Here is a 62978-nt window from a genome sequence, read left to right on the forward strand (position 1 = left end):
AAGAAGCAAATTAAATGCGAAGTCTTGTTTAAGAATTGCCCCTTTTGGAATTGATCCTTTTCTTGTATTCTTTGCATGGATTTTGCCCTGTGCAAAATTCTATTACTTTCATCAACTAGCTAGACTGGTGTATATAATAGAAGCTACAAATCAAGGTAGATGAAACTTCCTGTGAGTGAGAGTTGTACCAAAAAAACATAAAATTTTCTAAGAGCCAAAGCAGAGAAATGGCAGAGAGCGCCGTATCATTTCTTCTCGACCACCTTTTGGCCATGATAGAGGCGAAGGTGAAGTTATTGAAAGGGCTGCGCAAAGAAGTTAAGAGCATTGTTGTTGAATTGAGGACCATGAAAGCATTCCTGAAAGATGCAGATGCAAGGTCTGAAACCGAAGAAGCTGTAAAATTATGGGTAAAGGATGTCAGAGAAGTGGCTTATGATATGGAAGATGTCCTTGATGAGTTCATGTTTGGCTTTGCAGAAGAAGGAGAACATCAATCACATGGATTCATCATCAGCTATATTCACAAGATCAGCCGCTTCATCAAGAACTTTAAAACACGCCAGTCACTGGCCACTCAGATACAAGACATTAAAGCCCAAATACAGAATGTATCCCAGAGGAGAAAGCGATATAAACTCAAAAGCTTAGAACAAGCTCCAAGTTCAAGTTCTTCATCAGGTGCCATGTTCCATGATATCCGAGAAGATGCCCTTCTGTTGCATGAAGCCGATCTGGTAGGGATTGAAAAGCCCAAGGAAGAAATCACTGGGTGGCTTGTGGAGGGTCAATCAAGCCTTGGAGTAATTTCGGTGGTGGGTATGGGTGGCCTAGGCAAGACAACTCTTGATGGAGGACCATCTCATCAACTAGGCGACAGCTCATAAGATAAGAGGTACATGCATGCAGGATAAGGATAATTCAAGATAATTCCAAGAAGACAGGATAACCCATGCATGGATAGACCCAGGGAGATCGGACGGTGGAGATCAAGGCAATAGCAAAGAAGACTTCGATCCTAGCTAGAAGATTAGATGTTTAGATCAATTACAACTTTTTCTTTCCTATTTACTCTACAATTTTCCATATGTATTATAAATACTGCTATTTCCCAATTAATATAGACATTCAAGATTTTTGCCAACTTTTCTCTCTCTTCTAAGAGATTCATGTCTAGTCTACTCGGCTTCACTACGAAGTCTTGTGTTCGCTCGGTGCTTGCATAGCCAGCCCAGTTTTCATTGTTTCCATGCAGCGTCAGGTGGTATCAAAATGGGAGTTCACCCAGTCCAATGGCCAACCAAGATGGTAGCAGTCGCAACCCACCCCGTGACGGAGATAAGGGGTTACAAGCTGTTTGGAGAGTAATCGAAGAGCAGTGCACAGTCACACATAACATCGAGCAGCAGTTGGCAGAGATCGCTGGACAACTGCGGACCTTGTTGCGGGAGGATGTTCCAAGGAACTGGGAGAACCCGTACCCAATCGAAGGAGACAACCACGGTAGACCCCTCGTCAATCATGTACCTCGGCATCCTGTTCTTGATGATGATAGTGACGGCAAGCCAGAATTCGGCATTGCTCTAGTTATTCCCGACGACGGCAAAAACGACAAGAATTGGCGCAACCCCGGTAATTTCAATCCCCGTCGGAATAATGATGAATTTAAACTTAATGTAGATATTCCTACTTTTAGTTGGGATCTAGATATAGAGGGCCTTCTAGATTGGATTACAGAGGTCAATCGTTTGTTCGAGTACATGGAGATCCCGGAAGAACGAAGGGTGAAACTAGTAGCTTTCCGACTGAAGGGAGGCACATCTGTCTAGTGGGAATGGATGAGAGAGACCCGGATCAGAGAAGGAAGAGGTCATGTTCGAACTTGGAGGCGCATGAAACAACTAATAAGAGGTAGATTTTTACCCCTAATTATAAGCAATATATGTTTGAATCATATCAGCGGTGTGCACAGGGATCAAGAAGCATCAATGAGTATACATTTGAATTTTTTTGATTGGCTGAATGAAATCAGCTATTTGAAAGTGATAACCAGTAGACAGCCCGTTATCTAAGCGGTTTGAGACCGGATATCAGGGACAAAATTGGCGTCCAGATGGTTCTTAGTGTACAGGAAGCAAGGAACCTAGCTCTGGAGGCTGAATTAATGTTCCAAGAAAGGACCCGAGGTGATAATTATCGACGGTACAGTGGGAGTGACAACAGACCGACAGCAGTCGACAACAACAAATCAACCCCAGGAAAACAACCCTTCCACCCGTCGAGTACAGCTAACGCTGGTAAGGCCACCACGGGAGGAAATACTCGAGGTAACCCTTCCAACCCTCCTAAACCCAGTAATCCCTATGCAAAACCTGCTCCTTTTAAGTGCTTTAAGTGCAATGAAGTTGGGCATAGGACTAGTGACTGTCCCAGAAGGAAGGCAGTTAACATGGTAGAGAGGGAGGAGGAAGAAGATATTGAAGATGAAGTATATTGTGGACCTGATGGAGATGACAAAGAAGGTCCCAATGAATATGAAGAATACACCTATGTTGTGAGAAAATTAATGTTGTCCCAAAGAAGCAAAGATACCACTCAACGACACCGACTGTTTCGCACTAGATGTACTGTACAGGGTAAATTATTTGATTTAATTATTGATAGTAGCAATCAGGAAAATATTATTTGTAGGGATGTCATACAGAAATTGCAACTACTTCATGAAAAACATCCAAACCCATACACAATTGAGTGGATCAAGGAAGTCGGTGGTGTACGGGTGGAGGAATGCTGCAAGGTCTCATTCTCCATTGGTAAGTACTCTGATGAGGTATATTGTGATATTGTAGATATGGATGCTTGCCATATTTTGTTAAGTAGGCCTTGGCAGTTTGATACAGATGCAAAACACCTAGGTAGGAAGAATACCTACTAACTCGAGAAAAATGGTGTACGCTACACCTTATTACCTATGGCAGAAAAGAATGCCCCAAAAGCATAAGAGAAAAATTTCCTTACTACACATCACCATGCTGAATTTGTAAAAAAATGTAAGGATACCCGCGAGGTCCACTTGTTGGTAGTGAAGGGAGAAAATATGAATGAGACACTGGAGGAAAATAAAATTCCAATGGAAGTGCAAGGACAACTTGATGAGTTTCAAAATGTAGAAGAATTGTTGAAAATGGGCATATTCAAGTCAGTATGAGTCCTTGCGCAGTACCAGCATTGTTAACACCCAAAAAGGCTGGAAGTTGGAGGATGTGTGTCGACAATAGGGCTATTAATAAAATCACTATTGGCTACAAATTCCCCATTTCTAGGTTGGACGACATGCTAGATCAACTTGATGGAGCTGTAGTATTTTCAAAAATTGATCTTAGGAGTGGGTACCATCAAATCAGAATCCATTCCGGAGACGAATAGAAGGCTGCCTTCAAAACTAGAGATGGACTGTTCGAATGGTTAGTCATGCCCTTTGGACTAACCAATGCACCCAGCACCTTCATGATGCTAATGAATCAGGTACTGTGCCCTTTTATTGGTAAATTTGTTGTGGTATATTTTGATGATATTTTGATTTACAGCAAATCTATCATTGAGCACATGGGACATATCAGGGAGGTAGTAAAAGCATTAAGGGAAAGCAAATTATATGCTAATTTAAAGAAGTGCACTTTCATGAGCGATAATTTGTTGTTCTTAGGATTCATTATAAGTAATGATGGAATTAAGGTGGATGAAGAGAAAGTGAAAGCCATTAGGGAGTGGCCAACCCCGACAAACGTCACGGATGTACGACATTTCCATGGGTTAGCAACTTTCTACAGGAGATTTATCAAACACTTTAGTAGTATTGTACCTCCTATCACTGAGTGTTTGCCCTCATAAAAGAAAAATTATGTACTGCTCCTGTCCTTGCCTTACCAAGTTTTGATAAACTATTTTAAGTTGAATGTGAAGCAAGTGGAGTTGGCATAAGGGTTGTATTGTCCCAAGAAAAGAGACCCATTGCCTTCTTTAGTGAAAAGTTATGTGAATCCAGGAAGAAGTGGTCCACCTATGATAAGGAATTCTATGTTGTAGTTAGAGCATTGAAAACATGGGAACATTATTTAATTTCAAAAGAATTTGTTCTTTACACCGACCACCAAGCTCTTAAATATCTCAGTAAGCAAAAACAGTTGAGGAGTGATCTGCATGCAAGATGGTCTGCTTTCCTTGATAAATTCCCATACAAAATTAGGTATAAGGCTGGGCAGCAAAATACAGTGGTCGATGCTCTTAGTAGACGTGTAGCGCTCATCAAGACTCTTAGTGTTGAAATTGTGGGCTTTGAGTGCTTAAAAGACCTATACGCTCAAAATGAGGACTTCCAAAAGGTGTGGGAAAAATGCATGAATCGACAGTCAACAGGTGATTTCTACCTTTATAATGGATTCCTTATGAAAGGGGAACAACTGTGCAAAATGCATGAATCGACAGTCAGCATCTCCTTCCTTGGGCATGAACACCTTTGTTAGGGGATACTATTTCTCCGTATCAGGTATAATCCTCTCCTACTCCTTTTGGTTCAGATCTGGTTCAGTTTATGGTTCAAGAATGAGCATTGAAAATACGATTTTCTAAATAGGGAATGTGATTCCTAGTTAAAGGGAGATAAAATTTTTGAAATTCGCCCCCTCATTCCGCAATCTTTGGGCATCCATACGATGGATCTATCATCCCTTCAGTGGTATCAGAGCACTCACTAGACAAAAAGGTTTACCTGAAAATGACTCTGAACCTTGTCTGACAGAGGCCAAAGGGAAAACTCATATGATGAGTGGATATGATCCTTTATAGAAAGGTGGTGGGGTTATGCAGCTGAAACAGTTGGCTCCATGCACCCTATGTGATTTCCCACATTTCCAGAGACAACCCGTAGTCTCCGTCATTGAGAAATGAGGGAAATCTCAAGAGATGAATAAATGGAAATGGAATGTAGATTAAAATCCATATCTATGTAAAGAACATGAATCAAATTAGGTTGTGGACTGATGTTTGCTCTTTTATCAGAAAATGGAAAACAGATCATTTGCAAAGCTTTTTGACGATAACAAGCTTAAGGGCCCAAACTATGCCGACTGGTACAAGAACCTTATGATGGTCCTAGCTTCTGAAAAGATAGACAAAGTGGCAAAGAATCCTGCCCCGGAGCATCCGGGCAATAGGGCTTCTGAGGCCCGAAGGAGAGACTATCAAGAATGGAAGGAGAAAAACTCCCTTGCTCGGTGTTACATCATTGCCTCCTTGGACAACCCGATACAGAGGCAGTTCGATCAGATCGAACTTGCCAATGACATATTGGATAGTCTCAGGACGATGTATGAAGAACAGAATCATTCCACTCAACAAAAGGTCTTGAAACAGTTCATGACCGCACAAATGACCAAGGGCCAACAAGTTCACGACCATTGTTTTCAGATGATGGGATATATCAACAAACTGGAGGCTCTTGGATCCGGGCTAGACCTTGCGACCCAGATAGATGCTATCCTTAATTCTTTGTCTCCTTCCTTTAATCCGTTCATTATGAACTATAACATGAACAAGCTAAATGTCAACTTACAAGAGCTCAGCAATATGTTGCAAAGAGTTGAAGAACTGATTAGAAATGATGAGCCTATAGCTATGCTTGTTGAAACTAGCAAGATAGGCAAGAGAAGGAGGAAGGCAAAGAAGCCTCAGAATAAAGCCACTAAGGGTAAGAAGCAGAAGAAAGACAAAGCATCGAATGCATGTCACTTCTGCAAGAAGACCGGTCATTGAAAAAGGAACTGTCCTACCTACCTGGAATCCAAAAAAGGTAATTTCAAAACTTGTGTTATAGAAACCAATCTGTTGATAGCTTCTGCGTCCTGGTGTATTGACTCCGGGGCTTCAACTCAAGCGTGTAATTCATTGCAGGGGTTCAAGGTAAGCAGAAGGCTGAGTGAAGGAGAAGTCACACTCTAATTGGGGACTACTGTAACTGTTGCAGCCACGGCCATAGGAACCGTGGAGTTACTTTTTTGAGAATGAACTATTGTACTGAGAGATTATCTTTATGTACAAAATTTAAGGAGAAATTTGATTTCTGTCTCAAAACTATGTGCAGATAGTTATTCTGTCTTCTTTAGTAATACGATTACTATTAAAAAAATAACAGATTCATCGCATACGGGGAACCGGAGAACGGTCTCTATGTTCTACATCCTTCTCTAGAAACTAACATAACCGAAACTACGTCTGCTGAAATCCCCAAGAAGAGAGCCCATGATACAGTTAATCTCACGTGTCTATGGCATTAGCGACTTGTCCACATCGGTGTTGACCGAATCACAAGGTTGGTAAAGGATGGTCCTTTGGATTTTCTAACTATAGAAGATCTTCCCACCTGTGAGCCTTGCCTACAAGGCAAGATGATGAAACGGCCATTTAACGGTAAGCCTGAAAGATGTGCAGGCACACTTGACCTAATACATACTGATGTATGTGGTCCCCCGAGTGTTAGGACACGAAATCAACACGTGTATTTCATCACCCTCATAGATGACTTTTCACAATATGGTTACATATACCTAATGAGACACAAGTCTGAATCCTTTGAAAAGTTCAAAGAATTTAGACAAGAGGTCGAGAAACACATAGGGAGAAAAATTAAAGCCCTTCGATCAGATCGAGGTGGCGAGTATCTCTCTGACGAATTCAGGGACTACTTAAAAAACAATGAGATAGTATCACAATTAGCTCCGCCTGCTACACCACAACTTAACGGTGTTTCAGAGAGGAGGAATAGGACCTTATTGGATATGGTCCGGTCACTTCTCATACACTCAGAGTTACCCACATCCTTTTGGGGTTACACATTGGAGACTGCGATTTATGTGCTGAATCGGGTTCTAACCAAATCAGTTCCGAATACTCCATATGAACTTTGGACCGGAAAGAAACCAAGTGTCAGACACTTAAAGATTTGGGGTTGTCCAGCACACATTAAAAGAATGAGTGCAGACAAGTTGGAATCCAAGACTAGTCGTTGCCTGTTTGTAGGCTACCCAAAAGGCTCTATAGGTTACCTATTCTATGATCCAAGTGAGCATTAAGTGTTCTGCAGTCGAAATGCACAATTCTTGGAAACCGATTTCATCATAGACACCCATCATCAGGAAGTTGTTCTTGATGAGGAGAGCTCAGGAGTAGTGGGAGATGTTCCACAAGTTCCAGGTAGTGACCAACCTAGAAGATCCACTCGGGTATCCAAGCCACCAGTCCGTTATGGTTATGATCAGGATAGTTACCTGATGAAAACCTTGACTAGTGAGGAGGATCCCGTGACTTACGCGGAAGCTATATTGGACATAGATTCCCAGAAGTGGGTGGAGGCCATGAGAGTAGAGATGGACTCAATGGAGACCGATGGAGTCTGGACTCTAGTAAATCCACCCTCTGGGGTAAAAGCAATCGATTGCAAATGGATTTACAAGAGGAAGAAGAGCCCCGATGGTAGGGTTGAGACCTTCAAAGCTCGTCTGGTGGCGAAAGGGTACACTCAGAAAGAGGGCATCGATTTTGAGAAAACCTTTTCGTCTGTGGCCATGCTTAAATCCATTAGGATCCTGCTAGCTGTAGCAACATACCATGATTATGAGATTTGGCAGATGGATGCCAAAACTGCATTCCTGAATGGAGATCTTACTGAAGATATCTATATGCAGCAGCCGCAAGGCTTCATTGCTGTAGGTTAGGAAAACATGGTATGTAAACTTAATAGATCCATTTATAGAAGCAAGCTTCTAGAAGTTGGAACATCCGTTTTGACTCTACTATCAAATCATTTGACTTTGAGCAGAATCCGGATGAACCCTGTGTCGACAGGAAGTACAGTGGAGATAAGGTTACCTTCTTGGTTCTATATGTAGATGACATTTTACTTATTGGGAATGATGTGGGAATGTTAACTACAATGAAAGTATGGCTTTCACAGCAATTCTTCATGAAAGATCTTGGAGAAGCCTCCTATATACTAGGTCTTCGACTCTATAGAGATAGATCGAAGTGGATAATAGGATTATCAAAATCTGCTTACATTGACAAAATAGTCAAAAGGTACAACATGGAGAACTCCAAGAAAGGAAATGTTCCTTTCAGGCACGGAGTCACTCTCTCCAAGAAGATGTCTCCCAAGACTTCTGAGGAGATTGATGGCATGAAAGACGTTCCCTATGCCTCTACCGTAGGTAGCATCATGTATGCCATGCTGTGCACTCATCCTGACATTGCTCAGGCAGTGAGTGTGGTAAGCAGATTTCAGGCCAACCCAGGGCAGGAGCACTGGACTGTTGTGAAAAACATACTTAAGTACCTTCGAAGGACAAAAGAGTTTTGTCTAGTATTCGATGGTAGCTCACTACAGATCCAAGGGTATACAGATGTCGATTTCCAGTTGGATCCAGATGATAGAAAGTCTACATCTGGATATGTTTTCACGATAGGATCGTGTGTTGTTTGCTGGAAAAGCAGCAAATAGGGGTCCACTGCAGACTCCACAACCGAGGTCGAGTACATTGCCGCAAGTGAGGCTGCCAAAGAAGCCGTGTGGATGAAGAAGTCCGTTCACAAGTTGGGAGTAGTTTCGTCCAGCACATCACCCATCCCATTGTTGTGTGACAACAATGGAGCCATTGCTTAGGCTAAGGAGCCACGAGCCCACTCGAAGTCGAAGCACATCGAGAGGAAGTACCACGTACTGCGGGAGATTGTTGGTAGAGGGGACGTCCTGATTCATAAGGTATCGTCAGCGGAAAATGTAGCAGACCCATTGACGAAGCCACTATCACAGAAAGTGTTTGAGAAACACGTGAAAAGCATGGGACTCCGGCTTGTACCTGATTGGACCTAAGTGCAAGTGAGAGCTGTTAGACAGTTTTGTATGCCCTTAGCTTCAATCAGAATGATATACTTTATGAGTTTATTGTAAATGAATAAAAGTGCATATTTGATTCATGTTCCCTTGGTATGTTTCTGTGGAATACCCTTAAACTGGACACTTAATGAGACTCGTGTTAGTTTAGAATGTTCACAGCCAGTGGGTCAGTTTGGGGAGGCCTATCCTGACAAGGCTGACACTGTGGTGCCACCAAGTAGGTTGGGGTGGCTCGTCTCTGCTGTCAGGGTGAGACCCTAGGTACATGCAGTGTAGGATTAATTGAATCTATGAACTGGACCAGATTTTCAATATTGCCCTGAACCTTGGAGATTGATGGGCAAAACTAAAAAGTTACACCCGACCCCCTAGACTCGATTATGATACTGCATTAGGTGTCGGATTGGGCTGCCTTTGATATACCAATCAGTGAGATCCTTAGCGGGGGTCAAAACCTGGGTATGTTGGGACAGTATGAGAATTCATCTGAGTGGGTGATCATAGTGACAGGATCAGCCCCTTTGTCGGACAAAGGTAATGATCAGCAATGCACTCTCACTGATGGAAACCAAGACTGCCGGCAACTGAGATATAAAAGTATATGTATTATGGTTTCAAAATGATTTGCAAAAGGTTTTAATTCCCGATATCCATATAAGTAGAGAGTGCAACACTGTTCCTTGCAGCTGAGGGAGAGGTCCTCTCTTGTCGGGCAGTGTATGATCATTATGGGCTGAGAGGTTAAGTGTAAGACCATTGAGGATAATACCTGATGGGCTAATCTTGCATCTGCCCACAGTCCCTTGGTGTTACAAGGTGGCTTGGCCTAGGGACCACTTAGGGTAAGTGTTGGGCCCATAGAGCCCATTTGATGGGTTTCAGGGGGTGCACTGTCCATAACAGTGTATTCGGCCAAGCCTTGTAACAAAGGCTGGGCCGAACCCATGTGGCTGATGTATAGATCAATGCTTGGGTCCCACGCCATACAAGGAAGCCCAACTGGGCAGCAGTTAGGAAGGTTAAGTGAGCACATAAGCTTAATGGGCCTAAAGCCCATTTCGAACTAGGCCATTTAATTAGTTAATTATGGGGTGAATTCTGATATGGATTAGCTGATAGGATAGGGCCTTGACCCTATCCACTCAGAGAGTCCATATCTGAATGTGATTCAGATCTAGAAACCTCCTAATGAGATTAGGAGAAAGCTGATCTAATCTTTAGATAAGATAAGGGTTTATCCTTATCACCTAAAGAGAAAGCTGATCCAAATAGAATTTGGATAAGCAGCTCCTAATTGGATTAGGAGCTGATCTTTTAGGTTAACAAAAGAAGGAGGGGGCGGCAGCCTTGAGAAGACATTCATTCAAATCCTCTTCAGTGTTGAAATCAAGAAGGAAGAATTAAGCATCTTTGCAAAATTCTTTTCTTGCCGCCTCCCTGTTCTTGCCGCCCTGTTTGCCGGTTCGATCTCCAGCTGTGGGAGAAGTCAAGATTCGATCTTGACATCAGTTCTTTGAGAAAGAATTGATAGGAAGTTGTGCTCACGTGACATCCTGCTGATTCTTGCGAAGGACAGAGTTCTTGGAGAAGAACACTGTTGATTATGCTCATTCCTGCACTGTGCCATCTTTAGTGGGAGCAGTCTTTGGATCCTTCCTTGGGTGTGAACACCTTCGTTGGGGGATACTATTTCTCCGTATCAGGTATAATCCTCTCCTACTCCTTTTGGTCCAGATCTAGTTCAGTTTATGGTTCAAGAATGATCTTTGAAAATATGATTTTCTAAATAGGGAATGCAATTCCTAGTTAAAGGGAGAGAAAATTTTTTAAATTCGTCCCCTTATTCCGCAATATTTGGGTGTCCATACGATGGATCTCTCATCCCTTCAAGGGCTCTCCCCTAATGATAGGATAACTTATACTGAGTCCTCCTCGTAACAGTATCAATACGGGATGCATTGCTGAGTGAATTAATGTCTCATGGAGGGAGAGCCTTGTTGATAGCCCAAGCTATTAAATGTGGACAATCAAAGCTTTCTCCTCCTTTGAGGAGGCATGGAAAGTAGGCTCTCCCATAATAAATGTCAATGGGCCTGCAAGTGTTAATTGGACTGGATTTGGTCCAATCTGATCTAGTCCAATGTGAGTCTATTACATTTGGACCATTTTGGATTAGTCCAATTTAATATCTGGAACGTCAAATCTGTTCAAATTTATTTTAATTTAGATTCATTCTAACCCAAATCTGGTCTATTAAGTCTCATATTCTTATCTTCTATTAATGGACCAAATATTGGCCAAATCCAACCCAATCCAATATAAATTCATTTAGACGGATGGACCAGGTCTTAATCTAGTACAATAAATACTGTGGACCATTAAGTTTGGTATGGATAGGGTCCAATGCAAAACTGGTCCATTGACACCCTTAGGCCTGCCTGTGCAATAACCCCACTACAATTAACCCTATTAAGTGGGTCTAGAAGATAGCAGCTCACCCCTAAGTGAGCTAAAGCTAGAAGGATGAATGAGGAAAGCAGAATCAGCATTCTATTTTTGCAGAATGAGGTGATGAAGGTACCTTTGTCGATTCATATTACCAAGGATGATGGATAACCATTACGATTTAGTCGTTGATTTCTTTTTTTCCGCCCAAAGATTTGGTTTTTCTTTAAAGCATATTTTTTTATTATCTTTGAAAGCATTTGACTATGTTATGGTCCATTATTTGATTAGATTATAATGCAATTTTATTTGTACCAGTGCAAAAGTATGAGAGCTGGTGAAAATTAATTGAAAGCAAACTCTGATTTACTTATGTTTTAGGTTTTATTTTGTTTTATTCAAAGCCTAAAGAGCAAAGTGAAACAAGGGTTAACCACAATTTGCACTCCTATATATTTGTACCGGTCCAAATAAATTTATAAAACAAATAAATAAAGTTTTTTTTGGGTAAAAACAAATAAAGATTTAAATGATCTCGTTTGATGCATTCCAACAATTATCCTTTGGGACTATCATGTAAGAATTGATCTTAAAAGCTACCACCATATCATAAATAATTTAATTTAGACAAAATCTATGGTACATTCGCTGTGGCAAAAGACATGATTGATTGAATGCGATGGTTTAGATCTTGATACACATTGTGAAAAGTGAACCAATGAAAAATAAGCAAGCATTAGTGTGATTGGTTTAGATCTTGATTTAGCATGCAACCAATATTAGTGAATGCAAGGTGCCAGCCAGCTGGTTGGTAATGTCTTCAATTGGTCGTAGTAGCAGGGACTTGGATCAAGTCCCGCCTACACCTGGGTTAGGGGGTTATGAGTTGGGGGATGAGTTACCCCCGTTTGTGTAACCCCTTGGAGAAAAACTCTTTAATTTTTTATCTTAGGCCATCCACTTATGGTAGTAGGTAAAGCTAGTTGAGATGAAACTGATTCAGGTGTAACATGGCTTTTTGGATGATGTTATCTACTATAATGGAAGGCTAGTCCATTGCTTAATGTATGATCATGATGCAAAATTTTATTGGATCTCCACCTTTATTTACACCCCTCCAAACAAACATTTGCAAGAACCAACTAGAAAAAAACATTAAGAGAGATCGCAAATAGTAATAATCTCCCATTGTTAGTTTTTAGTGATATTAATGCAATAAGATTTGCAAGAGACAAAAGTGGAGGGAGACCTATAGCCAGTCTCAATTAAATAATTTTAATAAAGTAATAGATGATTGCAATCTAGTTGAAATGGAAATGAGGGGGAGTAAGTACACTCAGAAAAATAAATACTTGTATGAAAAATTGGATAGAACCCTAGTGAACAGGGAATGGATGGCCCTATATCCAACTGCTTACATGGAAAACTTACCTAGTTTCTAAGCTCTGACCATACCCCTATGGTGGTTCACTTAGGACAGAAGAATGATTTTGGACAAAACCATTTAGGTTTTAAATGATGTGGAAAAATAGGTCAGATTTAGACCGAGTTCTTGAAAGAGTCTGGAGACAGAGTGACTTGGAATCAAGAGGCCAATAGTTCAGAAAAAAGTGAAATAAACCAGTAATGAAAATTGAAAAATGGAATAAAAAAATTTGGAAATATTCATGAGAAGAAAAAGTGGATTATAAATGAAATGAAGAATTTTCAAGAAAAATTTGGCAGAGAACCCCCACAAAAAGAGAGCTAATTGACAAAGATCTAGCCCTATAAAAACAATTAAATAAAATACTTCGCAGAAAGAAAACCTATTGGGCTCAAAAGTCAAGATTGGATTGGGTCCAATTAGGTGACAAAAATACAAAATGTTTTCACACTCTTATTAGAAGAAATAGGAATAGGATCTTCATAATGATAACAACAACAATAACTAGATTGAAGGAGTAACTGAAATAAATGATTTTTTTTTGCGAAAAGTTTTGAGAAAAGATAGAGTACTAGAGCTATTAGAAATTTAGAAAATGTTCCGGATGAGTTGAGTATTGTTATTAATGAGAGACAAAATGAAAACCTAATCAAAGAGGTTTCAGGCCCATTAGCTTGTGTAGCACAATATAAAAGATAATAGCAAAAATACTAGTAAACAGATTCAGGCCACTGTTAGGGGAGAAAATTGCCCCATACCAAAGTGCATTTGTGCCGAAGAGGTAAATAACTGATATCGTTTTGATAGCCCATGAAATGATGAATGCTATGAAAATGAAGAAAGGTAAACAAGGTCTTATGGCATGCAAAATTGACATGGAGATAGAAAGCTTATGATCGGCTGTAATGGAAATATATAAAAGAAACTCTGAAGAGGATGCGGTTTCATGATAAATATTGGACTAATTTGGACCATGCAATTCATTACTTCAATATCATATCAAATACTTATTAATGGCTCCGCTACGAAGACATTCAAGCCTAGTTGGGGTATCAAACAAGGAGACCCTTTGTCCCCCTACATCTTTGTCTTATGTAGTGAGTCTCTCTGTAGGATGAATTGTCAAAGAGACCAAGAAAATAAGGTAATCCTTGGGTTCAAAGCAACAAAAGGAGGGCCTAACATCACAATTCTGCAATTTGCATATGATTGCCTTATTTTCGCAAGAGCAAATATGAATAATTCTCTAAAAATCAAAGAGGTAATGGATGTTTTTGCTAGAGCCTCGAGGCAAAGCCCTAATTTTAACAAATCTATGATATTTTTTCCAAAAATATCCATTCGTTTATAAAAAAGATATTAAGAGTTCTCAAAATCCCTATGGAGAAGAAAGAGAAGAAATATTTGGGGGCTCCTATTATAGAAGGGAGAGTGACTAGAAAAACCTACAAGAGAGTTAGAGAAAACATAGATGAAAAAAAAAACCTACAAGAGAGTTAGAGAAAACATAGTTACTCTTATAAAGACATCTATAAGCATAATGCCCCAGTATATCATGAGAATCTCTAAACACCCAAGATCCATTGCGGAGAATGTGGAAAAGAACCAAAGAGAATTTTTTATGGAAATAAAATAATACTAAAACTATAAATCTTGTTAAATGGGACACAATTTGTAAACCAAAGGATAAAGGAGGTTGGGGATTATAAAAGCATCATTGAGTAAATGCAACGAGTTTAGCTAAATTAGGTTGAAAATTTTTTACCCAACCAAACAATCTATGAGGTCTAGTGATCAAGAATAAATATTTACAAAATGAGAACCTATTGGGAAGCCAAGGCCAAAAAGAATATTCATGGGCATGGAGGGGCATCCTAGCAAATAGAGATGTTTTAAGAAAAGGAATAGGATGATATATGGGTTGGAAATTCCCATATAAGAAATAACTCGAATACTAACCAAGAGGAGGAAAACCTTGTGGTTAGCGAGTTCATAACTAATTAAAAAATGTGGAATAAGGAAAAGATTCTGCAACAAGTATCCTCAATTCTATCATAATTCGAACTCTTTACGCACTTGGTGTTAAAAGGCAAAATCCTTGCAAAGGTAAGACTCAAAAATTGGGGAATGGGTAATGACTCAAGCTATCCTTTCTGTGGAGAGGAGAGGATACAATCATTTGTTTATTTAATGTAATAAAGCTAAGCAAATATGGAATTCCCTAAATAATGAAAGTATAAAACCTAATGACAGGGAATCCCCCGTCGAATGGTGGGATAAAGCGTAAAAGAACTAAAAACATTTGTACTAGTCCAGAGATTTGGAGTATAACCTTATGGAATATTTGGAAAATAAGGAATTTTAAAAATTTTCAAAATAAATCCATCCCAACCCATCTTCGTCTAGATAAGATAAAAACATCCACATGCCCCCCAATTCAGAAGATCAAAACATTCTAATAAGTTGAAAACAATCAGATTGAAGTTATTTCAAAGAAAATTTTGATGCTTCAAAAAATAAAAGAAGCAATCGAGATGTTGCAGAATGCACTTCAAATGAAGCAGAAGTTAGGGGTAGCAACGAGTCAAGTTTTTCACGAGTTACTCAAGCTCATCTCGATTCGGTTTCAACCGAGATTCGAGCCGAGCTTGAGTCCAATTCACAAGCTCGACTAAGAAACAAACCGAGATATTCGAGCCTAATAGAGCTCAGCTCGTGAGGCTCATGAACCGGCTCGAATATATATATAATAAAATTATTATAATTCTTAACTTTTTAAATATCAAATAAAATTATTTTTATATATAATTTTTATTTTATAAAACATTTTTTCTCAAAATCAAACTCGAGCTTACGAGTTTTCAACTCAAGCCGAATTTGAGCTCAAACTCAAGGTTCTAGCTTGAACCAAACTCGAAAATTTGGTGGGGAATTTTGATATTTCACACTTTTCTTCTATAACACAATGTGGAATAAAAGATAGGGTAAATTAGACGAACCCCCTGTACTATGGGGTATGTGACAAATACCTCCTGAACTTTTTTGCGACAAAGGCCCCCAAAACTTTGACTGTTAGGCAAAGACCCCCCTTCCTTAGCGTTCCATTAGTTGCTGCTGAGAAAAAAAGTAAACATTTCGTTGTTCCAACATTTTTAAATACTCAAACCACACTTTTGACATTTTTCGAACCATTTTACCCCTACATCATTTTAAGGTTTGGCTTTGGCGATAGTTATCTCATTTCTCTGGCGCATTCAAGTTTGTAGAGGGTTTTTGTAGTGGAGATTAGCAAAGGTATTTTCTTCTTAGAGAAGGTTGGCGACAACTCTTCATGTTTCAGTGAATTCACTTCCACCATGACCAAGGGTTAGGGTTTAAAGGTTGAAAAGGAGATTTAATGTTGCTGATAGGGTTTGTCTTCATGAAAGTATATGGGTTTGCTATTAGGGTTTGTCTTCAAATAATCTTCATATATTTTGTAGGGTTTGCTAGTCATTGGTGCTTGTCTTCATGAACGTAGAAGGGTTTTTTGATATTTATTGTAATGTTAACCATTACCTATGGCTCTACAATTTCATAGGAATGAAACCTTTACTTAATTTCCAAAAGACTAATCCATTATTTTTATCAAATTTGCACCAAATTTATAATGAGACAACAAACCTTTAGGAAGGGACTTAAAAAATTCATTAACTATTTTGCATGGCATTCATTTTGAATTGTCAACTCTTTGTGAATGTAAACTTAACATGTAAATAAGATTAGAAAGGATATATGAAGGTGAATTGATGTCATGAGTGTATTTGAAGCTTACTACTCTTCTTTGAATATGTTTGGTATGTCCAATCACTTGAGGATAAATACATGGCTGATGTTGGTAGTTGTGAGTATATCATGTAAGTTATTCAGGGGCCATTTGACCATGACTGAATTCCCTAAGTTGAATGCTATGTCGCTTTGTATTCTAATGATCTATATATTAATTGTCATGAGGTGTAACCGTGTTTGATGTTCACTAAATGGATTAATGATCTATACATTAGTTGGCATGAGTTGTAGACATGTTTGATGTTCACGAAATGGGTTTAATGTTGTATATATTACTTCCCATGAAGTGTTCAATGTTCAGGAAAGAGGGTCAATTAATGCTCATGTCTTATATTGAAGTTTATTCTGTTTTGCTGAATTTAATCTGTGAATGTTTGTAAGTTTATACTCTTCTATTTTTAATGTAGCAACGAGTGACATTCAACATTTACACTCCAATCACCAAGTGATTTGAAGTTTGAAACAAGAGTTTGTGACTGTGGTAAGAAGTGTGTGATAAGGGTGTCTGAGACCACCTTCAGTCCACAAAAGTTGTTCTTCTTATACTTTCCCTTGCAAAGTTGTAAGTTGTACCTTTCTTTATTGTTGGCATCATAGCTATTGTTCATACTAAATTGAAAGAAATGTGTTTCATGCCTTTTTCAAACGGGTCGTTCCAATCAACCACCAAGATTGTGTTACTTCACCTGTGTACATTAAAGATGGCCAAGTTTTTCATAAGGCGGAGATTGAGAAGTTTGTCGCCGAGCTTGACAATCGGGTGAAAACACAAACACTAGAGAACAAGTCTGAGCTGAAGGCTTGGGATTCATGCACCTCTTAAAACTCATGCTTATGTTTGGTTTCATTCTATTGTTTATGTTTAGGAAGTAGGGAACCATGATGAAAGGAATGTGGCTAGACTCGTTTTGTTTTGTATGTCTATCTATTTATTTGATGTAAGAGATTACATTTTGTATAATACGAATGGAGAATGCTAACCATGTTGATAGAACATGTCTTTTTTGGTTAGGATGTGATGTTGGAACCTTAATGATAATGAAGTACAATATAGTTGGATGAGTACAAGTTAACTTACGCTGTTGTTGTTAGTCAGAACATATGAGTTGTCAATTATATTTGTTTCTAGTCATGAGTTGAATTCCTCCTGTTAGTGCATTGTTTAAGTTCTACTTGTTTGGAGTATACAAATTCTCTTAGTATAATGGTTTGGTGACTTGAATTTTCATTTCTATTTGATGGTAGCTTTCGGGTGATGATTATTAGTTTGAATCAAAATACACGAATAAACAACTAATGGTTTACAAATGGTATCACCTACACCGTAAAGCACCGATTGCTTTTTTCTTCATGAATATCGATTTGAATCCAAGGGGAATACACTTCCCCATTGTTTACAACGATTGATTTGATTATCAGTTTAGATCAAAGGGAAATACACTAGTCATCCTCATCTATATATTCAATAATCACTAGTCATTCACTTGATTTTTTTCCATGGTATCACTTAATCCATTAACCAATAGTCTTTCACTTCCAATAGATGACTCCAAGTCCACTGTGGAATGAGAATCAAGTGCTGGTAGAAGCTATTCCATTATGCAAACACTGCATGCATTCGAATATTTCTTTATATTCACCTCCAATAATAAGAATCATCTGTTGGTTTTCCCTATATACTAATACTATTATCCTTAACAAAAAAAAAATCCCCATTTGATAACCTCATGATGCCCATCAACATAACCCCCCCCCCCCAAAAAAAAAAAAAAAAAAGTTGGATAATAAGAAATAAGTGCATAATGAGTCAATTTATTAAGTCCATTTGCTATATCAGGATCTCATTGCCCACAACCATTCTTGATGTCAATGGCCTCTCCTCATTTTATCTTTTATCTCCAAAGCATGCCCGGCCCCTGCAGATTATCTTGTATGAAAACAGTTCGTTGCCCCATATTATAAGTGTAATATTCAATTTACCTTCTTCTCAAGCGATGGCGACGTAATTGCGTTCTTCTATGGTCACAGCGAAGAAGAAAACCCCCTTCCTTCGTGGCGATTGTGAGTGAAAACTTCCTCTTCGTACACAAAATCACCTAGTAGCCAACTCCGGCGTTCTTCTTCGCCTGCTCTGCGCTGACGTTTAACCAACAAGTCCGGCGGAGAACATTTCTCAATTCTCAACAAGAACGAACACAAAGGTTTTCCCAAGGTTATGTCTCAAGTGTCAGTATTTTACTCTCATTTGCTCATTGGGGTGAGATGGCCATTTTGGTCATTTTGAATATTTGCCTGTGCATCCAATGACTTAATAAAGGGGTATTTAGGTAAAAATAACACCTTCCTTCAATTGGCTAACGGGTGAGAGGTCTTTGTCTAACTGTCAAAGTTCAGGGGTTGTCTGTCACAGACCCCATGGTACATGGGGCATCCTTGTAATTTACCCTTAAAGAAAAATGCTTCTTCCACCCGAAAGGTTAAGGTTTAGGGTTTATGTTTCTTGCAGGCTTAACGTGCACTCTCTAATGGAGTTTCTGCTAGAGTTTCAACAGAAAGGCGATGGCCAGAAGGAAAAGCCAAGCGGTTACAAGCTGGTTCCATGGTTAAATTGGGATGAGTGGAACTTTGTAAGAAAATCTCTCTTCTCTTCCTCTCCGGACTCCGTTGCTGCCGCTCTTAGAAGAGTAAGAAAAAAAATCCTAGTTGAAGAAGAAACAAAACACTAATTCGAGCTATATTTTGATTTGACAACCATATTTTGATTGTGGGTAATTTATTTGTGAGATTAGATATCAGCATGGCGAAGCAGAGGATGTCTTCCCATTGTGGTCGAAGTTACAGCTTCTATTGTCGAAATTCAGCAGAAAGACCCCTTCTTTAGGTGACCATTTTATTTATTTACCCATTTTATTTCATCTGAAGTTACGCATTACCTGCTCATCGGGAAAAAGAAAAATTTGTACTTCTAATTTTAGTTTTCCTGCGTTTTTTCATTTGACTTTCTTGTGTTTCACCATTATTTACTATTAGTTTTTGCGACCAATATTTATGGTATCTTTGGTAATCTTGGGTTTATTTCTGTCTGTCTGTTGACCTCTGTTTGATTGGAATTATGTGCTTGTTCTTAAATTCATCTTGCTTTTCTGTAGCAGGGGCTCCATGGATGATGCTTTGGATTCAGATGAGATGCTGGCTATGCTATATTGCATGGCAATAATGAGGTGACTTTTTTTTTTTTTTGGGGGGGGGGATCCATGGAGATTCGAAGCCATAATATTGTTGGCTCTTTTTTGTGGGTTCGTTGCTTTCATAGAGATTTACTTGCTTATGTCTCTTACTCTCTTACATTCAGAATATTAAGTAATCAACACAACTTGTATTGTATGTTTGCCAATTTGCTCCAAGATATTGGCTTGCATTAGCTAGCTCCTGGCATTTGATCATTGTCTATTGAAGTTAATTTTCAGATGAAGATTACTAAAATGTTAACCCTAGCGTTGGTTCCTATCCACCTTACTTCTTTTTTACCATTTACCGGGAATTGGTATTGAACCTACTTTGTCTCTACCATTCATTGATGACTGAAATAGAACTTAAAGTATAGTTGTTCAAGAAAATAAGCTCTATTAGATCGTGATAGAATGATCTAGTGGCCCTTGGCACGTTGTAGAGTTCCATGGTATCAGCTTTAAAAGAATTGATATTTCTTTAAATTATGCATGTTTCACTATGGCACCTACAAGTGGGAAGAAAATAAAATGTTCAGTTTTTCCCAAGATCGCATAATGAATTTTGATGAAACATACTTTGGATTTCCTGGTCCAACAAGTAAAGAAGGTATTTTTTATTTTTTCATAGGCAAGATGGGAATGGTGGCGAGAAGATTTGAGAGGGGTGAAGTGGAAGGGAGTGAGATTCCACAAAAAGCTGAAAAGATTGAGATCCAAAATCAAAGAGTGGAATAGGGAGCACTTTGGAAGGATAGAGGAGCAAAAGATTAACTTGGTGTCCAGGATTAAGGGACTAGATTCCAAAGAAGCCCAAAGGATTATGAGTGAGCAAGAAAGGGTTTTGAGAAGAAACCTAAAGAGGGAATTGGAAAAAGTTCTTCTGAGAGAGGAAATTCCTTGGAGGCAAATGTTAAGACACAAATGGATTAAAGAAGGGGATGGAAATACAAAATTTTTCCATGCATTGGCTAATGAGAGGAGAAGAAAAAAATTTTATGGCTAAGTTAGAGGTGAACGAGGAGGAAGTCACAAACCAAGATGAGATAGCCAGATTGTTTGTGGATCATTTCAAATCAATCTATAGGAAACCGTTGAATATTAGGCCAAGATTGGAAGGTTTGGATTGGACTAGGTTGTCTGAAGAACAAGTAAACTGGTTAAAAAGGGATTTTAGTGAAGAGGAGATCGAACAGACAGTGTTTTCAATGGATAGATCCAAAGAACCTGGTCCAAATGGCTTCACCATGGCTTTCTATCAGGATTGTCGGGATGTGGTTAGAAAAGACCTTATTGGGGTGTTTCAGGAATTTGCAAACAAGAATAAGGTAAGCCCTAGAGTTAATGTTACCTTCTTAGCCCTAATCCCAAAGAAGATAGATGCAAATGACCCTAAGGATTTTAGGCCGATTAGCCTAGAGACAAGCATCTATAAAATCCTGGATAAAGTGCTTTCTGTGAGAATTCAAGCAGTGCTACCCTCCATCATTAGTCAAGCACAAGGTGCTTTCATGCAAGGAAGGCAAATAATTGATCAGATCTTAATAGCAAGTGAATGTGTGGAGGACATGAGATAGTCAGGGAATCAAGGTTTTGCTTGTAAGCTAGATTTAGAAAAGGCCTATGATCTTGTGGGTTTGAGCTTTTTACTAGAGGTCCTTGGGTGTTGTAGATTTGGAGATAGATGGTGCAATTGGGTAAAGGGCTGTATTAGCTCCTACCATTACTCAAGTCTTGGTTAATGGGGTGGTCAAAGATTTTTTCCCAGCTTGTAGAGGCCTTAGACAAGGTGACCCCCTCTGCCCTTTTCTTTTCACCTTAGTTGCAAATGTCTTCAGTAGATTAATTTCTAAGGCAGATAGGGAAGAGGCAGTGAGAGGTTGGAGGGTAGGAAGGAACAATGTCCTGGTGACCCACCTAAAGTTTGCCAATGGCATCATAATCTTTTGTGAAGGGGGTGATAGGTGAGAAGTGAGGAATCTCAAAGCCCTACTACAACACTTTGAGAATGTCTCCAATCTGAAGATAAACCTGGATAAGAGTTGTGTGGTAGGTGTTACTATGAATGGGAGGGTTCTTGAGTCTGTGGCGGATTGTTTAGGTTGTCCCATTTCTTCTTGGCCCTTGTAGTACCTAGGTCTCCCTCTAGGGGCTAACCCAAGGGAGAGTAGTTTTTAGACCCTAGTTTTGGAAAAGTTTGAGAAAATATTAGCTTCTTGGAAAAAGAACTACATCTCTCTAGGGGGTAGAGTGACCTTATTGAGAACCACCCTAGTAAACCTACCAGTCTATTTTTTCTTTATCTTTAGGATTCCTATTAGGGAGGCTAAGAAGTTGGAGAAATTAATGAGAATTTTTCTTTGGGATTCAAGGGAGGGAAAGAAAAATCATTTAATTAACTGGGAAATAGTTTGTAGGAGTAAAGAGGAGGGTGGACTGGGATTAGGAAGGTTAGTTCTCAAGAATAAAGCTCTCTTAGGAAAATGGTTGTGGAGGTGGCCCATAGAAAGGGAGAGGTTGTGGCATGAAGTGATAGCTAGTATACATGGCAGATTGGAAAATGGATGGGATGCTGGTGTATCACGTCGAGCTACATTGGCAACTCTGTGGAAAGCAATCCAGAGTATCCTCCCTCAATTTCTCAATTTTGTTAGGTATGATGTCAACTCTAGTAAATCTGTTTTATTTTGGGAAGTCACTTGGGTGGGTACCTTTGCCCTTAAGGACCGGTTCCCGTCTCTCTATTCCCTTTCCCTCTACAAGGAAAAAGTTCTCTCATTTTCTCCCAACACCTGCCTCACCCTCATCTTTAAGTTGGGACTTTAGTTTTCGTAGAGGCTTGAGGGATGATGAACTTAGTAATGTTTTGGACCTGTTGTCTCTTCTTGGTAATGTTTTTTTGGACCCTCTTAGATTGGATGTGAGTGAGATTATGGTCCCCTCATCCAAAAGGTTACTTCACATGTGCTTCCTTTTTTAAGGCCCTTTGCTCTTCCTTGGGACAATTGGGTTTTCCAACCAATGAGATATGGTCTAGACCTGTTCCACCTAAAATTATTATTTTTTGCTAGGAGGTGTTTTCTATATCAACACCTTGGATTGCTTGCAAAAGAAAAGGCCTTTCATGTGTTTGTCCACTAACTGGTGCATACTTTGCAAGGCTAGTGGTGAGGATTGCTCCCACTTACTTGTATCTTGTTCCTTTTCTGTTGCTATTTGGAGTTGGATTTTTGCTTTGTTTGGGTGTAGGTGGAATCTGACCGCAGACGTAAGTCAGCTATTTGATCCTTCCTTTTTTGTGTGGCCTACAAAAAAAAGGAAAAACTATGTGAAGATGTATTAGAGCAGCTGCCTTGTGGACAATCTGGGAAAAAAGGAATGCAAGGTTATTCAAAGAAGGCTAATAGTCATACGAAGGACAGGGAATCATGCAGTGTGGGTGCTTCCGCCTAAAGGTTGGGTAAAGCTGAATTTTGATGGTAGCAGCCAAGGAAATCCAGGCCCATCGGGAATAGGAGGGGTGCTGAGAGATAAGGATAGCAACATTTTAGCCTTGTTTTCAGGCCCCGTGGGAATAGGAGACTCTAATAGAGCTGAGATTTTAGTGGCTGTACAAGGTATTCAAATTGCAGAACAATTAGGAATTCAGAATTTGTCAATTGAAGGAGACTCCAAAATTGTTGTGAGATGGCTGATGGATCCAGATTCAGTTTTGTAGCAATACAAAGACTTATCAAGGAAAGTCAATTGGCTCACAAGAAGCATGACTGTTACCTTTCTTTGGGTGGGAAGATCAGCAATACCTTAGCGGATGGGATGATGGGTTAGCTAAGCAAGGGGGCTTCAAGGGAACATTTATTTTGGGCTGCACTGTAATTTTATTTCTGTTTTTTTTTTCCTGTTTTAATTTGATGTAATACTTTGTTAGAAGAGGTAACAGCTCGTACCTCTCCATGGGTTTCCTGTAATGCCTTCATTCTCTGGTTTAATAAAATCATCTTCATTCATCAAAAAGAAGATGGGTTTATTGCTCAGGTTGTGAGCTGTTGGAAGAGATACTCTAACTATGTATAGAAGTCATGACCACACTTTCTGGAGTTCAGATTGCCAAAAGTAATGGTTTTGGTTAGAGTAGATCCAGACCGGATGCAATATAAAGCAAAACAATTACAACCTGTAAATTTTTAATTGCTATAAGTGTGCCCATGGGTTTCCTAAGAAATAAGATCCCATAAAGGCAGGAAATGTACAACCGAAGCATGGCTACAATCAGTATTCAGTAAGAAGCGCACAGCTCCAACAGGGAGGCAAAATTCTTGACAGGGGAAGTTATGGCTAGTTTTAGATGGATTGCAATTAGGAAAAATGCTGTTGCTGATTTTTTCCCTGATTTGTGGTGGAGGGAGAGATTGTGCTGCAGTTTTGTGATACCTGAACACCTCTACATGTTTAGCATGTCTATGTTGGACACCATACACACTTGATATGAGCCTCAGTGCTGCATTAAAACTTTATGGAATATTCTTTGAAAAAGTTGTATACCTTATATGGTTAACCATAGGTGGCAAGATACAAGTATTGAGAACTGATACTTGATTAAAAGAATAAAAATAAAATCATGGTATCAGCATATTAAATGGGACATTCATACCCATGCTGTTTCTTGGATCTCAAGAAGTGAAGTATAAGCTTATTTCCTGTGCCATTTTCATGATTGTACCTGTATTTCGGTACCTTACATAACAGTATTATGCAATTATAAAGCTTTCTAGGGGTTTTCATTTTGTCTATAAGCCCCCACATTTTTATCATTATTGTTAATAAGCAACACTGAATAGAATATTATTGCATGAAAAAGTTTCCTTACCATCTACTAAGATACAAGAAAAAAAGAACAGCAATTTTGCTAACAACAGTTAATGTTAAAACGATTTAAATGTTTACAATTCACCTGCTGGTCCTAGTGTTCCTCATGCAATGTTGTTTCTTTTAACCTCTGTTCTAGTTACAAAGTCTACCAAGCTGTTGGCTGCTCTATGAGTCAACCCAAATGAGTATTGAATAATTCAGGCTAGTAGCTAGAGCTCTTGCTTCTCTAACTAGAAACACCCTATATTTTTGCAAGTGCTCTAAAGCTTTTCTCTTTCACCTTCTAATGAAATTCTTCATTCCCCTATTTCGTAGGCCTTCTTGATCTCTTTTCTCATTTTTGCATGCTCCATGTATACTCTCCCCTGTTCCCTTTATTATATTTTTTTAGAACTCTTAGCATGGTTGGTTAAACATGCATAACATGTCCACATTATTTGCTTATGCATATTCCATCAGCAACATTAAACAACACTTTTGTTAAGAGTAGTAGTGAAACCCTGGCATTCCAGAAACATTCAAAATGAAAGTGTCAGCACAACAGCCAAAGGATGATACATAGCAGGCCATTAAAAAATATATAACTTGTATATTTTGTTCTTAGAATTAATAAATTTCTGGAATTTTACTGATAAAAAAAGGCAATCAATCCACCCCAACTTTACACAATAGTCCCAGTCCAGGTGCTTCTTCTAACTCATCATTATTAACTCTATTCTTAGCTGTAGTCTATCATATTATTTGGAAATCTGGGTTCCCACCTGAATGATCATTTCCTTTTGGCAGAAAGTATTTTTTGCTTATCTAATCTGGAATTTATAGCCATGGGTCTTCCATGTTAGCTGCCTGATACCACTTAGCATTTGACAATCAACCTCCACAACTAAATCATTCCAATGTACTATGGGGGGGTGGTGCATGTATATATGGGTGTGCACATTTCTATCATGTTGAAGAACACAATGAGGTGAGTTGAGACTTGAGACTAGTGCAGCTGATGAAGATTGGTACTTAGAACAAGCAATCATGAACTGGTTCTTTTCAGTGTTTCTTAGACACTCCTAAGTGGAGGAGTATCTTTGTTGGACATCTGTCAGATTCCGGTACTCCATGGATTCTTGAAGGACACTTAAGCATAAAATTTAACTTTATCTACTTGCATATTTGACTTAAATGAAAAACTAATATTCATAATGTATACAATTCATATTAAGCATCAAATATAAAGTTTTAGACCCTTATAACAGGTATATAAAGCTAGAACTTATAACAATTTGACAACTCTTTTTTAGTTTATGCTATTATTTAAACACACCCACTTGGTTCTGTTTTTCTTCTTCCCGAGTCAGACTCCTAGGTATGTGCCAGGTTCTGATTCCCATGTATGTATGTGCTGTTTCTTGTTACCATCTGATCAATTTGGCTAGGGGTTTTATTGGTTGGTTTTTGAATAATTCTTGAAAGAAAATTGTATATGCATTATTGGTAAAACAAGTTTATTCCTGGAATAATCTGGTTAAGTCAATGCTTCAGTCTTTTTCAATTTGACCAGCAGCCTATTTGGTGTTCAAGCATTGTGTAAACATTGTGAGACATAGTACGGATGTCCTTAGCATCACTTAGGATATTGAGTTCATAGTTTGCCTTTCTGTTTTCTGATTCACCATAAATTTTTAGTTCCTTGATAACAGTAAAAAAAATTCAATCCCTTCCCCTTAGTTATGTCATAAAGAATTGGTATCTGTTCCTTTTTAATTTGTTGTATTAGTAAGCTCAGAGTTAGTATTTGGTTAATTTGTGAAGGCTTGTTAATGGTCTTATCGAGAAAACACGCAAGAAAACAGAGGTTTCCATTGGTGAAGCTGCAGATGCAATTGGCATACCACGTATGCTGATCGATATTCGTCATGGTACCTTTTCATTTGCTTTCTCTATTTATTGGCCTTTCTGTCACAAATGCCTTTTGTCTTTTATCCTGGCTCTTTGAGAGTGTTAATATGTCCTTGATCACATTTCAATATTTTTAGAGGGTTCACATCGTGATCTCCCTTCACTTCAGCTGGTCCGCCATGCCTCCATGAAGGTAAGGTATTTTTCAAACTGCATACAGTCTATCAATTTTCTTATTCCTTATATTACCAAAAGCTAATGAGAGTATAGTACTTTATGTTCAGACATCAAACTTTGGCAAAATTTTTAGGATTCTAGTAATCCTCTGGATTGCACATTCACTATCTTGCTAGTTGAACCAATCCATACCTATCGTTTCAAATGACATAAAGTGAATTGGTTGATGTCATGTAATCTAGGATATGTGGTGCTTACAGTTATTCAGAGTTTCCCTCCTTTTCTCTTTTGTGAATCTCAAAATGTATTAAATAAACCATTTTACTTATCAAAAATAAACAAATTAAACTATTATATCATTTGTTTTCTCCGTTTGACAATTTCAGGCACTTGATTGGTTGAAATCATACTACTGGGAGCCTCAAAAGAATGCAATTCCAATTCAAAGGGATGGAGTTAGTGTCAGGAAAGAAATCAAGTCTAAACTTCGAGAGTTAGCCTTTTACATTAGCGTTAGGCAGGCTCAACAATCCAGTTTGTCACTAATCAAGGGGAGACGTAAGTCGAGAAGTTGTTTTATTCATGAATTGTTCAAAAAGGAATATTTTATTCTAGTACTTAGTTGCAACTTGCGAGCATACTACTTTAACTTCTTTTTTCTCTCCTTTCTATGCAGCTAAAAATCATAAACCTTTTTACATTTCAAGTTTCAAATTCCAAAAGCTCTCAAATTATTCAAACTACCAATCATAATGTTTTGGATTATAAAAAATTCTCCATCATCAAAATTGTTTTCAGTGATGGGATCATATGATGAACCAATCATATAAATGATATTAGATTTCTGGTCACCCAACAATTTAGAATAAAGGAAATAACTTCTATGCAAAAAAAAAAATCAATAAAAAGAAATAAATCCATTGGGTAATGCATTTTTTATGTAATATGCGCATAAAAAACTTAAGATGTGAAGAGAGGTCCCATGTGATGGGAGAGTTTGTGGAGGTAGGCCATTTGGAAAAAAGCTTTGATGATTGAAGCTAAGGAGCTTCTATTTGAGGAACTGAGATTAAATGGTCTGCTGAGCTTGAAAATCAGGGAGCAAAGAGAGGGATGGTGCTGTTTGAAGGTTTGGGGGTAATTGAAGGGTTCAAGGAGTTTGTGGAAGGTGCAAGTAACAAAGGCAAACAAAATAGCTGGAAAGAGTTTCTCTCAGAAACTGGAAGAAGGTTTGTTGTAGAGTATAAGAGAAAAAGGTTCTTTTATTTCTTTGACAGAATTTTTTGGCAAGGGTAAGAATCAGATGGTCTGTTTCCCAGAGGGAAGGAAGAGTCAGGGCTGGAAGGCAGTTCATGGGGTCCTATGTGAACTGCTGCAACGTTTGGGTGCTAAAAGAGGAGTAACAGTAAAAAGGAAGATAAGCAGTTCTACTAGTTCGGTGAGCAATAATAAGCAAGAGACTCTTATAGTGACAGCTGGGGCAGGTAAATACAGAATGGGGGTAAACATACAGAGGAGATTGGGAAAGTAAACTGATAGTTAAAACTTCAGCTCACATTCTAGACTGGAGGAAAGTCGCAGATCTGTTAACAGCAAGCTTGAAGTTGAAGAGTACGTTTATTCTAACACCTTTTGAGAAAGACAAGGCTTTGCTGGACTTGCTTGAGAATAGAGTAGAAATTGAGGCATTAAATATCCAAGCTGAACTTGGAAATCTCACATTATCAAGATGGTGTTCGGGATCAAACTCCAAAGATTTCTTTGTTGAAGATGGAGTTCTGGTACGTTTCTTAGGCCTTCCCTTTCACTTGTGGAAGCAAGAAACTGCTGAAGCCATTGCTCTGATGTGTGGAGGATCACTAGGGGGTGTTGGGGAGAGCTTTTTCAGCTTCCATTTTATTGAATGGAGTAAAACCTGAGGAGATTCCTTGGAAGATAGAGGTGCTAGTTGAAGGACAATGTTACTTAGTGTGGCTGGCTTCATCCGTTGAATCTGTGCTTTGGAAAGAGGCTCATAGGGAGGGAGATGAGAAGGTTGAAGAAGAACTGCGTGGCAAGAAAGGATTGGATGATTCAAACAAGAAAAGCACTTTCACTAAAATGGAAAAACAAATGCTGGAGAAACAAAAATGTAGCATTCAGGGGGTGGGTCTTATGCGTGTGGAAGCAGTGAACAGTCTAGAGGGTGGCAGGTCTTTTGCACAGGTTGTAACTGGCGCCAATCTGGCTTTCTTAGCCAAGGAAAAGGGGTTGGTGTAGGGAAGAACTGAACCTAGACCTGATAAAACCAAACCGAGCCTGGGGTTGGACGTGTCTGGCCCTTTTAAAAGTCACGTGAAGTCGCAATTTATTAACAATGGGCCAAAGCCAAAGCCCTTGTGGAATGATACTATTGTTAATAAAGGCCCAAATGGGTCAACGGGCCCGACCCAGTCATTTTAAAAGGCACGTGAGCCTTTAAAGAGTCACATGACTAGGGTTATTGCTAAGGTAGACGACAGAAACTGTCTATTGTCGTCTTCCTCAAGCTCTTCGACTTATGAGAAGAGTTCTTCCCAGGCCGTTGTTTCGAAAATGCCTTCTCAGTCGGCTAGCACTCTACAGTGGCGTCCAATGAAAAGAGCTCATCGATTTTCTCCTGATCGTTGTAATCCGTGCTCTGTCAAAAGCAGCAATCCAGAGAAATGTAACCTGAATCTCTCGTCTGATGAGGAGGATTGCTATGTTTCGGATTCTGAAACTGAGGATACTTTGAGCCTTGGCAACATCGACCTCTCTCAAACAAAGGACCCCTTTGAAGATGACAGTCTAAACACTGAAGTGATGTTCCTAGAGGAAGACGGTTGTGGCTCTTTGTTAGGATTTCAAGCGGCAGCTCCCTCTCCCCCGCCAGGATGTACTTCACATAAGGTTTGCTTGGGTTCAACGGCTGTTACGGAAGTTGCACGGGGGACATCTACTCCAACAAACAAATCCACTTGTGGACTGCAACATGCTCAGTTTATCTATCTAGGGGATCAGAACTCATTACTGGCAGAATCACCGGTTAGGGGGCAATCCTCAAAGGTAGCCTCGGCTGCATTGGTTAATAAAGATTTGATTGAACCTAAACAACTTCCAAAGATCAATCAATCAGGGGAACCAGACCTAGATTTGATACCTCTGATAGCACATTCTGCTCCTGTTCCCACTCTGCCAGTTCCCTTTGAGTCAGGTACGCCTGTCGATTTGTTTTCTGGTACTAACAAGGGTCCTATGCCTGCAACAGGTACTTCGGCCTCTCAGCCAGAAGGATTGGCCAATAGAGGGGAGTGGGAATGTGGCTAAGGGTTGTGGAGAAGAGGAGGGGAAGTCTTTATCAAAAAGGAAGCAGGAAGAAGAATTAGAGAGAATATGGGAGCGGATTTGTTCTCTCTTGGAGGATTATAAAGAGAAAGAAGAGCAAATGGAGGTTATCCCTACAAAATTGGAACAGGAGGGGAATAGAGAGAGCTTTAGAAGTGCTAGAGTAGATAAAAGTAGGAAAAAAAAAAAGAAAAGATCAGAGGTGGAAAGGCTAATCTCAGATATTGAGGGTGATATTGAGTTTAATGGTCGAGGGGAGAGAAGAAAGGGTCTCAAGTAAAGGGGGGTAAGGGTGTTTGGGAGGGAGTTCTACTATTTCCTAATGAAAATCATAAGTTGGAATGTGAGGGGCTTAGGAAGTGCAAGGAAGAGAAGACTAATAAAAGAGATGCTTAGAAGGGAAAGTTCTGATGTGGTTATGCTACAAGAGACAAAATTAGAAGGGATAGATAGAAGGTTATGCTACAAGAGACAAAATTAGAAGGGATGGACAGAAGGTGGGCTAGAAGTGTGTGGAAATCAAGAGGGATTAGTTGGGCTTCAACTCCCTCTTGGGGAGCTTCAGGGGGGATAATTACCTTGTGGAAAGAAGATGTGGTAGAAGCAGTTGAGGAATTAGTAGGTAACTTCTCTGTGTCTTTGAAATTCAAAATGGTGGAGGGTGATTTTACTTGGCTGCTAACCAATGTGTATGGGCCCAATAATTATAGAGAGAGAGGAATGAATTGTGGGGGGAGTTGTATGGCATTCAAGGGTTATGGGAAGGTCCTTGGTGCTTAGGTGGAGATTTCAATGTTATTCAGTTCACAACAGAGTCAAATAACCCTCATCAATTCATCACTACTAGCATGAGGAAATTCAATGATTTTATTAACTCTTGTGAGCTGAAGGAGATTCCTCTTTTGCAAGCCAATTTTACCTAGTCCAACTTTCAGGAGAACGCAACATGTTTGAAGCTAGATAGATTCTTGTTCAATGAAGCCTGGGAGAATCAATGGAGGGGGTTCATGGCTAAAGGGTTACCTAGAGTTACTTCAGATCACTGCCCTATTCAGTTAGGAGAGGAACCATTAGACTCTGGACCTAGACCCTTTCGATTTGAGAATATGTGGTTGACTCACCCAGACTTTGTAAAATATATTGAGAGCTGGTGGAGTGAAGAGCTAAGGGGGGTGAAGTGGAAAGAAGTTAGTTTTCATAGAAAACTAAGGAACTTGAGGACAAAATTGAAAGTCTGGAACAGGGACCAATTTGGGAGGTTAGAGGATTTAAAATCTTCCTTGTTGACTCAAATTGAAGAATTGGACAAAAAGGAATCCCAAAGGACTATGAATGCACAAGAACGGGAGTTGAGATGGAATTTAAAGAAGGAATTAGAAGAGGTCCTGCTACGAGGAGATTTCATGGAGGCAAAAATCAAGGTTTAAATGGACCAAGGAAGGAGATGGGAACGCAAAACTTTTTCATGCGATGGCCAATGGGAGGAAAAATTTTGTAGGACAACTTGAGATTGATGGAGAGGAAATCTCCTCTCAAGAAGAGATAGCCAGATGCTTTGTAGATCATTTTAAGTCAATTCTGAGAAGGCCTCTTGATTGTAGGATGGAAGTGGATGGTCTAGATTGGCTACATCTTTCTGAGAGGGAGAAGGAAGAGTTCAGACAAGCAGTTTTCCTAATGGATAGATCTAAGGCTCCTAGGCCAGATGGATTCACGATGGCCTTTTATCAAGATTGTTGGGACATAGTTAAAAATGATTTATTTGAGGTCTTCAGGGAGTTTGAGGATAATCATGTTGTTAGCCCTGGAGTCAATGCTACTTTTGTAGCTCTTGTTCCAAAGAAGGCTGTCGCTAAACATCCTAAGGACTTCAGACCAATCAGCTTGGTGACTAGTGTTTACAAAATTTTGGCTAAGGTCTTATCCTTGAGGATTAAAGTGGTACTTCCCTCTCTAATTAGTCAAACTCAAGGTGCGTTTGTACAAGGCAAACAAATAGTAGATCAGGTTTTGATAGCTAATGAATGTGTGGAGGAGATGAAGAGATCAGGTAAGAAGGGCTTTGTTTGCAAATTGGATCTTGAAAAAGCCTACGATATGGTGGACTGGAGCTTCCTCTTAGAGGTGCTAAGTGTGGATTTGGGGAAAGATGGTGCAATTGGATCAAGGGTTGTCTCACTTCTTGCCATTATTCTATCCTTGTGAATGGAGTAGTTAAGGATTTCTTCCCAGCTTTTAGAGGCCTAAGACAAGGTGATCCACTCTTCCCCTTTTTATTCACTCTTGTTGCTGATGTGTTAAGTAGATTGATATCAAAAGCAGACAGGGAGGAGGTTGTGAGTGGTTGGAGAATAGGAAGAAATACTGTGCCTGTGACTCACCTTCAGTTTGCAGATGATACTATAATCTTTTGTGAATGAAGCGATTTGAGGAAGGTTGGGAACCTTAAGAATTTAATTAATTTTTTTTGAAAAGGCCTCAAATCTAAAAATCAACTTAGAAAAAAGTTGTGTGGTGGGAGTCAATATGGATGCTCAAGAAATAGAGGCTATTACAGGTTGCTTAGAGTGCTCCACCTCTTCCTAGCCCTTAACTTATCTAGGTCTTCCCCTAGGAGGTAACCCAAAGGAAAGCCGCTTTTGGATCCCTGTTGTTGAAGAGTTTGGTAAGAAGTTGGCAAGCTGGAAAAAGAATTATATCCCTGTGGGGGGTAGAGTGACTTTGATCAAATCCACACTTGCTAATTTGTCTATCTACTTTTTTGTCTATCTTTAAGATTCCTACTAGGGAAGCTAAGAGGTTAGAGAAAATGATGAGGGACTTCTTGTGGGAGCTGGGGCAAGAGAAGAAGGATCATTTGGTTAGATGGGAGATAGTTAGTCGGAGTAGGAGGAATGAGGATTAGGAATAGGGAATATCACTTCCAAGAATGTAGCCCTTCTAGGTAAGTGGTTGTGGAGGTGGCCTTTAGAGAGGGAGAGGTTATGGCATGAAGTGGTGGCAAGTATCCATGGCTATTCCGGAAATGGTTGGGATGCAGGAGTATCCAGATGGAAACTCTTGCAACACCTTGGAAGGCAATTCATGGCATCCTCCCGCAGTTTCTACGCTTTATAAGGTATGATGCTTGCTCTGGGACTCGTATTCTTTTTTGGGATGACACTTGGGTGGGAAATTTGCCCCTTAAGGATCTATTCCCTTCTCTCTTCTCTATTTCCCTTTATAAAAAAGAACCAGTGTCTTCCTTTATTTTGCCCCCGTATACCCCTTTGTCAACAAATTGGGACCTTGGATTCCGTAGAGGTTTGAGGGATGAGGAATCCTTATTAGTTTCTGAGCTCCTATTGTTACTTGATTCTGCTTGCCTGGACCCACTAAATCCTGATAGGAGGATTTGGACTTTGACTCCAAAAGGGCTGCTTACTTGTGTTTCTTTCTTTAATTCCCTCTGCTCCAGTTCTTCTCCTCGGGCTTTCCCAGTTAAGGAAGTTTGGTCCAGGCCTATTCCCCCAAAAATTGATGTATTTTGTTGGGAAGTTTACTTGGGTAAAATCAATACGATGGATAACCTGCAGAAGAAAAGACCTTTTTTGTGTTTATCTCCTAACTGGTGTATTTTGTGCAAAGCGCAAAATGAGGACTGTTACCACTTATTGATTTCTTGTTCTTTTGCTGCAGCCATTTGGAATTGGGTATTTGATTTGTTCGAGTGTAGGTGGAACTTGCCAGCTGAGGTAAATCTGCTGTTTTCCCCTTCTACCTTTGTGTGGACTACAAGAAGAGGGAGAGTCATGTTGAAGTGTATAAGAGCAGCTCTCCTTTGGACTATTTGGGAAGAGAGAAATTCCAGAATTTTTCAGGAGAAGGAAAGAAGCATTCTTGAGGCCAAAGAGTGTATTGTTACAAGGACTATTTTGTGGCTGAAATCCTTAAAGCTCTTTGAAGATTATTCCTTTGAGGATTTAATAAGGAATTGGTCAGCTGTTGCCCTCACTTCCTCTATGAAGCCTAGAGTCCAAGTAACTTGGACTCTGCCGATGGAGGGTTTTATTAAGCTGAACTTTGACGGAAGTAGTCAGGGTAACCCAGGACCGTCTGGGATTGGTGGTGTATTGAGAGATGAGAACAGCAACATTATTGCCTTTTTTTCGGGACCGGTGGGAATAGGAGACTCTGCGAGAGCTGAACTACTAGCTGTGGCACAGGGCGTACAGATTGCCTATCAACTCGGAGTACAAAACTTAATAATTGAAGGAGACTCCAAGGTGGTAGTAAGATGGTTGGCTGACCCCGGTACTGTTACTTGGAACTTTAAGGATATTTTTAAAATGGTTAAATGGCTATTGAGGGGTATGACAGTTAGAGTTCAGTGTCTGGGTAGATCAGCTAATGCCTTGGCTGATTATCTTGCTAAACAAGGGGCTACTCGGGTTTCATTGTATTGGGCTTCACTGTTACTTGTAATTTTCTTTTTCCTTTGTTATGTTCTTTAACTAAAGGGTTGATGGTTTCTTCCATCTCCCCTCTTTAAAGAGGAGGTAGCATCCCGTGCCTCTCCCTAAGTTGTACTATCTTTGACTTTGTTTTAATAAATCTGAACATTCACTGATCAAAAAAAGAAATAAATCCATTGGGAAGAGAAAGCGGCTTATGAAGGTTCTTCTTGGCCCTTTTTGTGTTGAACTTTCCTAAAACACCAAAAGAAACTAAGAACTTGATTTTCCTTATTGGCTTTTGATTTTACTCTTTTTACTTGGCCATAATTACCAAACTGCCCCTATATTATTGTATTAAATTAATCTATAGTCATTGGTCCTTGTATGTCCCACCTACAGTATGCTGATGACACCTTAATCTTCTTAGATGCCTCAGTGAACCAAGTCTTGAATCTCCAAGCGATTCTAGCTAACTTTGAGATTCTGACTGGTCTGAAAGTGAATCTAGAGAAGAGTCTACTGATAGGAGTAGGAGAGATAAGTAGGGGGGGAGATGGAACAGTTTGCAGGGGTGCTGGAGTGCAGAATAGGGGAGCTTCCATTTATGTATTTAGGGCTTCTGGTGGTGTCAAAGACAGCAGCAACTATCATTTGGAAGCCTCTATTAGAAAGAGTAGAAAAGAGATTGGACAGGTGAAAGGATAAGTACCTACCGTTGGGAGGGAGACTCACACTTATAAAGAGTGTTTTGGCCAGTTTACCAACTTATTACCTTTCCTTGCTAAAAGTCCCTAATGAAGTGGCTATGAAGGTGGAGAAAATTCAAAGAGACTTATGGGAAGGGGTGGGGGAGCCAAAAAATATCATTTGGTCAAGTGGGAGAAGGGGTGTGCAAGCCAAAGGAGATGGGAGGTTTGGGGCTGAGAAGGGTTAAGTTAATAAATAAAGCACTTATAGGGAAGTGGCTGTGGAGATTTGGGCAAGGGAGAGAGGGAAGATTTATGGAGGAGAGTGGTGGTTTCGAAATATGGTGTGATAAGAATTGGGTGGGAACCAAGGGAAGTGAGAAGCTCATATGAGGTGAGTGTCTGCAAAGTAATAACGAGTTTCAATCAAGAATTCAGAAAATTGGTCAAGTTTAAAGTGGGGGAAGACTCTAGAGTGAGGTTTTAGGAAGATGAGTGGCTTGAGATAGGGAAGTTAAGTGAGGTGTGCCCAAGATCATACAAGTTAACAGAACAACAAGTCTCAATAGCTCAATGCTATGAGTGGAGAGGGGAGCAATTGATCTGGAATACAAAATTCAGAAGGCCTCTCCTAGACCAAGAACTGGAAGAGTTTATTATGCTTCTGGAAATATTAGAAGGGACCGACATTTCTAGAGATATAGAAGATGGTCTTTGGTGGAAAGAATGTAAGGAAGGTAGATTCACAGTCAAGTCATTCTACAAAGCTTTAATAAGAGAAGAAAGGGGTACAGATCAGATAAAAGGAGTATGGGGTAACCCGGTTCCCCCAAGGGTAAAAGCCTTTGCTTGGTTGGTGGCACATGACAGCATCCTCACATCTGATCACATGAAATCTAGGGGTTTATATTATGCAATCAGGAGGAAGAAACAGTCTTCCATTTGTTCCACTCATGCATTACAGCAAGCTTCATATGGAAGTTCTCCTTTCTATTTGGGGTGAGTGATTTCCATCCATCGACTTCAGCAGAAATATTCTCCTTGTGGCCAAAGCTTAGAGGTAGTAAGAAAGCTAGGATTATTTGGAGTTGTGTCCCTTTTGCAGTATGTTGGTCTATCCAGAGGGAGAGAAATAGAATAGTTTTCGAGAATAGGTCAAACAACATAGAACACACGGTAGCTGCAGTGACTAATCTGATCTCAGAATGGATTCTCAGACTCCCAGATTTCGACCAAGTCTCCAAGTCTGATTTGTTGAAAATTGTGGAATACCCTTGAATCGCAACCTTGTAATGTAGAATCCTTTTAAATTTGAAGCTTTGAGAATGTATTTGCTGTGTCATCTAGACACCCAAGGATGTTAGGATGTAACTCTTTTTCCTTTTAATGAAAAATTTTCTTGATTCTTCAATAAAAATTTATTTTTATTCTCCTCCTCTCATGTGTGTTCCTATCACTAGCACCTGTATCTGATTAAGTAAACTTCAGTAGCAATGGTATGGGCAAGGATCAAAATATTGATACACCTGATACCAATAAGTGGTATCAGTGCATATCAATATGACCATCTCTCCTTTTTATTATTATTTTTTTTAAGTTTATTAGCAATAGAGGATGCATTCTACCACCCAAAAGTTTTAAACTTCAAAAATCATGTGTATCAGTGTATCCATGTATCTCCATGGTCACTGATAGGGATACAATATAACCGATAATTTGATCCTTGCTTTGGGTATGCATAATCTTGGGTCCCCATGGTATAGGGGTGGGGGTTATTTAGTAATGGCCCAATACTTTCTTTGTACTCCAGACCAATTGCACATGGGGACTCTACTAGAGTAGGGATAACAGTTGTATTGCGAGGCCTACAATGACTCAAGTTGTGCTAGGTTGATTGAGGAACAAAAGAAGAGTGAACATGTACAGGCCCACCCATACCTTGTGCTGAAACTTAATTAATTATAATGGGGGTAATGAGGATCGAACACTAGACCACTTGGCCAAAGTGGCTCTGATACCATCTCAAAGAACCATTGAACCTAAAAGCTTAAGATATTAGGTGAGGTCCTTGAATAGGTTGATATTCTCTAATAGGATTTAATTATATATAACACTTATTTCCACTACTAATAAAATTTTCAGCTATCCATCAAAGAAAATATATACCTAATTTCCTCCAGTTTCATAATTGCTTCGCCTTAAACCTAGTGATTTAAAAGGCCGCATTTCAGGGTAGGCATCTCGCTTAGGTCCTGGGTGCAGCCTTTTCAAAAGGCGCACGCCTGGTGCACCCTGTGCCTCAGCTTCGAGAACCCTCTATTTGGTAATGTTGTTCATTCATTCATCCTAATAAAATGTCTTCTCAAAAAGCAATTAAAACTATAAACTCATTATTTTTTGTGTGAGAACTAAGAATTTAAGACATAACGTGGACTTGTTTGGGCTTGCCTCGAGGGGCGTGGCACAAAGGCGGCTCATAGAATCAAGAATGTAATATGTTTTACATCACATTAGCTACTTGAAGTAATGCAACTGAGAAAAAAGAGTGGGGGTTTTATATGCTTGAAAATGTTTTATATATTTGATTTTATTTTTAAATTCTCATTTGAATATGCTTTATTTGAATATATAATATGTTTTTAAAAACATTTATTTTAAAACTAAAGTTCATATTTTTATTAATGTTATGCTTGATAATTTTTTGATTTTTTGCGTTCTTTTTGAACTTTTTGGCATTTTTTTATTTTTTTATTTTTTAGCCTTTTTTTTATTTTTGCGCCTTGCTCAAAAAGGTGCACGCCTCAGGCACAAATTGACCCCTGTGCCTTGCACTTTTAAAACACTGCTTAAACCTTCTCATCATCACTATCAATATATCAAGCATATATGTTGGTCTTCCTCCACTTCAACCCACTTCAAGATTCTTAACAAATAATATATATATATATATATACATTACTGATTTTCTAGGACTGAAAATAAAACTGCATGCTAGATAATTAACTGTCCTAATATGACATTTTTATACTAATATGCTATATAGTGAAACATTAAATTGATTTAAAAACTTTTGGTTTGTAGTTCCTAAGTTTTGCTTTGATTGACTATCATTTGTAGGTTTTAAACAGTCCGAATTGCTTTTTGGATGCACAACATTTTTTTCTCGAATGGCTGGAAAACTCAAGTCTTTGAAATATGGAGGTATGGTTATCCAATTGGTTGAATTCTCTAAGGTGCCATGTGTCAAAGGCAATATTTGCTACTTTGGGGAGAGGACCCTTATTGACTTGATTATTTCCTAACACAAAAAAGATGTTCTTTCTCCCCATGCCCCTAAAAGGTAGGGGCTATTCGAGTCGATCCAAGCCAAATATCTAGTTATTCAAGCTCAGCTTGCCAATAAAGTATGAGGCTTGAGCTCAAGCTAGAGACTTGAGATGGCCAAAATCTCGTAAGCTCGAGCTCGATTGTGAACCAACTGTTTTATAAAAATTATTTTTTATTTGACATATAAAAAAATTAAGAATTATAAAAACTAGTTACTATTATTTTTTTATATAAAAAATAAAAAAATTATATATATAACCTCGATTAGGCTTACAAGGCTCATGAGTTGAGCTTTATTGGGCTCAAGCTTAGTTCAGTTTAGGCCAAGCCAAATCGAGCTTTTCACGAGCCGAGCTCGAATAGCTCGTGAAAAGCTCGGCTCATGACCACCCTTACTAAAAGGGGAGAAAAGCAAGTGGGGATTAGTGCTGAGATGCATAAGTGTAAATTAAAAAACATAAAAATTTTGGTTTGTTTTTTCTTGAAAAGTCCAGAAAACATTCACTTGTTCACTGATGTTCTAAATGGTACCGTGGAATAGATTGCTTTCAGAAGTGGGATTTCATAATTACTGATCAGTCTACAATCTCATTTTTCAGGTTACAAGAAACAGATTACGAAGACAATGAGAAACCTTATTAGGTTGTATTCATCATTCCCATTAGAAGTGGTGTCAGTGTTGTTGCAGTTTCTACTTAAGTCATCTGATTGTTCAGAGGGAAATGAGGTAGACTCCTATAAGTCACAAGTGGAGAATGACCTGGGCAGTTTGAAACCCATACAAGGCACAGTTAATGTTTGGAAGCTTGTAATAGCCAAGTTATCTCATAAGGAACCAAAATTTCTCCTTACCATGATAAAAGCAGTACTTGAGATGATTGAGGCACAGGAAACCCCAAGTTCTGGAACTGGTATTTTTCAATTCTTTCCGTAGTGTTTGCTTTTTACTTGTTATTTGATTTGAAGGTTTTTCTGTATATTTATCTCTAACGGCATTGTTTTCAAATGGTTTGCAAGGTTTATTTTCTATTATTTTTAGTTAACCTCAGTTTCTTTGATGAGTTTTCTACATTCATGAGTCCCATGATGCTTTAAAAGGTATAGAAGGTTTAAGCCCCGAGTCTTTCCTCAAGGCAAGGGACCAAGGACTAAGGAGTAAGGAGAATACCTCAAAGTTTGGAGATTCCCACCTCAACATATAAAATACATGCTTAACATTTTGGGTCATTTTTATGCCAAGAATGTTACAGCAGGCCAAAATGGGGGCCCTGTTACAAGACTGAGTTTAAAAGATCATCTCTCTCCCTCCCCTGCCACCCCATGTGCAGAAGTTTGTTTAAACTGAGAATTTGATAGGACCTTGAACCCTTTGATGTTTTATCACGGAGTTCATATGGTAGGTTTTGAAGGGTCTGCTATCACCTATATTACCTGGATATGATGAGGGTATGTCTGGATATTGTATAAAATACGAAATTTACACCAAAAAATTGACATATCTAACTTGATATGACACCCTTGTATGGGTATCCAGGTATCATAGGTAATCACTAATCACTAATTCACTTCAAAATAAAGTGATCTTTTTCCAGGGTTTGAGGATCTTTTTCTTCTTGTCCTCTTCCATCTCTCTTTTCTAGTTTTCTTTTGGAGTTATTTTGTGTTGCTGGGTTGAGGATCTTAAAAACTATAGATAGCCTCAATGTATCTAAATTTTTCCCCTTTCTTTGCAAAGAGGAATTCTAGGGTAAAGGCTGAGTAGAAAATTGGGAAGGTTTACAAGAGAAACGGAAAAAAGATTATGCTGATAAAAAAAAAAAAAAAAGAGGGGAAAAGGGATATTATGTGTATGTATAATTCAGTGCAGATTGTATTTTCAATTTATTGTTTCACTCTGTATGTGTCTTAGATATTTCTAGCTGGGACCTTCAAAAAGTTATATTGGGTTTGTAAAAATAACTATTATTGCAACTTAGCATGCATGTGTACAGTGCATGATGCTTCTTTTCTCCTACCATTTCAATAGGTACTTCCTTTCCTAAATTTCATTTGCTTCTATTTTATAATTGTAGTTGAGAAGACCATTTGACTTTCTAGCAAGTAATGTAGTTTAATTTTGCTGTTTCAATTATTTGTCTTCAACAGGAGATCATCCTCTCTCATTGTCACTTAATAATCATCAAATAGAATTTCTTTCTTCTCTGGTTCTATGGCTTATCGAGAGGCTTAAAGAATTAAAAAACCTAAGATGTAGACAATCTGAGAATGGAATTCCTTCAGAAGAAGCAGATGTTATACCAATAGCAACTCTGGTGGAACTCATACGGAAATGTCTTCTGATAGTAGCACCGGGCAACAGCCTTCTTACAGATTCAGCATTGATTCTTGCAGAGATGATTGGGAATAACTCTCTTGTTGAGCAACTCAAGAAACTCCCGTTGCTTAGATTACCGGATTTTGATTTTACCGATGAAAATTCCAGTTCATTGGATCCTGAAAACTTCCTTCTCCAACAAGAGGAATTTATTGTTCAGGCAGCAGCAAAGCTGAAGTTGCTTAAAATACAGCAGAAGAAAAGTAAAATGGTGAATAGCACACCAATCAACAGTGGTATGGAAAAGAAGACAAATACATGGACTTTGGTCAAGTCATGGAACCCATGTCCAATAGGTATGTTGCCTCATGCTCTTAGTTCATCTGGTGTTCTTCCTGTTCTTGACGGCACAAACCACCACAAGGTCCAAGATTCTTTAGTAGGGTCCTTCGAAGAAAAAGAGAATTGTGAACTTAATAGATCCATTGGCAAGAGAGATGCAAGCTGTGGTGTTGAATCATTGGAAAACACAAATGCCATGAAGAAGATGAAACAGTCAGTAGATGATGTTGGGTTGGATGGTCAAAGTGATTTATCATCAGGAGGTATTACCGGTCGATTGCTGATTGATGGGTTTTGGAAGAAGGTTGGGGAAGAGGAGCTGCAGGCCATTGGGTCTGCTATCAGGATTTTGGTATAGTAAATTGCATGGATTCTAGAGGGCTTACATTGTATAATGAAGCATGACCTTGTTAATGCCATTTACACAAATGAAAAGAAAAAAAAGAAAAGAAAGGTGATGGCATAGTGGTCCTGTGGCAATTTTGTACTTTTCTTATAATATAATTTGTTTAATTGGAATATCTTTATTATTCGATTTCTTAACTAGTATGTACAAGACTGTTAGTTTGAGCTCATCCACATGCAAAAAATCATCTCGGAGCAAAAATTGGTGCCATTCCTAAATACTATTAGATTATATATTCAATGAACACTAGCACCCAATTAACACTTCCTGGTACATGCATGCACAGCTAAAAGAGAAAAACTCACATCTGTTTGGATTGTGACTTTTAGAGCTGTAAGAGAAGTTAATTTTGTTTGACTTTTAGTTGCGACTTGTTGCTGTGAATCCCGTAGGTAGGACACAGTATGAAAAAAGGAAACTGAATTCATTGTGCGTGAGTTTATATAGGCCCATGTTTGATATTTTATTGTTTTTTAAAATTAAAAAAGACAAAATTTATAAGTATCATAGAGAGGGTAGAGGTGTTGTGGCATCTAGCAAAATCCGAGTCCAAATCCTAAAAAGCTCTTGGCTTTATCGAATTTGGATTCCGATCCTAATGGATCTATTAGTATCCATATCCAGTCCACTTTAATATAATTCAAATTAGATCTGACCATTTATCCCATAAATGCTTCTATTTAAATGGATCCAAAGTAAATCCGATTGGCTTTTAGTCGAGCAGCTATAAATATAACTAAAATCTGACTAAATATGCGAATAAACTAGTTAATATGATTTATAAAATATTATAAGTTATGGTCTTATAGAGGTATTGGGATCTGAATGGGTCACATTCCCAAACTTATATCCATGCCAGATACCCATGGAAGCAAAGTCATGTCCAACCTATTTTGTATTTGATCATTTTTCAACAACACCAGCTAAAATAGAATTCAGATTAGCTAAATGTGATGGTTGTTCAGTGGGCTGTGGTATTAGAGGTAGGTTTCATGTCAATAATAAATTCATGGTGCCACTGTTAAAGGTGCAGGGCTTATGTATTTTATTATTGGCATGAAACCTTATCATTAGTTCCACAGCCTATTAAACAATCATTGCATTCGGCTAGCTATTCGAGTTCCACTCGTCAAGAAATTATGAGGAGCTCGAGCTCAATTAGAGTTACAGACTTGAGCTCCAGTTCAGCTTGAGTCAAAAGCTTATAAATTCAAGTTTGGCTCAGCTTGAATTCGATTTAAACCAAGCTGAACCAAGCTCAAATAGCTTGTAGAAAAGCTTGACTCATGACCACCCTTTGTTGTATTTAGGGTCAAGCTGGTCTATTTTGCTATGGGTTATGTCAGGTTTTGGTCAAAGGTTTGACCTAAACCTATGCAAGGATTTTTTGGTTGGGTTTGGGTTGGCCCGATTTCTTGCCAGAGGAAAAATCTATTATATCGGAAAGATATGGTATGAGAAGAATTTTGACCAATTAAAGCACCCCGTGAATTGTGATGAACACCACCTAATTGATTCATTGGGTGTAAGTTTTTCAGGTATTATAACCGAACCCCTTGCTAAAATGTTTTAATATTTCTTAACACTAAGGGAAAAACCAATTAAAACACCCCGTGAATTGTGATGAACACCACCTAATTGATTCATTGGGTGTAAGTTTTTCAGGTATTATAACCGAACCCCTTGCTAAAATGTTTTAATATTTCTTAACACTAAGGAAAAATTTGGTAAAATGTTCTTAATATTTAGGCCTAATGGTAATCAAAAAATAATTGATCAAGAGTAGATTGATGAATAGGACATCATGTCTCACTTTCCAAGAGAAATAGGACAACTAATGCTAGTCTCGTTATATTTATTTCTTGGGTTTTTTATTATCAAAAAAATAAAAATTTGACAAAATTTAAAAGGATTATGAAGCACAACAATGTGGAGAGAGAAACAGTTGATATTGGACCCAATCCTTTTCGAAGTCCTTTTCTAAGTATTCAATTTAGGAGGACTGTAGCATGCCAGGCAGGTGGAATCAGATGAGGACAAGTTTAACAACATTACAGAAAATAAATGTCTTGAAAACCCAACCTAAGGATGCAAACAGATTGAATTGAACTGAATATAGGTAGATCCAGATTTGATTTTTTTATATATATTTGAATCTGAATCAGATCTTATCTATAAGATTTACATCAAATTTGGACTGCTTCGATTGTTGAATTGTATATAAAAATTGAATTAAAATGATCAAAATATCATATATTATTAACAAAATGAACTAAGAATGACTTTGGTACTGTATTTCATGAACAAAATGAATTGAAAATTATTTGGGCCTATTTGTTTTTTGGGAAATTATTTATCTAGTGCATTTATTCATATTCTTTTATTTTTCAGTTAAATAAGACAATAACTGTTTTATCCAAAAATGGACATTATTAAAAGGGGTAATTTTGTCCTATCTAAGTGTTGGCAACATTTCCCCTAGGTTGAAAGTTATTTATCCACTTAGAAGATAAGTATAACTTACCCGGACACATAAATCTGAGAAAAAAAATGGTCGAATTTTCCCCCTCTCAAAATCCAAAAAAAAACAAACACATACGCCCTCATACAAAACTTGAACCTATGATAATTTAGTAAAAACATCACATTCAAACCAGTTTTACTAATAAACCCTATACCTTCAGAGCATATATATTAAATTAAATTGAATTAGATTATACGGCGGATCTATATATAACCAATCCAATCAATGAATTAGGACCACCCTTAATGGGATCGAACTCAAATTCTAAGTTTGGACATGCAATTGGATACTATTTACAACTCTAACCCAACCAAAACCAGCCGATTCAACCATTACTGATTTTTTTTTTTTTTTTTTTTTTTTTTGTGGGGAGGGGGCACTGTGAAATGAACTGCTTTCTGATTTTGAAAACATTGAATAGAATTACAATTATAAACTTAAGTTGTTTGTCAAAGAAAAAATCCTCTTCTCTCCCCCATTTCGTGGATACTGTAGCCACAGCCCACCACAAGCTGAAGCAAGAAAAAAAAATATCAAATGTTCGGAATGCTAGTTAGCTAGTTTTGACTTTTCCTAGGCAGGGGGTCCCCATTGATGAGAAGCCCATAATGGATTACAAATATATAGGTTGGGTTGACAATCGACATGCAATGGAAGAGAGAGATATTTTTGTATCGAATTAAATGCAGAGTTGCAATTATGGTTGTGTTTATCATTTCTGCTGTTTCCGAACGTTTTGGGTTGATCAATACAAAAGGCCATATATTCACTTTTAAGGTATGCTTGTTTTAATTATAAACAGCCTCAAATAACAGTTGTAGGTAAATTTGTATTCATCAACCCAAAACGTTTCAGGTAGAAACAGCAACAGTACCAAGCAAACCTATATTTTACTTCATCTGATTGTTCTTTTTAAATACAATTCAGCTGCTCCATCCGGTATGAATCCCTAGGATGAGCCTTTCTGGCAACTGTATAACAGAATTGCTTCGGGAGTGGCAAAATAATTTATAAGAGAATGATTGTTCAACTACCCTTTGAACCTATTTACATTCTCAAGCCAGACCAGAAGAATTTCTTCCATGCTGAAGCAGTTCTGTTTTGACCATTTTGGCTACTGATTTTGTTGTTGCAGAGTAGGAGGTAAGAAATGGAGAACGAAACAAAGGGAAGGGGTCACTTGATACTAGTACCATGCCCCTTGCAAGGCCACCTAAGCCCAATGCTTCACCTGGCCACCCTCCTTCATTCCAGAGGCTTTTCCATCACCATTGTTCACACATGCTTCAACTCTCCCAATCCTTCCAACTATCCGCCTGACTTCAACTTCCAGCCCATCTCCGATGGCTTATCTGATGGTGAAGAAGTGTTCAACAGGGGCTTGGTCCCTTTTGCAATGGAGCTTAATCTCAACTGTGAAACGCCATTCAGAGATTGCATGACTCGGATGCTATCTGATGACCTGCAAAACACAGTCGTGTTCGTCATATATGATTCTGCTATGTACTTTGTGCACACAGTTGCCAATGATTTGAAGGTACCCACGATTGTCTTACGAACAAGCAATGCAACCAGTTTCATAGCCTTCACGATTCTCATGCAGAAGGGTTGCTTACAATTTGAAGGTCAGTGCTTTAGAATTCTGTCAAGTACATGATTTACTGAGAGAGCATGGGGAGTTTGATCAATTTCTTTCCTGTATGGTTCATAGAATTAGGCAATTAGGCTAGTTCCTGCATAATCTTGCTGATGATATATACAATTCTGTCATGTTGCATCCAGTCATGAATTAACAGATAATCTGATAAAATTCAGAACAGTTCAATAATCAATATCTTCTAGTGGGGTTTACTGGGCAGAAACCAGAAACTTGCCATGTGGGGTTGATGGGTGAGATATGGTGAAAGATGTTAGTTCATCATTTTTCAATTTTCATTTTCTAAGTACAGGAGCGTATGGCTAGGATTTGACACACTATTTTGTCTAGACATAAAACTTGGCCTGAAACAGAATTATCTTTCTTAAAATGAAGAGCTCTCCATATTGTGTTTCAGATAATGATCAGCTGGATGAACCAGTTTCCGAGCTTCCATTTCTTAGAAGTAAAGACCTTCCACGCCTCGACACATCCAGCACAGGCTGCACAGCATTGCTCCATGAAGTAATGTCTCACACTATCAACGCAACGAAGACTGTTTCAGCTCTCATTTGGAATACATTCGACCATCTTGAATCAACTACTCTGCAAAAAGTTCAGCATGATCTTCAGGTCCCTGTTTTCCCAATAGGCCCTCTCCATAAATTCTCTCCATCTTCTTGTACCAGCTTGTTTGTAGAGGATAGGAGCTGCATTGGCTGGCTAGAAACACAAGCGCCTAAGTCTGTCATCTACATAAGCTTTGGAAGTATAGCCACCATCAGTGAATGTGAACTGATGGAGATGGCCTGGGGTCTGGCCGCAAGTGAGCAACACTTCCTGTGGGTAGTTCGACCTGGCAGTGTCTGTGGCTCCAAATGGGTCGAGCTGCTTCCCCCAGAGTTTGAAGCAAAAACAAGTGCAAGAGGCCTGGTGGTCAAATGGGCACCCCAGCAACAAGTATTGGCACATGAAGCCATTGGAGGGTTTTGGACTCACAGTGGGTGGAATTCAACATTGGAGAGCATATGTGAAGGGATCCCTATGCTTTGTCAGCCTTGCTATGGAGACCAAAGGGTTAATGCCAGGCTGGTGAGCCATGTGTGGAGGGTGGGCATGCAGCTGGAGGATGGGTTGAGGAGAGAACAGATAGAGAAAGCAATAAGAAGGCTAATGGTAGGTCAGGAGGGATTGGAAATGAGGGAGAGAGCTATGGTTCTGAAGGAGAAAGTAGAACTTTCTCTAAAGAAAGGAGGTCTTTCCTACCAGTCATTGGAGAAGTTGACAGATTTTCTCATGTCACCATAGTTTGCCACTGGTCTAGATCGATCTCCTTGATTGTATTTGTGCCCGGCAGCAGCATTTCACATATGCTTCAGTTTAGTATCTCTTTTGTAAGAAGTAAGAACACTTCCCTATATTTAGTTGGCATTTTACTAGAACACCCCATATAGTTCGCAACTGATTTACGTAATTGACCTTTCATTAAAACCCATTTGTATTGTCACCTAGAAATGGTGAAGTGGTCATATAAACTGAGATAAATGTTTGAGGGCATGGGCCATTGGGCCCAAGGTTGCTTATTCTGAAAGTACCCCTATCACTTCATATCAAGCTTTTAGAAATAAAACTCTCCCCCACAACAGAACTTGATTGGAGAAGATGTTGAGTGCACGTGACTGAAAAAGAGATGTCAATCATGGTGATTTCTCCTTCAGGTGATCCATGTTTAATTTACAGGATACAATATTGCATCAGTCGTTAGAACTGTAACTTCACTGTGTCAACTCTTCTTCATCTTTTTGTTGATGGATAAGAGAGTTTGCTCATGTTTTACCAAGGACAAGAATGCTATTTTCATTTTTATTTTCTTTTTACCAAATTTGCTCAAAGTGATGTTCAGATTAAACCTGTTATTTTCCACTTCTAAAGGAAGGTTGAATAAGTAAATCAGTTGCAAATTATAGGAGGTTTTAATAAACCAAGGGTGTTTTAATACTATAACCATCTCTAATGCAAATTGGGCCCTTAATTTCTCTCTCTCTCTCTCTCTCTCTCAAGATTTCTTTCTCCATTGGTGAGCTGAAAGAGAGTTGGAAAATGGTGTATTCCTATTAGTTTTTATGTTTTTGGTAGTTTTGAAAACTTAATAGCCTCCACCCACCAACCTGGTTTTGTCTCATTTCATACACATGGCAAGGTTTTTCGATGCAGTTGGATCAAAACATGGGACCAACATTAAATTGTTTTTGCTTGAGCAGGCACTTCTTCATGGGCAAAGCCTGGCTTTATCTACAGGTGTCAAAATGCCAAAAAGCGCTCTATAATAATGGCACATTTTGCATGCACCATAGATATTAATGAAGCACAAATACTGAATAATTGAATTGTTACTTGTACATGGTTCACTCTCTCCACAGGAAATCAGTGGAATCCTGATTTCCTTTTGTTTCGGGTTCTGATGTCAGGTCTTAGGGCTTTTTGCCTTGGTTTGGGGCCTGGCTTCTTTTGTTATATGGGCAGTTTTGTTTTGTTTTTGTATCTCCTCATTCTTCTTTTCCTTTTAATACAATTTTTTATTTTCTATCAAAAAAATAATATAAAAAAAAGTGATCCACACTCCACATACAAGTTGTGACTATTATTTTTAGGCTTTGTTTCATAACTTATCCATAAATCTCGACCTTGGGTAGATAACTAATAAAAGTTGGTAAGATCTTCGTAAAGGTACCTGGTTGTTTATCTATCATCTTGGTAGGGTTGTAAATGCATAAGATCGAATTTGAATAGGAGTATATCCGGGATTATTACATGGATCATGTTTTTAGATCCAATTCGATGGGTTATAGCTAAACAGAGATATTTGTTGAATCCAACATAAATGATTCAGTTTGAATTTGAATAGGACTATATCTTGGGAGGGTTGTACTAGATACTAGCGGTGTCAATTGGACTGGATTTGGTCCAATCCGGTCCAGTCCAATGTGAGTCCATTACAAATGGACCTGGTTCAATCCAGTCCAATGAATATTTTGGACCGGTTCAAAGACTGTTCAATCTGTTCAAATTCCTTTTAATTTAGATTGGTTTCAACTCAAACCTGATCCATTGACACCTATGTTCTTATCTTCTATCAATGGACCAGATATTGGCTCAATCCAATATAAATTGGTTATGGACAGACCAGGTCCAATCCAATATGTCATATTGGTTCGTCCAGTCCGTCCAAATTTAATATGTCTTATTGGTCCATCCAATCCGTCCAAACGGATTTTGATTTGGACAGAGTCCAATCCAAAACCGATCCATTGACACCCCTACTAGATACTTCGTTGTTTATTTACAATTGTAAAGAGGTAGCCCTATCAATTTTAAGATAACTTTTAAGGGACTGCACATAGGGCTGTCAATGGACGAGATATTGATCCATTCCAATATGACTCTGTTACAGATGGACAACGTTTGAAAGTGCTTAAGTTAAAAATGGGTGCTTATTGAATAAGTGCTTAAAAACAAGTGCTTATTCGAATAAGCACTTATTTACATTTGACACCAAACTTTTTCAAGTACTTATTTTATATTGGGCATTTGGTAATCTTTTTCTCTAATAAGCACTTAAATAAGAATTTGTGACTATTTTGTCCTTCATTTTCTTTCAAATTTTCAAAATATACCATTTGAAAACACTTTTATTAAATTTCTTTTATAGAAACACTTTTATTAAAGTACTTTTATGAAAGTATTTTAATGAAAGCAGATTTATAAAAACACTTGTATAAAAAGTACTTTTATGAAAATACTTTTAAGAAAGGACCCTTACGAAATTACTTTTGTGAAAGTACTTTTATGAAAGCACTTTTACAAAAGTAATTTAATGTACTTTTATAATTGTACTTTCGTAAAAGTGCTTTCATAAAAATACTTTTGCAAAAGTGCTTTTGTAAAAATGCTTTCACAAAAGTTTTTTATAAAAGTACTTTCATAAAAGTGCTTTTATAAAATTCAAATAGGGATAATATTATAAGTGGTATTTTAAAATTCAACTGGGGATAATTTTTGAAGAAAAAAAAAATGAATAAGTGCTTATTGTATGAGCACTTAAAAAAAGCTGGAAATTTGGATTTAAAAATAATCACTTATTTCGGGTTTATTTCCTAAGTACCAATAAGTGTTTAATAGCCCAAATAAGCACTTATTTTAAAGCACTCCCATACATGGCCTTAAATCTCCCCTAAGGTTTCTCCTAAATACTGAAATATCCCATCCGTTAGTTTTCCATCCATGTCTATTAGCAAGTGATATCATGTGCAATTTAAGTTTTTTAGAAAAAATCTAGTTTTGCCCTTTATTTACCCCTTCTTTTTCCTTAAGAAAAATTCCCCCTTTAGTTAGTTGTGTCTAACGTAAACAAAAGCCTACCCTTTTTCCTGCAACTTTCTCCACATAAAATGTAAGAAGAAAACCAATCGTCCTTTCTTTCCTTTACACCATGAGTGTCTAACCTAAACAAAACCTTTACTTTTCTTGCAACTTCCTCTACGTAAAATATAAGAAGAAAATCAGTCATTTTTTCTTTCCTTCACACTGTTAGTGGCTAAAGAAGCATATCACCATCATCAACAAATAAGGAAAATGTAATTGGATAAGATAAAGCATAAGAAAACAAAGATGTCTCAAATAGCAATGGAGAGCGTTCGTTTTCTTGTGGGATGCTTAAAAGGAAAGGAAAGGAAATGAAATAGCTGAACTTTATTAAAAAAATTGAATATGGAATTGAAGCTCGTTTTCCAAATATGCATCCACTCCAACAATACAGTATAAGTGAAGATGTAAAAATGTTCTGATTTCCTCAGAGAGATAAAATAACTGATTTTTTCTTTTGGGAAAACCAAGAAAAATCATAACAGGTTCTGATTTCCACATACGAATTCCTTATAAAAGACTGATAATTGATCCATTTATCTTTTGTTGGAAAAACCCAAGAGTAATATAAACGACAGCCAAGTTTTCACTATTCCAATGTTAAAGACGATTGGGGTTTTTCCCTAAATTGATTAGACCCATTTAATCCTAAATTTAACCTACGGGCATATTAGTCATTTTTCTTCTTTTACTAAAGAAAGTGGTTTATGAATCTGACAAGGGAGGTCTAAGTCAAATTTGAAAGATGAGGACATGTTTCAGTATTTAGAAAAAATATTAAAGGAGGTTTAAGTATATTTAAAGTTTTAAACATTCTAAAGTTTTCACAATGTTTTCTTGATGTCACCGAAGACCAATTTCTTTCTAGTAATGGTCATGAGCAGTTGTTTAATTATGGTCAGAACTTACGCTGTGCACCTTTTTAACTTCCGCTTACAAAAGGAGTCAGAATTTACATGAAAAATTAGGGCTACTCCTCCCTACAAGTACACACAAAAAAAAAGTTTCATTGTGGATTATTCGTGATGTACACCCAAAACTATACCCCGAAGACAAAATAAAGCACATGGGCAACATATATTGTCATTCATGGGGAGATGCTCTGGATGTGTGGATGCAATGTCTTGTGGGTAGGAGACAGCGTTTTTATGAGTAGCAGATTCTCCTTCTAATGAGTACTCGTGGAGGGTCCAAATGGACACATAGTCAAAATAATTCAAGGATTAAACACTAAAAACTCTCCTTCTAATGAGTATTCGCTGGCGAGAATGGTCCAAGCATGTCGATCCCCCACTACGCGAAGGGCCATGGGCTAGTGAGATACTTCAGGTCGGTAGCAGGCTGGTGGTGGACATTGACATGCCTCTGACACCTGGCGAGAATGGTCCAAGCATGTCGATCCCCCACTACGCGAAGGGTCATGGGCTAGTGAGATACTTCAGGTCGGTAGCAGGCTGGTGGTGGACATTGGCATGCCTCTAACACCTGGCGAGAATGGTCCAAGCATGTCGATCCCCCACTACGCGAAGGGCCATGGGCTAGTGACATACTTCAGGTCGGTAGCAGGCTGGTGGTGGACATTGGCATGCCTCTGACACTTGTTGCATCTTTTGACGAGTAAAAAAAATATAGAGATACGTGTGCATCGCATAGAGTATCACTACACTAGGGACAAAAAAGAAAAATGAAATGATGTGATACTTTGTTTTTTGTTTTTCTAAAAGAATTTTTTTCTATTACATACAATATCTGAGAAAAATTCGTATTGATTGGTACTTTTATATCCTCATTTGAATCTATATCTATAGCACTCACTGTCTGTCATAGAAATCGAATTACTTGTCGTTGAGCCAATTTAGCTCTTAATACAGGATCATTCAAGTCAGGTTTCTTTGTTATTGGGATAGGTGAATTTTTATGGATCCATCCCCCGAAGGAACCGGACATGATAATTTTTCATCATCCGGCTCGAGCAAGAATCAAAAGAACAAAATGGATCCATATAAAATCTATATGTCATCCATATCCACACATATATGACTCTATGTAAGGTAAGAAAAGATTTACCGGAGGGAACTCCGTTTAAATCATTCTAACGCTTTCCTTTTTCCATTTCACTTCTACTGTTTGGGTTTGTGTTTGGGTTTGTGACTAATGGAAGTGGAAGACGGGTTAGAGGATACCCCATTAGATGATTGTATAGTATAAGAATATAAGAAAAAGAAAGACGGTAGGTTATAGAACAGAAAAAATGGACCTTGTCAATTTCTGGCAATGTCATTTTTACTTGTGGTCTCAACCCGGCAGGATCCAACTTGGATACCATGAGGTGGGCCTTGGAAAGTTTTAGAATAAGCAGGAGGGATTCGCAGATCCTCCAGACGTAGAGCACGTAGGGCTTTGAACCCAAATATGGTTCCGAAGGATGAACCGGATATGGATAGTTCCAATAAGATTTCATTCTTGAACAAAAATCCATTTTTTGATTTATTTCATCTATTCCATGACCGGAACAGGGGGGGAAAGAAGGGCTCCAGAAGATGTTGATCGTAAATGAAAAGATTGTTTACGAATATAGATTCGCATTCACATACATGAGAATTATATAGGAACAATTGGATGAAATACTCCTAACGGTTCACATCATTATAGGACTAGTTGATGAGAGTTACTTCGGGAACAAAAAAAGTCAAGTCAAATTCATTTGGGTTATTCCTTCAATTCCAATAAAATGCAACTAGATCTAGTATGAACTGGCGATCAGAACGTATATGGATAGAACTTATAACGGGGTCTCGAAAAACAAGTAATTTCTGTAATGGAATAGGTAACAAAGCGACTTTGCCACCTACTGCTACTAAATCACCACCCCCCCAAGTCAAGCTGGTGCTTGTTGTTGCACCAGGAGCTGTTGCACCAGGTGCTAAAGCATGGGTGTTTTGTACCCATTGAGCAAAGACAGGTTGTAATTGTATAGCGGTATCTGAAAACATATCTTGGGGACGCCCTAAAATATGATTCCACAAGATCTATTTTCGTTCAAGTAACGGATTCTAGCCAATTGAAAGGATCTTCTGATCAATCCAGAGATCATTTCGATTCCATTACCATTAGTAATGAGGATTCGAAATATCACACATTCATATCCGCCTTCATCGTTGGCCAGTGGTAACCCTGTCGTAGCACTTTCTAGGCGAGAGCCCTACCCCCCAAATGTCCGCCGCACAGACCTTCATGAGTGTCATGGAGAACGGGCTTGGCTTTTGAGGGTCGCAAGCAGCACAGGTAGGGGAGTGTGTAGGATCTTTGGTACAGTCGTTCGTCTATCATGACGTACTTGGCCGCCTATCTCTCTACCCTTCTAGCTGCGTTACGATCTGCAGGGAGGGTCCCATGAAGCAAGTAGCTCGCGAGTGGATCGATGATCCAGGTCGACTCTGCTTGTGTAACAGGAGCAACCTCTTCTGCCCCCCCCCAAGAATGCTAGGCCGAGGCGGGTTCTCTATGTACACGGTCCTCATGGTGTTGTCGCTTATGCTGGCTAACCAAGACAAAGCATCGGCCTCAGCATTCTCGGATCTCGGGAACTGCCTGATGAAGTACGACTGGAAATCACGCTGAGCCTCTCTGACTTTGGCTAAGTAGGCGACCATGGTTGGCTCACGAGCTTTATACTCGCCGGTGACCTGGTTGACCATGAGCTGGGAGTCGCTTCAGATGACGACATGTTTGGCTCTCACTTCGTTTGCTGGGGCAAACCCGGCGGTCAATGCCTCGTACTCCGCCTCATTGTTGGACACGACGAACTCAAAACGAAACGCATACTCCAATTTCACCCAGCTTGGCCCATACATAATGATACCATTTCCGCTACCTTGCTGATTTGATGAACCATTTACATGAAAAATCCAAGGCTCCTCCTCCCAGGTTGGCGCTGCTATGACCGGGGGAAGTGCCACACTTGTAAAAGTTTCCCCTTTGTGCTTGAAATGTTTTGGGTTGATCAATATAAATTGGAATACCTTAAAAATGCATGTGAGAGTGATTATTGACACTTATGGACTTAGTCCGGTGGGTTGGAGTCTCGCATATATCTTTCACTCATTTATATTGATCAACCCAAAACATTTCATGCACAAACAACAAAATTATCAAATACAATCTATGAGTTGGCCTACATGTGCAAACAAATTAAACTCGTCACTAAAACCAACTTGGCTACCGAGGGACTCAAAATCCAAAACCCGATCCTTTGTATTTTACATTCAGACATCTTAAAACCTGCATCCATTTACCAATAGAATTGGATGCCAATTTCACCTCATCACATAAAATTAAGGGTATGTTTGATTTACAGTCAGAATCGGAATTGGAATAGGAATGATCTACTCCCAATTTCTGTTTGATTCAAACAAAAATCAGAATGGGAACTGAAATCTGATGGAATAGAATTTCATTCCAAGGGAGGGTGGGAATGGCCATTCATTCAAATGGGGGATGTCATTCCACCAGGAATGGGAATCAGATTCTAATTCCGCTCAACTAAACAGTTGGAATCGAAACAGCCTATTCCAATTCTGATTCTAGACCCCTATTCCCACAAACCAAACGGGCCCTAAGATTCCAGTGTCATTGCAATTATAACCCTATTTTTAAGATTCGGTTCAGATGTGTTAACTCCAATCTGAATATGATGCAATTATAACTCTACTTTTAACCACCTATATGATAATCAGCCATGTTCGGTTTTCAGGTCGAATAGTTCGACCATTTGACCCATTTTGACAAAAATTTTAAAAATGATAATAAAATACAGTCGAAACGTTGAACGGTTCAAATGTTCGGCCCATTCTAATGAAAAAATAAATAAATAATAAAAAAATGGTCAAAACCGTTAAATAGTTTGAATGGTTCAAACGATTCAACCACTCGGATCAACGGTTTATTGACCAAATCAACATTTTTTTGCCAAAATCTGATTTTGGCAAAAAATGAAACCAATCACCTGACTGATTCCCGATTTTCTGATCCGACTGTCCGGTCCAATCCAGTTTTAAAAATCATGCCCCTAATAAGTAATTAAGCAGCAGGATAAGTTATTTTGTCAAGTCGGCGTTTATGCTATATCCTTGATTCCTTTTCTATGTTTATATACATCTATTTTTTCAAGCAACGGTAAAGAACCCTATGCCCAAGCGCACATATTATAAAACAGACTTAACACTGACCTAAAAAGCAGGCTAGATAATGGCCGGACTCATTTAAGCATGTATCGGCTGAAAACCATCAAAAAACGAGTTCACATCTATTTTTCACAATGCCCCACAGCACATCCCTATTTTTTTATTGGAAACATTTTCCGATGACAGTACGATTGATGATGAGACATATGGGGACATGTTCCCAAATATCTTAGGATTCATTCGACTGGTGGACCGAAACAAAATCAAAATCCCATATACTTGGTATCATGACCTCCTATTCCCCTTTCTTATTTGGTTCAGATGGAATAAATCGGATTTCATAAGTTACATAACTCAAATTCACTTATCTCTTTTTATGGTTAGAATAAATGAGATTTTCATTCCCAAAGGAAAAGGTTGAAATGACCATTCTCATTCTGTTAAATAGGAAAATGCCATTCTATCAAGAATGAGAATCGAAATGAAAAATTCTGATTCCAATTTCAACCCCTATTCCCTCAAATTAAACCAACCCTAAGGCTATGTTTGGTTTGAAGGAAAATGTAGGGAAAGAAAGGAAAATGTTTTTTACAAACTTTGTACAAGTTTCTCTTTCTTTCCCTGCCTTTTCCCTCAAACCAAACCAACCCTAAGATTTAGAATGAGGGAATGAGGAGCATCAAAGAGGGCCAGCCCCAGAAACGAAAAGCTACTTGAAAAAATGAACCCAATTGTCCAATATTGTCCATTTCACGATATCATGTTTATGGCTGGTGGGCTACAATGTAGGAACTGGTGTAATAGAGCTGCTAAAATTCCAAGCACTTTGAGTTAAATAAAAGCAGCTTTCCTATTCATAAATGCAGTTATCTAATTAAGTTTTTCTTGATAAGCATTTACTTGGGTAAGTGCATTTACTTATTTTCTTTTATTTCTTATGTAAATAAGGAAATGACCATTTTATTCATTAAAATCTATTATTAAAAGGGGTATTTTTGTCTCATTCAAGTGTTGGCAACTTTTCCCTTATGTGGGAAAATTAATTACCCACCTAAGAGTTGGATATCACTTCTAGGAAAATAAATTTTCCCTCCCCACATAAATCTAAAAACATAACACCCCCTAATAGTCCTACAATTTATCAAGTTTTTGTATAAATGCCTTGGTTTCTCTTGTTCCAAACAACCAAATCTAAGAACATCATTCACAACACCCATAGAAGAAGTGGTCTTTTACAAATTTAATGGGCTAAAAGGGACAGCGGAAGACTAAAAAAGACATGGTGTAAATTGGGTTGGGCCCACACTTGGATTCCTTATCATAAGTTCTAAACCTGACCCAGCCCTTGATCATCCAGGCGTGCGCTACTACTCTGGAATAGTTTGAATCAATTTGGTAAGCCTCAAAGAATGTAAACTTTTGTGAGACTTTTAACTCTTTTCAAAGACATCTTGTGAAGACCAATGCCGAAGACCATATCTAAAAATGATCTTGATATCTTAGTAGTGCCAAATACCCATCACACATTCAGGTATTAAGGAAAGAACCACATTAAGCCCTAATTGCAGCACCGACTCGGCAACAGTTGTTTGGTTGCAGTGCAAATTTATTTGCATGGATGCAAAATTATGGTAGTGCAAATGATTTGTGTATAAATTTTGATTTGTTTTTGTTTAAAGTCTTACCTTATTTTGTGTGGTTGCAGTAAAAATAAAGTGAAATAAGACCTAGAGCAAAATAAAGTACAAGCCAAAACAAAATTAAACCAGAATTTGAAGTGTTTTCATTGCAACTCCTATGCATTTGTATCAGTGCAAATACAATTACACTGCAACCAAAGGTAGCCTATATCCAGGATTTCTATTTTGTAGTACATTAAGTGTGCTTTTGAGAGATAAGCAATTAAGGTTGTGTTTGAGAAGAGTGAAAATGCCGGTTGGTTCAATTTTGCAAGTGTTTGGTAAGAGTTTATTTGTGCATTGATGATGATAGCAAATATGGATTCTAAGACATGTTTGCATTCAAATAAGAACAAAAGTTTTTGGAGGCTAACTTTTGCAATCAAGTTGTTCAATGTAAGAAAAAAATAAGTTAATTTTAGTCTCGGGATTCATGTTTGCACCTATAACAACTAAAAATCATTTGACAGGAATACAATATTGTTGATGCAAAACTAAACCAACCTTACATTTTTTTCTTAATCAGATATATTTGTATTTGCACTGATTACTTTTATATTTGTATTCTTCTCAAATGCAGTCTTAAGGTTCCATTGGGAAGAGTGTAAATACAAATATATGCGATGCAAAACCTTATATGTGGTCCATATTTAAACGTTGTATGCACACAATAGCTGTTCTAACATGCTGGTAGACCAATTGTAAAGACCCACACCAGTTTTTTAATACATGAGACCCACAACCATTTAGTATGTATTTGGTTCCGTGGGCGTTTATAGTAGACCATTTATTTTTACTTTTTCACTTTAAATGTTTATTTTTATTTTTTTTATTTTAAACATTTTTTACATTAAACATTTACTGTTTTTGTTGTTTGGTCGAATTTCACTTTAAACATTTTTTATTCTCTTCCTCAGATTAATACCTATTAAAGTGTGTCACATCAGCATTTGGTTTCAAAAAACGATGGAGCAATGGAGGAAATAAGAATTTGACATTTCCTGAAATGCCCCATGCATAAAAATCAAAATGCCACATTTCCTCAAATGCCCCAAACAGTTATTTCATTTTGCTTCATTTGCAATAAATGCTAACACCTATGTAATGTTGTGTGGTGGCGTTTTTTCAATAAACACCAATCAAACCAAACACAACCTTAATCTCTCACTAAGTGTCCCTTGTGATTTATTACTAGTGTAAAATATTATCATTGGTTCTACCGTTGGATGGCGCCATAATTGTTAGAATTGGAATTTAACAATGGAAAGTACAAGCCAATGGGTCCTTCCCATGCTATGTTGCCCTTGTGGTGGTGGCCTGGTGGGGGCGGAAGGGTGAATCCAAGTCTGACAAGCTGAGGGTGGGCATATAAGGAATAGGGATGTCAACATGGTAGACCCAGCCTGGCCTGAACCTGTTGGACCCGGTTCAGATCAGCTTTGATCAAGTACACATGGCCGGTTGGGTTCACTAGGTCTTAGTTCTCTTTTTTCTATATTTCCTATTTCTTTAGGTTTAGGTTGGGTAAATGATTTTATTCAGTCTAGTGAGTAATCAGTTCGACTCATGTTCAGATTCCCTTAATCAGTACATATTTCTTGCAAATACATTTATTGCAATGATGCTGCTTAACCGGATATAACTTTAGGTATTGTGTGTTTGTGGTATTAAGAAACAAACTTTGCACCCAATTCAGTTCTGCATCCATTTGTTTATAATTATGAGTTGCACTCCCAACAGATTTTTACTATCTCATTTGTATTTTATATTTATTGGCAGTTCAATTGTGCATCCAAAAAATCAACACAAAATTTGCACCACCTTCCTCTACCGCCACATCGTCTTGATTCCTATTTCACTCTTCACTCCTAAACATATAACCCTCTTTGATATCACACTATTATACTTCTTGGGTATTTCAAAGACAAACAAACGAGACAATCAAATCTGAGACAAAAGTAAACTAGAATTTAAACTCAGCATTTTTGCTCCCTCGTCCATTTACTACCAATGCAAATTTCGTTTACACTGCAAACAAACAGAGCATAATAATGCTCAAATTCAGTGCAAATAAAACGCAATGCCAATTTGCCAAATTATTAAACTAAGAACATCCAAGCAAGAAGTCTTCTAGTTCCAGACCATGAAAAGAGTGGTGTTAGATGGGCTCGAGGTCTATAATTTGAAGCATCTCGGACCCCCAAACCAAAATCAGGATTGGTAGGCCAAGGCATTCCGATCCAAAGGCGAATTTTGTGCGGTTTATATGATAGGGGTCACCCTACTTTGATTTTCCCCTTGGGGCTTGGGAGTATCTAGATTCTAGCATCTCTTTCAGGCTTTGTTAAGGGCCTCCAGGGAATAACCTCGGTTGAGCCCATTGGCCCAACATTTACAAGTTTATAAAGCCCACATTACCCTCTGAAAGGACAATTTACAAATAAAACTGGAATCAGGCCTCAGGAGACATGTTGTCCACAAATTTAAGTGACGGTATCAGTTCCTTGCAAATGGGCGCCTCAGCACATCCACCGTAAATTTGGGAACATCTCCCGTGAATAATAACTAATAAGTATGGGAGATATTTCCAATGCATGATAATATGTGCGTATGAGGCGCCAGGTGTGAAGAGCAGATCTGGCCTCCAAATTTAAAAGGAAGGCAGCAATAAATAAGATGAGGAAACCGGTTTCAGTCAGGGCAAATCTATACCTACACCGTTCTAACAGCCTTTTTCAACTTTACATTGAGAATATCTTCCCATGATATAAAGCATATAAATATGGAGATATTCTCAATGCAAAGCAGTGAATTTGTCCTGACTGAAGCTGAACTCCAAGATAAGATATCTTGCAAGACAATCTGGATCTGTTCTTTCACGCCTTATACGGACCTCACAACCACATTTGGAATTTGAAAACAAAATAAATACCAGGTATGGGAGATGTTACCATTGCACAGTCAGGACATGATGTGAGGTCGGCGTGAGATGCGCTTTGTGAGGACATGAAGGAACTGACCTGCCTCGTTGGATCATGATCACGTAACAAACTGCAGCTATGTTTGTGGACCCAAAGAAAAGATAAGACGACGAGGGAGTCAATAGATGCCGATCGTGCGGTGGTGGGAAGTTCGGCAGGGGCGACCTGAGAACACATGAACGCACAGTAACACACCTTAACAAGGGAGCCAATTGGGTGTCACATGTGATCTCAGGACAACCCTGTTGAGCTGCACCACCTCCCCTTCTGGCCTTGTTTGAATTTGTTCGTAATAAAAGAGAGAACCACTGATACCGTGTTATATAGTGCAACTTAGATAAGTACAGCGCTCTTCGCCTTACTGTACTGCATCTTGTACTTCCGAAAGAGATGGAACTATAGTAGTTGAAGCGAGTACGATTTTGTACTAAAATATTGTGTAGATGATACGTAAATGGTGATTGGTGGGAACACCAAGTGTCAAGCCTGAATACTGAATACTGGTGTTGGCATAGAATTTGACACGTGGCTAATTATTTGTGGGTCATTTTCTTGTAATTTTTATTTTGGAAATTTGGATGAAAATTAATCCGTGGTTTTTTTTTTTATTTTTGAATTGATACATAACATTAAACAAAAGAAATACCAAGTTATCTAACTTACGTCGAAAAAGTCCAGGTTATGAGTTTTTGCTAGATGGGATATTTTATGGGTATGGGCATTAAAGTTGCAAAAGTTCTTTCAATAGAAATCTCCCTATTCCTATTCAAAAGCCAGGGAACTTCTGATTATCGTTGAAGCGCATCTTTACATCTGATACAATATAAACTTTTTGACAACTCCAAGAATAAAAGTTTTCAAGCACCTGCATAATGGCAAACATTTCGGCTTGTAATACAGATGATGCATTTTTAATTCGGCCACCTATAATTTTCAGGTAGGTTAAGTTTGGTGGCAGAACCATACATCCAAAACTGTATAAGGAGTTCTCTAATTTTCCAGTAAAAACAATAAGCTATGTATCATGTGCCATTGTGAGAGTGTGTTTATTGAAATTTGATGCAAGATTAATAACATAATTAATAATAGAAGCATGTTCTTTTGGGGATGAGGGGTGATGTAATGATTTCTGGTCATGTATCATTATTTTTTGGTTAAGTACCTCGTCATTTGGTTTGCTCCCAAGTGGCCGATGACTCAGATGCTGAAGTAGAGCTCTCTAGTGTAGTGCAACCCAGCTGCTCCTTGTAGGAGATGATCTGCTCATCTTTATAGACATCGGGAACTGAGGAACCCATCCTCCCTACAGAAGATGATCTGCTCATCTTTGTAGACGGCAGGAACTGAGGAACCCATCCTCCTTGTAGGAGATGATCTGCTCATCTTTGTGGATGGCGGGAACTGAGGAATCTGCAAGAAATGAATCAGAGAACCCGGGGGTGTTTACCCAACGAGGTCACTCCGATGGCTAAGTTAGCACTTAGTAGTGAGCTGAGAATGATATTAGAGAATGAGAGAACTAGAGAGTAGGGGTTACCCTCCCCCCTCGCCCTTGGGGGGTGAGGCCTTTATATACTAGAGTCCTCATGGGTTTGGTGGAGCAGTTCCTAGATTCCCGCTGTGATGGGACCTACTTTCGTGTTAGGTGGGCATAAAGTCACCAACCGGTAAGGTTGCCCATTTCTGCCTAAATCAGGGAGTGGGTGAGCTAATATAGTCGTTACAAGTCACAATCCCATAAAATGCAGGGTACGGTGGTGAGCTCCTCGAGGTTGTCACGCGGTGGTCGGTCTGACTAGGAGGCGAGTTGCCCATAAGTGGTGAGCTACCTATGGCAAGTTGCTTGTGGCGAGCTACCTATGCAGTGTCGAGTTGTCTAAGTTGTCAGGCTACATGTTGGTGAGCTGCCTGTAGCGAGCTACCTGTAAGTGGCGAGCTGCTTGTGGCGAACTGCTTGTAAGTGGTGAGTTGCCTGTGGCGAGTTGTCTAGTTGTCATGAGGCTGCACTTAGTTGTCATGAGGTGTCAGGTGTCATGGTGTCATTGGAGGGCCAAATTCACCCTCATCATTTGCCCCCCCCCCCCACTCCTAAGCTGAAAGTAACTCAGCGAATGGAGTAGATTTCTCCTTTTGGCTCATAATTCGACGAACTTGTAAGCGTTAATTTAGTTTCTTAGGCTCGGCGAGCTTCCTGTAAGGTGCCAAGGTCTCTGCCAGTTCGGTACTGTAGCCCTTAGGCTCTGGGGGCAACTTATAGTCCACTTTTGTTGATTTTGTTCATGCCGAAGAGGTGATTGTGTCTTAAGTGCCCATGCGAAGGAGGCGAGTGGGACTAACTCGCTCGTGCCGAAGAGGTGAGTGGGTCTTAAGTGCCCATGCCAAGGAGACGACTAGGACTTGCTCGCCCATGCCGAAGAGGCGACTGGGTCTTAAGTGCCCATGCCAAGGAGGCGACTGGGACTAGCTCACCCATGTCAAAGAGGCAACTGGGTCTTAAGTGTCCATGCCAACGAGGCGACTACAACTTAAGTGCCCATGCCGAAAAGGCGACTGGGACTTAGCTCGCCCATGTCGAAAAGGTGACTGGGACTTAGGTGCCCATGCCAAAGAGGCGATTGGGACTTAGCTCGCCCATGCCGAAGAGGCGACTGGGACTAGCTCACCCACACCGAAGAGGCGACTAGGTCTTAAGTGATGAAGAAGTCTTTTATCAATTCGCCAGGTCGGCACCCGCGCTAGGTCGTGCCAGGTCGGCGCATGTGCCAGGCCATGTCAAGCCACGCCAGGCCGCCAGGTGGGTGCTTAAAGCTATGATTGCGCTGCATCAGCCTCGTAATTCCGGTCACCCACTCCTACAAGAAGCTACTAGGAGCTCGACCTTTGGGGGT

The 62978-nt window shown here is 38.8% G+C and overlaps 2 protein-coding genes and 2 long non-coding RNA genes across 11 annotated transcripts; 2 read left to right on the forward strand and 2 right to left on the reverse strand.

The window, feature by feature from the left end:
* Positions 1-18440: 18440 nt before the first annotated feature.
* Positions 18441-18759, reverse strand: LOC148845293 (uncharacterized). Its single transcript, XR_016102226.1, has 2 exons — positions 18627-18759; positions 18441-18562 (listed from the first exon to the last, which is right to left on the reverse strand). It is a non-coding gene; the product is annotated as an uncharacterized LOC148845293 (long non-coding RNA).
* On the forward strand, positions 18509-41834 carry LOC148845294 (las1-like family protein). Of its 7 annotated transcripts, none has more exons than XM_088954994.1 (10): positions 18509-18858; positions 19153-19330; positions 19436-19527; positions 19796-19867; positions 26546-26652; positions 26770-26825; positions 27196-27367; positions 38394-38477; positions 39203-39514; positions 40749-41834. In XM_088954994.1, exons 2-10 carry the CDS (start codon positions 19172-19174, stop codon positions 41615-41617), a joined length of 1923 nt encoding a protein of 640 aa, XP_088811120.1. In that variant the 5' UTR covers positions 18509-18858; positions 19153-19171; the 3' UTR covers positions 41618-41834. The 7 variants fall into 7 exon arrangements, with proteins under 7 accessions (XP_088811120.1, XP_088811121.1, XP_088811122.1 ...); XM_088954995.1 differs by lacking the exon at positions 18509-18858 and adding an exon at positions 18999-19064 and having other exon boundaries at positions 19799-19867; XM_088954992.1 differs by lacking the exon at positions 18509-18858 and having other exon boundaries at positions 19091-19330.
* A 3028-nt stretch (positions 41835-44862) lies between these two features.
* LOC148845295 (UDP-glycosyltransferase 76E2-like) lies at positions 44863-48240 on the forward strand. 2 transcript variants are annotated; one of them, XM_088955713.1, is made up of 3 exons: positions 44863-44966; positions 45325-45814; positions 46244-47829. In XM_088955713.1, exons 2-3 carry the CDS (start codon positions 45340-45342, stop codon positions 47131-47133), a joined length of 1365 nt encoding a protein of 454 aa, XP_088811839.1. In that variant the 5' UTR covers positions 44863-44966; positions 45325-45339; the 3' UTR covers positions 47134-47829. The 2 variants fall into 2 exon arrangements, 1 of the variants encoding a protein (XP_088811839.1); XR_016102464.1 differs by lacking the exon at positions 44863-44966 and adding an exon at positions 48087-48240 and having other exon boundaries at positions 44986-45814; positions 46244-47226.
* Positions 48241-58850: 10610 nt separating this feature from the next.
* On the reverse strand, positions 58851-60384 carry LOC148845296 (uncharacterized). The gene is made up of 2 exons (XR_016102305.1): positions 60061-60384; positions 58851-59137 (listed from the first exon to the last, which is right to left on the reverse strand). It is a non-coding gene; the product is annotated as an uncharacterized LOC148845296 (long non-coding RNA).
* Between the last annotated feature and the right edge of the window lie 2594 nt (positions 60385-62978).

Source organism: Nelumbo lutea, chromosome 7 (assembly GCF_056320005.1).
Source record: "Nelumbo lutea isolate HS-2025 chromosome 7, American lotus-T2T, whole genome shotgun sequence".
NCBI classification, from domain to species: domain Eukaryota; kingdom Viridiplantae; phylum Streptophyta; class Magnoliopsida; order Proteales; family Nelumbonaceae; genus Nelumbo; species Nelumbo lutea.

What these genes read in the sequence shown, in the direction of transcription:
- LOC148845294 (XM_088954991.1), top strand. Translation starts at nt 29,279, where the DNA reads ATGACTAGGGTTATTGCTAAGGTAGACGACAGAAACTGTCTATTGTCG. An exon ending in GCCAGTTCCCTTTGAGTCAG is followed by an intron (nt 30,024 to 38,393) that starts GTACGCCTGTCG and finishes TATCATTTGTAG; the next exon opens with GTTTTAAACAGTCCGAATTG. An exon ending in AACCCCAAGTTCTGGAACTG is followed by an intron (nt 39,515 to 40,748) that starts GTATTTTTCAAT and finishes TGTCTTCAACAG; the next exon opens with GAGATCATCCTCTCTCATTG.
- LOC148845295 (XM_088955713.1), top strand. Translation starts at nt 45,340, where the DNA reads ATGGAGAACGAAACAAAGGGAAGGGGTCACTTGATACTAGTACCATGC. An exon ending in GGGTTGCTTACAATTTGAAG is followed by an intron (nt 45,815 to 46,243) that starts GTCAGTGCTTTA and finishes ATTGTGTTTCAG; the next exon opens with ATAATGATCAGCTGGATGAA.